Source organism: Mobula birostris, chromosome 15 (assembly GCF_030028105.1).
Source record: "Mobula birostris isolate sMobBir1 chromosome 15, sMobBir1.hap1, whole genome shotgun sequence".
Lineage (NCBI taxonomy): Eukaryota > Metazoa > Chordata > Chondrichthyes > Myliobatiformes > Myliobatidae > Mobula > Mobula birostris.
In genome coordinates, this window is record NC_092384.1 from 322,879 (window position 1) to 386,447 (window position 63,569).

At 47.0% G+C, this 63,569-nt stretch overlaps 1 protein-coding gene across 1 annotated transcript; it reads right to left on the reverse strand.

Moving 5' to 3' along the window:
* Positions 1–18,856: 18,856 nt before the first annotated feature.
* Positions 18,857–60,240, reverse strand: LOC140210207 (uncharacterized). Its single transcript, XM_072279083.1, has 10 exons — positions 60,199–60,240; positions 49,648–49,873; positions 45,920–46,101; positions 39,362–39,530; positions 36,830–37,003; positions 30,143–30,619; positions 25,765–26,194; positions 21,539–21,722; positions 20,284–20,371; positions 18,857–18,991 (listed from the first exon to the last, which is right to left on the reverse strand). The coding sequence occupies exons 1-9, from the start codon at positions 60,237–60,239 to the stop codon at positions 20,332–20,334; spliced, it is 1,923 nt and encodes a 640-aa protein (XP_072135184.1). The 5' UTR covers position 60,240; the 3' UTR covers positions 18,857–18,991; positions 20,284–20,331.
* Between the last annotated feature and the right edge of the window lie 3,329 nt (positions 60,241–63,569).

Sequence of the window (63,569 nt, forward strand, 5' to 3'; positions counted from 1 at the left end):
TGAGGGGGGGGGGGGCGGTTTCCTTTCATGGTCCCGATCGTTAATTCCCTATTTTCACCTAATTTCCTTTGATTCTGCCGTAGTTCCGACCGTTAATTTCCCATTTGCTCCTAATTCTCTTTGATGACGGCACACCCGGTTGCCATCAGGACCTGCAGCATAAGAACCCCGGCATTACAACCACTAGTTGCCAGATCGTTGGTTTTGCCTGTGTGGTAATTAACGTTTCCCAGCCGCTTACTGTGGGCTCTCCGCGTGTTCTAAGTTTTGCTCCAGTTCCGAGGTTTACCTGTGAAACTCCGTCTCTCCGTGTCAAGATCCCTCCTGTTTGCTGTTCAACGCTCACGCCCGCGTCAGCATCCTGACTCAATCTCCGTGCCTGTGTCCTGCGTTTGGGTTCGCCTCATTCATTGCATCACGGGGTTATCGTCGGTGGGGATACAATCAGTGATACAGGGCGATGGGGGAGAGGGGTCTCTCAGAGACCGTGTGAGGGAGATGGGTTATTGTCAGTGACACAGGGCGCTGGGGGAGAAGGGTCACAGAGGGACGGTGTGAGGGAGCTAGGTTATCGTCAGTGGGGATACAGTCAGTGACACAGGGCGCTGGGGGAGAGGGGTCACTGAGGGACAGTGAGGGGTACAGGGTTAAGGTCAATGGGGATACGGTCTGTGACAGGCCACTAGGGGAGATTGGAGTCTCTGAGGGACGGTGAGAGGGAATGGGGTTAATGTCAGTGGGGAAACTGCTGTGACAGGGCTGGAGGAAGGGGATTGCTGAGATCAGTTCATTAAGCAATATAACAGATAAAGGCCCTTCAGCCCAGCAATTCCATGCTGACCCAGATCGTCCCAATTTCAGCCCGTATCCTCAAAGCCCTGCCCTCTACGAAACTGTCCAAGTGCTGTTTAGTTATATCTTTGTACCTGCCTCAACCACTTCTGGTAGACTGATCACCCTCTGCTTGTCCAAGTTCCATCGGGTCCTTTTTAAAACATTCCCCTGTCCATAAAGACCATAAGAATTATGCCATTTGATGCCCTGATCGTTCAGGAAACAGATCAACTTCCGCTTTAAATACACGCCTGGACTTGGCCTCCACCGCAGTCTGTGGCAGAGCATTCCACAGATTCGCTCCTCTCTGACTAAAAAAAGTGCCCCTTCCCTCTGTTCTGAAAGACAGACCCTCAATTTTGAGGCTGTTCCCTCTGGTTCTGGATAGCTCTACCATAGGAAACAGACTCTCCATATCCACCCTATCCAGTTCTTTCATTATCCGGTACGTGTCAATGATACCCTGCATTCTTCTAAACTCCAGTGAGTACGGGCCCAAAGCTGCCAAACGCGCCTCATATGTTAACCCCTTCATTCCCGGAATCATCCTCGCGCACCTCCTCTGGACTCTCTCCACCTAAGTCTCTGCCCGCTAGCTTTGGACTCCCTGCCTGTTACTGCCCACCTTACCCACGCCCCCTTAGAATTTTAAGCTTTTCGACAAGGTCGTCCCTCATTCTACGTTCCGAGGAATAACGACCGATCCGTCAGGCCCTCTCGTCCTGGCAACAGTCTCCTCAATGTTTTCTGTACTCTTTCTAGTTTAATCACATCTCTCCCAGACACGGTGACCAAAACTGTCCCAAATTCTCCAAGTGCAGCCTGACCAACAGCTACAACCGTCCCAACTCCTCTATTCAGTGCCCTGATTTTTAAATTTGTTTTTGTACTACTTATTTAATTTAACTATTTATTGCAATTCACCATCCTGTTTCTACTCTACCATTGTACCGCCGCTGCAAAGTTAACAGCTTTCACGACATGTGCCGGTGGTATTAAACCTGATTCCGATGAGGGCTGACCTGCTGAATGCCTTCACCACGCTGGTTACCTGTGACAAGTTCCAGTTTTTTTTGCCATTCAAACGTGGATATGTATACTGCCAAACGGAACGGTATTCCTCTGGGCCAAAGTGCACAATGCAGTGTATGTAACTCACACACAACACATAAAGTAACATTACCAGAAATGAATTAGCGAATAACAAGGTGCATTTACGACACAAGTAAAAAAGTCAACCGTATGACGCTACTGGGGCTGCGTATGTGATAGAGCTGGGTGGTGGCAGGGAGTTCAGTCAACCTGTGTAGCAGCTTTGAGTGTCCTATGGACTCGGACCCCAAGATCCCTCTGATCCTCCACACTGCCAAGAGGTCTTACCATTAATGCCATATTCTGCCATCATATTTGATCTACCAAAATGAACCACCTCACACTTATCTGGGTTGAATTCCATCTGCCACTTCTCAGCCCTGTTTTGCATCCTATCAACGTCCCGATGTAACCTCTGACAGCCCTCCACACCATCTACAACACCCCCAACTTTTGTGTCATCGGTAAATTTACTAACCCATCCCTCCACTTCCTCATCCAGGACATTTATAAAAATCACAAAGAGTAGGGGTCCCGGAACAGAATCCTGAGGCACACCACTGGTCACCAGCCTCCATGCAGAATATGACCCATCTACAACTACTCTTTGCTTCTGTGGGCAAGCCAGTTCTGGATCCACAAAGCAATGTCCCCTTGGATCCCATGCCTCCTTACTTTGCTGGTGACTCCTGGTGTTCTGCAGGTGTTGGTGTTGGGAGCACTTCTTTTTAGTTTTATGTCAATGATTTGGATGATGGAATTGATGGCTTTGTGGACAAGTTTGTGAATGATACAAAGATAGGTGGAGAAGCAGCTAGTGTTGAGGAAGCAGGGAGTCGACAGAAGAACTGAGACAGATTTGGAGTATGGGCAAAGAAGTGGCAGATGGAGTATCGTGTAGGGAAGTGTTTGGTCATTCACTTTTGTAGAAAGAACAAAAGCATAGACTATTTTCTAAAAGGACAGAAAGTTCAAAATTTCAGGTGCAAAGGCACTTGGCAGTCCTTAAGGTGGGGGGGGGGGGCGGTTATATGGGAGGCGGGGTTTGAGAGTCGGCACAACATTGTGGGCAGAAGGACCTATACTGTGCTGTACTATTCTATGTTCTAAAGGCACTTGCCAGTCCTTCTACAGGATTCTCTAAGGTTAACTTGCAGGTTGATTTGATTGGTGAGGAAGGGAACTGCAATCTTGTCATTCATTTCGACAGCACTAGAATGTAAAAACACGGATGTAATGTTAAGGCTTTATTAGGTGCTAGTGAGGTCTCACTTGGAGTATTGCGAACAGTTTTGGGTCCCTTATCTAAGAAAGGATGCGCTGATATTGGAGAGGGATTGGAAGAGGTTCACAAGAATGATTCCGGGAATGAAAGAGTTATTTTATGTGGTGGAAATGGTTAAAGCTGGTGTATGCTGGGATACTTGACCATTCTGGAGCAGCTGGACTTAAGGCTGTCGTTGCGAGTCGAGAACAACCTTGGATGGTTAGCAGAGCGCCAGGAATTAAAATCAACAGCATATTAAACCCCTGGAACCAGGAGGGAGGATGCGTCCGGAGGTAAATTATGAGTTCTGATGACAGGAAAACAGAGATTCGCTCTCAGAAGTAAATCATGAGCCTTGATAACAGGGAACAAAGAGGACTGTTAGACTCGTGCTGAGAGATAATTGACGTGTCTTTTAACGATTGATCATGTGCTGACTGTGGGACGCTTAACAAAGTTATGTGAAGTTTAAAACATAGAACATAGAAAATAGGTGCAGGAGTCGGTCATTCGGCCCTTCGAGCCTGCACCGCCATTTATTATGATCATGGCTGATCATCCAACTCAGAACCCTGCACCAGCCTTCCCTCCATACCCCCTGATCGCCGTAGCCACAAGGGCCATATCTAACTCCCTCTTAAATATAGCCAATGAAATGGCCTCAACTGTTTCTGTGACAGAGAATTCCACAGATTCACCACTCTCTGTGTGAAGAAGTTTTTCCTAATCTCAGTCCTAAAAGACTTCCCCCTTATCCTCAAACTATGACCCCTCCTTCTGGACTTCCCCAACATCGGAAACAATCTTCCTGCATCTAGCCTGTCCAATCCCTTTAGGATTTTATACGTTTCAATCAGATCCCCCCCTCAATCTTCTAAATTCCATCGAGTACAAGCCTAGTTCATCCAGTCTTTCTTCATATGAAATTCCTGCCATCCCAGGAATCAATCTGGTGAACCTTCTTTGTACTCCCTGTATGGCAAGGATGTCTTTCCTCAGATTAGGGGACCAAAACTGCACACAATACTCCAGGTGTGGTCTCACTAAGGCCTTGTACAAGTTGTTTGTCTTGCAGTATAAATATGATCTAAGTATAACCTAAAAATCAGAGTTCTGGCGGCGGTGGAGACGCTCCACGGTATCATGATCATAAACTCTTAAAACGAATGAAAATAAGGGACTGATTTAGCTGGAGGGGTGGGGTGGGGGAGTGGCGTCCGCATTAAAATAAGGGCCTGCCCGGGCTGAAGGGGGTGGGATTTCCAGGTTCGTAGATGGAGATTCAGTGAGCGCTCATTGTGTTCATAGTGCGTATAAAGAGACTTTGTGCTGTCTTAACTGAAATTAAAATCCTAAACAGGAAAAATGGGAACCGCCAGCAGTCGGTCACCCCCTAGCGCGGATCCTGCCAGTAAACCGAAGAGCTCCGGAGGTAAAACGAGGGCTTTCAATACTCAACTGCACGTAGGAAAAAAGACCGCTAAAACTACTAAACAGGTAAAACGGCACCGCCAGCAGTTCGGAGACCCCTTGGTTCCGCCTGGACCCCGGCCGATACGGTAATTAGAGAGACCGGGGATGATGGTTATGAGGTAACATTCAGTAGTGATTTGTATGAGCGGTCACATGGGGATCAGCCGTATGGGGGGAGTTTTCATTTGAGTCTAATCCAATACTGGGAGGACGCCACCCCAAATGGGGACGGCGACCCTAATTGCGATGTTGATTACATGTTAAAATGTTTTAAACGATGGAAGGAGGTGGTTAAAAGACGCCAAACTCCAAAGAAACAGGAGAGTAAGCAGCCTGAAACAGAGAAGGCTGGGGCTGAAACGAAAGCTGCCCCGGAACTTTATCCCCGACCCCCCGTACCGGCCAGTGCCCCATCGACACCCAATAGTGAAACAGACGACTTAATGATGACGGCCGCATTGGGACGACCGGCTCCCCCTCCATACAACTCCCCTATGCCAGAGGTTCAGGCACCGGCGCGAAGGATCTCCACCCAAGCCAGTCCACGGTCGATCGCCTGCTTTCGGGACCACGCAGACGTTGCTAAGTATACTTGGTGGTGTCGACCACTCGGGGTTGCTTAAGTTAGCCCTACCTATTAGTGGCCGTCGCCTCCGGGAGTCCTATTCGACCCAAAAGAAAGTATGGAGCCAGTCAGCTCGACCAGGGTCAGAGGCTGATCCAGACTCTCCCGCTTGCCGTCGTCTAAGACCTGCGTGATAGACGATTGGAGGTTGCAGGAAGCTGTGGCCTTTTCGTCGTACAAACCGGCATAGAAGGACGTGCAGATCCTCAATATGTCCGTCTGCGAGGACGCGACTGAGCCGTCCTCTTCCTTAAGGCTGTGGATCACAGAGCTCCCCCTGTGCACCTTCTGGAAGAAGAAGCGTCAGCACGTCTCGTCCTGCTCCACGGTTCGGACCCTTGATTGGAAGATGATCTTGGAGGATTCAGCGGCGAAGTATCGGGCTTATCGGCCCTTCACCTCTCGCAAATCTTCCCTGACATCCACCACACCCCCTTGGACTGCAGAAGGAGAAGTTGCTGCAACGGAGTTCCCTCTGCTCCTGCCTCGCTTTCTGGATACCCTGGCGAATGAAGAATCTCTTGATGTTCTCCTTGGTGGCTTCCCACCAGAGAACCGAGGAATCAAAGAAGGCTTTCAAGGTTCTCCTTGTCGAGTTCCCTAATATTCTCTCTGGTCAGCAGCTTAACGTTCAGCTTCCTGCCTTCCTAAGTGACAGGTGGCTCGCAGAAGACAGTGGTCAGAGAGGAACAGCGGCTTGACGTCGGTGGACCTGACCGTGAGGGACTCTGAGAGGAAGAGGAAGTCGATCCGGGAGTGGGCTGAGCCGTCCGATCGTGTCCAGGTGGCTTTGTGGCTGTGTTCCACCTGTGGGGGTGCCAAAGGCGTCTCGCAGCTGGGCTGTCTTCACCGTTCCCATCAGGAGTCTGGGGGTACCGTCCAGCCGCATCAATGGCGCAGTTGATGTCTCCGGCTGGGACGTCAGCAGCAGCGGGGCGAGTCGTGAGCCCGCCCCACAGTTGCAATTTCCGTTTCACCTTGGCAGTGCAGTCAGCTCCAGCCAGTTGTTCCCGCACGCCTCGGCCCCTCTGAACCAGATCCCCAACACCTTCAACCCCTCACGGTGACGGGGACAGTGGATCCGTCACCCCTCTTATGCCTTGATCAGAGCTCCCGATCACGGTCCCGCCACTGGCAGGTTTGATTTGTTTCTCGCCTGGCCTGGGTGTCCGTTCTGACACGCGATGGCCGGGCCGAAGAAGAGAACCCGAACAGTGATTACGAAGAACGGAGGGAGCCAAGCCTGAGGAAATGAAGCGGTAGGAGACAATGAATCACCATCTGCCGGCAGTCCACCAGCGGAGCGCCTGTCCGAAACGTGCGAGCGCTTCCGCTTCCATGGCGCTTTTTTCTCCAAAAATAAACATCAGAAATATTACAAAATAAAAGTTATTTACTTAAAAAACATTCGTTGACTCTGAGTCCTTATTCAATAAATAGTTATTTGCAATAAAATTATGCGTTGACTCTCAGTCCATATTCAAATGAAAGATGTTTACAATAAATTGTTCGTTTACTCTCAAACCTTAGTCAAGAATTATGAATATTTACAATAAAATTATTAACAATAAAAACAGGCGTTGGGTCTAGTTCCTTTTCCAAAGTTACAATTCCAGTCACTCCTGGGGCACCATGTTGATTCATCTATCCACACCGCTGATGAGGGGTATACTCCCCCCCCCACTCCCACTCCCGCGGGTGACGAACCTTAAACTGTGCTCCTTCCCCACCGGGCCTTCGCGGTGGCCGCACCAAGCTTGAGTGCGTCCCTCAGCACGTACTCCTGCAGGCCAGAACGAGCCAGTCGGCAGCATTCCGTCACCGACATCTCCATGTGCTGGTAGACCAGCAAGTTTCGGGCCGACCAAAGAGTGTCTTTCACCGAATTGATGACCTGCCAGCAGCACCGGATGTTTCTCTCCGTGTGTGTCCCCGGGAACAGCCCGTAGATGACGGTGTCCTCGGTAACGCAGCTGCTGGGCATGAATGTTAACACCGTCCGTCCCTTCCATTCTCCTGCACACCTTCTTCGCGAACCCACAAGGTGAGCCAGCGACGGCAGCCCATCACAGTTCTCCCGTGGGCAACGGGGTGTGGAGGCGCCGTTCCGGGCGTACAGGAGCGATCTGACTGGGAGGGTCCCTCTCACCGGCAGTCAGGTGAGGTCTTTGTGCCTGTTGGTGAGGTGTGGCGATGAGGCAATTTGCCAGATATACTGGACAGTCTGCTGAGGGAACCACCTGACTGTGTCCGTCACGTCCTTCTCCTGCAGTTCCTGCAGGACAGTACGTGCCGACCAGTGTCTAATTTTTTGCCTTGTGGACAAATGCGTTGGCCTTGAAGAACTTTTCTACGAAGGACAGGTATGGAGGTAACGAGCAGCTGACAGGAGTGCTGCGCGGGAGCGGGGCCGGACACATCCTTCGTAGCCAGGGCAACAGGTAGTGGTACTTAGTGCCCACGTATCTGGGATCCACGCACAGCCTGATGCAGCCACTCACGAAGCTGGCCATCAGGGTGAGGGCGACATTGAGGACGTTTCCCCCGCCCCCATTGTCTAGGGACTTGTGGATGACGGTCCGTCTAACCCGCTCCATCTTGGATCCCCGGACGAATCTGAAGACGGCTCGGGTGATTTCCGAGCTGTAGGAGCGGGGGACGGGCCCCACCTGCGACCAGTACAGCAGCCCTGATGACCAGGTTCTTGCCCGTTATCGACAGGGAGCGCCCTCCCCATAGTCCCATTTTCTGTTTCACCTTGGCAGTCCGCTCCTGCCAGTTCCTGTTGCACGCCTCGACCCCTCCGAGCCAGATCCCCAACACCCTCATGTGGTCAGACCAGATGGTGAAGGGGACACTGGATCGGTCGGGCCAGTTGCCGAAGAGCATGGCTTCGCTCTTCGTGCGGTTGACCCTGGCCCCTGACGCTTGCTCGAACTGTTCGCAGATGCCAATCAACCTGCGAACTGACCTCGGATCAGAGCAGAAGACGGTGTCGTCGTCCATGTACAGGGAATTTTTCACTTGGGTCCCTCCACTGCCTGGCAGCGTCACCCCTCTTATGCCCTCATCCCTCCTGATGGCTTCCGCAAAGGGTTCTATGCAGCAGACAAACAAGACAGGGGAGAGGGGACAGCCCTGATGGGGAAGCTGTCTGTTTCCCACCCGTTCACCTGGACTGCACTACGGACGTCTGTGTAGAGCATTCTGATCCACTTCTGGATTCCCTCCCCAAATCCCATTTTGGAGAGCACGTCCGCCATGTACGTGTGCGATATCCTGTCGAAGGTTTTCTCCTGGTCCAAGCTGAGCAGACTGGCGTTCACCCCCCTGTCCTGCACGTAGGCGATGGTGTCCCTCAGCAGCGCGAGGCTGTCCGAGATCTTCCTGCCCGGTACAGCACAGTGTGGAGGGAGTACCTACGCTCTGTCCGCCAGAGAAAGCAGTATCTCCCAGTGGCCACACATTTTAATTCCACATCCCATTCCCATTCTGATATGTCTATCCACGGCCTCTTCTACTGTAAAGATGAAGCGACACTCAGGTTGGAGGAACAACACCTGATATTCCGTCTGGGTAGCCTCCAACCTGATGGCATGAACATTGACTTCTCAAATTTCCGCTAATGCCCCACCTCCCCCTCGTACCCCATCCGTTATTTATTTATATAAACACATTCTTTCTTTCTGTCTCCTTTTTCTCCCTCTGTCTCTCTGACTATACTCCTTGCCCATCCTCTGGGTCCCCCCACCTTTCCTTCTCCCTGGGCCTCCTGTCCCATGATCCTCTCATATCCCTTTTGCCAATCAACTGTCCAGCTCTTGGCTTCATCCATCCCCCTCCTGTCTTCTCCTATCATTTTGGCTCTCCCCCTCCCCCTGTGAGGCAACTTTCAGGGATCTGTGGACATGTACCCCCAGATCCCTCTGCTCCCCCACACTACCAAGTATCCTGCCATTTACTTTGTACTCTGCCTTGGAGTTTGTCCTTCCAAAGTGTACCAACACACACTTCTCCGGGTTGAACTCCATTTGCCACTTCTCAGCCCACTTCTGCATCCCATCAATGTCTCTCTGCAATCTTCGATAATCCTCTACACTATCTACAACACCACCAACCTTTGTGTCATCTGCAAACTTGCCAAGCCACCCTTCTACCCCCACATCCAGGTCGTTAATAAAAATCACGAAAAGTAGAGGTCCCAGAACAGGTCCTTGTGGGACACCACTAGTCACAATCCTCCAATCTGAATGTACTATCTCCACCACGACCCTCTGCCTTCTGTAGGCAAGCCAATTCTGAATCCACCTGGCCAAATTTCCCTCGATCCCATGCCTTCTGACTTTCTGAATAAGCCTACCGTGTGGAACCTTGTCAAATGCCTTACTAAAAAATCCATATAGATCACATCCACTGCACAATCCTCATCTATATGCCTGGTCACCTCCTCAAAGAACTCTATCAGGCTTGTTAGACACGATCTGCCCTTCACAAAGCCATGCTGACTGCCCCCGATCAGACCATGATTCTCTAAATGCCCATAGATCCTATCTTTAAGAATCTTTTCCAACAGCTTTCCCACCACAAACGTAAGGCTCACTGGTCTATAATTACCCAGACTATCCCTACTACCTTTATTCAACAAGGGGACAACATTCGCCTCCCTCCAGTCCTCCGGTACCATTCCTGTGGACAACGAGGACATAAAGATCCTAGCCAGAGGCTCAGCAATCTCCTCCTTCGCCTCGTGGAGCAGCCTGGGGAATATTCCGTCCCCAGGGACTTATCCGTCCTAATGTATTTTAACAACTCCAACACCTCCTCTCCCTTAATATCAACATGCTCCAGAACATCAACCTCTCTCATATTGTCTTCACCATCATCAAGTTGCCTCTCATTGGTGAATACTGAAGAGAAGTATTCATTGAGGACCTCACTCGCTTCCACAGCCTGCAGGTACATCTTCCCACCTTTATCTCTAATCGGTCCTACCTTCACTCCTGTCACCCTTTTTTTCTTCACATAATTGAAGAATGCCTTGGGGGTTTCCTTTACCCTACTCACCAAGGCCTTCTCATGCCCCCTTCTTGCTCTTCTCAGACCCTTCTTAAGCTCCTTTCTTGCTTCCCTATATTCCTCAATAGACCCATCTGACCCTTGCTTCCTAAACCTCATGTATGCTGCCTTCTTCCACCTGACTAGATTTTCCACCTCACTTGTCACCCATGGTTCCTTCACCCTACCATTCTTTATCTTCCTCACCGGGACAAATTTATCCCTAACATCCTGCAAGAGATCTCTAAACGTCGACCACATGTCCATGGTACATTTCCCTGCAAAAACATCATCCCGATTCACACCTGCAAGTTCTAGTCTTATAGCCTCATAATTTGCCCTTCCCCAATTAAAAATGTTCCTGTCCTCTCTGATTCTATGCTTTTCCATGATAATGCTAAAGGCCAGGGAGTTACTTGAAGGTGTGCGAGTGATTGAAGGAGTAGCGAGAACGAGTATAAACCAAGAAAAGAAGCAATTCCCAAATCAAAATCCAGGGAGGTAGAGGAGCATACAGAGTAGGCTGAACCGAAGAGAGGGTGGCTTACAACAAATACTGAGAGCTCCACGGGGGGGAAGAATTGGTCCAACGAGAAACTGAATACATTGCCATTGTGTGGAGGCAGGAGATGTGTACTGTTCTAAGTCAGGGGCTCCCAACCTTTCTTATGCTATGGAGGCTTCCCATTGAGAGGTCCGTGGACCCCAGGTTGGGAACTGCTGTTCTAAGTGAAGACTTGACATCTACCTTTGCAGAAGTTAATGCCAATACCAACACCACCCTATCTCTATGTCCCACAGTTTTATATACTTTAGTCATCTTCCCTCTTAGGTCCTAAATCCCCCACCACCAGGTTCAAGAACAACTACTTTCCTTAAAATATTCAGTTATCGACCCAACTGGTTAAAACCCTAATCACTATGAGCACTTTGCTCTCAATCTAAGCTTTATTTTTTTCTAGTTGTGCTTCCTTGTAAAAAATTGTATGATTGATGTTTTTCTTGTGAATACAGCTCATCTGATGCCACGTGTCTGTTCTGCTACGGTGGAGTGCAGCCCTGTCCTCTCGTTCCAGGTGGAGAAAGTCCTGAGTAGGCTGAGAAGAGGAAGGTAATGTTCCAGCTGGGATGTAGCCTGAATGGTGGTGAAGCAGCTGATCTTTGTGCCTCTTCATCACTTTTACTCAAGAATTGATTTTTTTTTTATTGACTCTCATCTTATTTCTTCAGTAGTTAAATGTGAATATGACTCTATAACCATTTTGGACTATGCTCCACTTAAGCTTTCTATTAAATTATTGGCCAATGCTCATAACAATAGACAATGGCGTTTTAATTCGCTGTTGCTTCAGGACTTGGATTTTGTTAACTTCATGAATGAACAGATTGATCTTTTTTTCACAATTAACAGTACAGAGGATGAACACCATGAACACCCTTTGGGATTCCTTCAAAGCTTATATTCGTGGCCAGATTATTTCGTACGCTGCTGCTTTGAGGAAAAGGTTGAAGAAGGAAGAGCTTGCTCTTGTGGACAAGATTAAGGAAATAGATAACCAATATGCTACAGCTCCTTCTGAGAAGCTGTATAAACAATGAACTGAACTTCAAATGGAACACAGTTTATTACTTTCGTCCTCTATTGCAAACCAATTAATGAAGACAAGAAGTGAATTTTATATACATAGTGACAAAGTTGGTAAACTGTTGGCTAATCAGTTGAAGACTAACTCTATTAAACTTCAAATTAATCAGATTTATAATCAAAAAGATCAACTGACCTTTGATCAAGCTGAGATTAATCAATCCTTCTTTGATTTTTATTCCTCTTTATATCAATCAGAATCTCCACGAGATTCTAAACATATGTGTGACTTTTTAGATAACCTAGACTTCCCTAAGGTATCACACGATATATGTTCTATGTTAGAAACTTCCTTCACTACTCATGAGATTAAGAATGCTATTTTTTTCTATGAACTCGGGGATAGCTCCTGGCCCTGACGGTTTTACCGTAGAATGTTTTAACTCTTTTGCACCCTCATTAGTCCCCTGGTTATCCAGGGCTCTGGAGGCCTCATTAAAAGTAGGTAAACTACCAGAATCCTTTTATAGAGCATTGATCTCTTTAATATTAAAGAAGGATAAAGACCCCGCTCAATGCGCATCTTATAGACCAATATCCTTGTTAAATGTTGACTCCAAGACTTTTTCTAAATTATTAGCAAATAGACTAGAAAAAAACACTTCTTTATATTATTTCGGAAGATCAAACGGGTTTTATTAAGAATCGCTATTCTTTTTATAATATTCGTAGACTTCTAAATATTGTCTATACCCCGTCACAAACCGATCCTGAATGCATCATTTCCCTAGACGCTGAAAAAGCCTTTGACAGGGCTGAATGGCCCTACTTATTTAAGGTGCTTGAAATGTTTAACTTCAGCCCGAAATTTATAACCTGGATTAAATTGTTATACCATTCTCCATCTGCAGGCATTCTGACCTCTGCAAGGGATTGGCAGCTGTTGGTGGACCTCGAACGGCAGCTGAACTTCCCCAACCATATCGCAGCCACCACCCTGCGACCTGACATTGTCTTAGTGTCTGAGTCGACTAAGCAAGTGGTGCTGCTGGAGCTGACAGTCCCATGGGAAGATAGTTTGGAGGAGGCCTTTGAAAGGAAGCTCTCCAAGTACGCAGGACTGGTCAGCAACTGTCAGCAGGCTGGATAGAGAGCGAGGTGTCTCCCAGTGGAGGTTGGTTGTAGGGGATTCGTAGCCCGTTCTTTAGTTAGAGCCTTTAGCATTTTGGGCATCGAGGGAGAGAGGAAGAGGAGAGCCACCTGCAGTACCACGGATGCGGCAGAGAGGGCCTCAAGATGGTTGTGGCTCAAAAGAGGGGAGCCATGGAGTCATAAGTAGCTAGTCATCTGGACGCAAGCTGGGGTCTGATCAGCCCCGGCTGGGTCACCTGGAGGAGGTTGCATGATGTTGAAAGACCCGAAACACCCGATGATTCCAGGAACATCACTGAAGATGTGTCCAGAAGCATCAATAGATGTATGTACACAGCTATGGCGTCAGTTCGTACTAATACTGAAAACTCACCTTTTTTCCCTCTATTTCGAGGTACCAGACAAGGGTGTCCTCTGAGCCCTTTGTATCTGATATAGCATTAGAACCACTAGCAATTGCTATTCGAGAATCTCCTAACATTATTGATATAACTCGTGGGTTAAAGTCTCATAAAGTATCACTTTACGCTGATGATATATTTCCAATCCTCAAAAATCTATCCCAGCAGCTCTAGAATTATTAGCCCAATTTAGTCTTTTTTCAGGATACAAATTAAATCTTAATAAGTGAAATTTTCCCTATTAATAAGCAAGTTCCCTTATATCAGAACCTGCCGTTTAGATTGGTTGATAATCATTTTTCATATCTTGGGATTAAAACTACCTGTAAACATAAGGATTTATTTAAGGCTAATTATTTACCCTCAATTGACAATATCACACAACTTTCCTTTAAATGGTCTCCACTTTATTTAACTTTGACTGGTCGTATTAATGCTGTTAAGATGTTTATTCTGCCAAAATTTTTATATATATTTCAGGCATTACTAATTTTTGTTCCAAAATCCTTTTTTGATAAAGTAGACTCTAAAATCTCTTCATTTATTTGGCAAAATAAAAACCCGAGGTTGGGTAGAATACATCTACAGAAAGCTAAGAGAGATGGAGGCTTGGCATTACCTAACCTTAGATTTTATTACTGGGCAATTAATATTCGACACATGAAATTTTGGTTACTTGACCAAGATACATTATCCATTCCTAAATGGGTAGCATTGGAATTACATTCTGTTCAAGGCTATGCACTTGGCTCTATATTAGGATCTTCTCTTCCCTCCGATTTGAAACGGTATAAGCAGGTTTGCAACCCGATAGTTAAACATGCCTTACGTATCTGGCTTCAATTCCGAAAATTTTTTGATCTTAATCAATTTGTGCTAGCGATTCCTATTATTGGCAATATATTTTTCTCCCCTCCTCTACGGACCGTGCCTTTCAAATTTGGAAGACTAATGGTATATCACGGTTTTCTGACTTATTTTCAGATGGCTCCCTTATATCTTTTGAACAGTTATCTAGTAAATACAATTTACCAAGAACACATTTTTTTTAGATATTTGCAAGTTAGAAATTTCCTAAATACCATACTCTCTTCCTTTCCGGCCTTACCCCCACCCCCCCACAAATGTTTTAGACGCTATCAGAAAGGTGTAACGGCTACTATTTATAATACTATCATGAAATTTAGGAAAGCTCCATTCGACAAGATTAGGACTGACTGGGAAAGGGAATTGGGTCTTACTATCCCGGCTGAGGACTGGACCTATATTTTACAACTTGTTAATACTTCCTCTATCTGTTCCAAACACTCTTTATTTCAATTTAAAGTTGTCCATAGAGCACATATCTCTAAAGATAAATTAGCTCGTTATTACCCTCATATTAACCCTCTTTGCGATAGATGCCATGGGGAGATAGCCTCCTTGACCCACATGTTTTGGTCTTGTCCTACTTTGGAAACTTTTTGGAAAGACATTTTTAATATTATCTCAAAGGTTCTGAATAGTGATATTTCTCCCCATCCTATTACTGCTATCTTTGGATTGCCTAAAACTTCCAATAATTTACCTCCCTCAGTGCGTACAATGATTGCATTTCTTACTTTAATGGCAAAAAGATGTATTCTACAATATCGGAAGGAGATTAATGCCCCAACTACATTTTTTTGGTTCTCTCAAACGATATTGTGTCTAAATTTGGAAAAAATGAGAAGTAATCTTTATGATACTTCAGTTAAATTTGAACAGACCTAGAGATCATTTATTCAATATTTTCATTTAATGTAACTATTTTTTGCTCTCTGACCATGTATACATTCCCTTCGTGGATTTTATCTGTCGGGTTTGAGGACGCGATTGTTTAATTGTTTAAAGTCCAGTATATACCTAGTTAGCCCATTGCTTTGCTTTGTTACATTAGTTGCACGGTAGGTTTTCTTTCTGTTTTTTTTTGTTCTATTGGTATATATGAAAAATTAGTATGCAATTATATTACCTTGTTATTCTATAATTAACATACGTTGTTTGTATTGTTTTCTTTTGTATTAATATTACTTTTACATTTATATCCTAACAATGTATTGGTTGCTATATGTTTTACTCTTTGTGTACTAATTCAATAAAAAGATTTAAAAAGAAAGAAAGATCTTTGTGCCTCTTCCTCATCCCGGGCCTTTCCGATGTTATCATCTCTCCCGGCCACCTGTGCGTAGGAGCCCGCCCGTTTCGGTCAGGCCCTGTACAGGTGGTCCGCCTGCCCACAGGGGTGGCAGGACTTGGCCTCCGTGTCCCTCCACCTTGCAGTTTCTGCACACCACAGCCTTACACTGGGCTGCGATGTGCCCCGCCTTACCACAGTTCCGGCACACCTTGGGTTGCCCGGCAAAAATCAGGAAGCCCCGGTTCCCTCCTATTGCGAACACTGAGGATGGATGGATGACACAGCCGCTGGTGTCCACCCTCAGCTTCACCCTCACCTGCCTTTTACTTGTCCATACTCCCAGACTGTCGCTGGCGTTCTCACACTTGCCCACGCTCTCCACATATCGCGCTGGGAATGTGAGGATGCCAACGACCGGTACATAGGGGTTGAACATTTGTACCAGAACCGTTCTCTCTTGCTGCGTTACGTCGGCGTAGAGGGGCTGCGCTCTTAGTAGCGACAGCGGCGCCTCGCTCCCCTTCTCACTGAAGCAGTCACATAACTTCTGCCACCCTGGGGCATGCCCGAAGGTGACGTCGTAGTAACCGGCGAAATCCCGGACGCTGTAAAGACCGTCCACTTTGAAGCCACAGCAATCCGGTAGCACCTTGTGAATGAAGGTCTCCCTACTGAAACCGTTGCCTTCTTTCAAATCTCGAACGCTCAGTCTGACCGTCTTCTTCACCCCAGCCCCACGAATCGAAGAGCTGGTCTCTCCAGCCTTCCTCTTTGATGCGTTCGTCTCTCTAGCCATCCCTCGCTCCATCGCCGCTGCACAGGGGGAAAGGGCCAGATTTCCGAGCCAATGCCCTCCACACTCCACCCCGTGTCAGCCCGAGGCCGCTCCCCTGCCAACGCTCTCTGTGTGCTGAACTGACCACCGGCGATCAGAGCGTTCCGGTAAAGAACGCTTGATCTTAGCTCTTCATCACCGTCTCTCCCCTGCCAGGTTAGCTCCTGGAAGTTTTCCTCTCGGCGCCGGACATCACGTGTCAGAACGGATATCCAGAAAAAAACCACACAGAGCGATGTGACAGGGAACCAGTCTCCATCATCAGGGACAACACCCCCCTCCCTTAGATTACATCTGCACATGTTGGGAGACCGCCGGACGTGGAGCGAGAGTCCGAAGGGCAGCGACGATCGGCGGAAGTCGCAGTTGAACGATCGACTTGTCAGTGAGTTCCAACTTCGCGCAACAGACTGTTTAATAAGATTGGGCCCTTGTTTTTTTTTTCGTTTTTTTACTGACCATATAGTCTTGGCGGAAAAGGATCTTGACGATTGTAGGGATGACTTGTAGTGGACTGAATAGCTTGAGAACGTAGGTATTAAGAAAGAGGATGTGCTGAAGCTTTAGGAAAGCATCAAGTTGAATAAGTCACTGGGACCAGACGGGATGTACCCCAGGCTACTGTGGGAAGCAAGTGAGGAGATTGCTGAACCTCTGGCAATTATCTTTGCATCATCAATGAGGACAGGAGAGGCTCCGGAGGATTGCAGGGTTGCGGATGTTGTTCCTTCATTCAAGAAAGGGAGTAGAGATAGCCCTGGAAATTATAGACCAATGAGTCTTACTTCAGTGGTTGGTAAGTTGATGGAGAAGATCCTGAGAGGCAGGATTTGTGAACATTTGGAGAGGCATAATATGATTAGAAATAGTCAGCACGGCTTTGTCAAAGGCAGGTCGTGCCCTACATACTGACTGAATTTTTTGAGGATGTGACTAAGCACATTGAAGAAGGTAGAGCCATAGTTGTAGTGTACATGGATTTTAGCAAGCCATTTGATAAGATACCCCATGCAAGGCTTATTGAGAAAGTAAGGAGACATGGGATCCAAGGGGACGTTGCTTTGTGGATCTAGAACTGGCTTTCCCACAGAAGGCAAAGACTGGTTGTAGATGGGTCATATTCTGCATGAAGGCCGACCAGTGGTGTACCTCAGGGATCTGTTCTGGGACCCCTACTCTTTGTGATTTTTATAAATGACCTGGATGAGGAAGTGGAGGGGTGGGTTAGTAAATTTGCTGATGACTCAAAGGTTGGGTGTGTTGTGGACAGTGTGGATGGCTGTCAGAGGTTAAAGTGGGACATTGATAGGATGCAAAACTGGGCTGAGAAACGGCAGATGGCGTTCAACCCAGCTAAGTGTGAGGTAGTTCATTTTGGTAGGTCAAGTATGATGGCAGAATATAGTATTAATGAAGACTCTTGGCGGTGTGGAGGATCAGAGGGATCTTGGGGTCTGAGTCCATAGGACACTCAAAGCTGCTACGCAGGTTGACTCTATGGTTACGAAGGCATACAGTGCATTGGCCTTCATCAATCGTGGGATTGAGTTTAAGAGCCGAGAGGTAATGTTGCAGCTCCTTAGGACCCTGGTCAGACCCCACTTGGAGTACTGCGCTCAATTCTGGTCGCCTCACTATAGAAGGATGTGGAAACCATAGAAAGAGTGCAGAGGAGATTTACAAGGATGTTGCCTGGATTGGAGGGCATGCCTTGTGAGAATAGATTGAGTGAATTCAGCCCTTTCTCCTTGGAGCGACAGAGGGTGAGAGGTGGCTGATAGAGGTGTACAAGATAATGAGAAGCATTGATCGTGTGGATAGTCAGAGGCTTTTCCCCAGGGCTGAACTGGCTAGCATGAGAGGGCATAGTTTTTAGGTGCTCAGAAGTAGGTACAGAAGAGATGTCAGGGGTAAGTTTTTCTATGCAGAGAGTGGTGAGTGCATGGAATGGGCTGCCGGTGGTGGTGGTGGAGGCGGAACCAAAATGGTCTCTTAAGAGACTCCTGGATAGGAACATGGAGCCTAGAAAAATAGAGGACTATGGGTAACCCTAGGTAATTTCTAAGGTAGAGACATGTTCGGCACAGCTTTGTGGGCCAAAGGGCCTGTATTGTGCTGTAGATTTTCTTTGTTTCTATGTGCCAATGTTCCCACCGCTATCTCTCCCTCCCTCAACCATACAGGTAAAATATCATCAACACGTTATCCACTGGGGAGGCAAAAGAACTGATGCAACATTACAGTGGTTTGCAAACTTTAAATATATTTAATACGTTTTGGAAAGAGATACATTTACAAAAAGTAGGAAGTTAAGGACTAAAATTTCCACTCAGTAGATTAGTAAGTTATAAAATGATTTCTTCTCAAATTTAAGCGGCGTCGTATCATGTCCAAGACGTAAGAGGCTGGAGCGTAAGTGGACAGGGGCATCAGCGCACTGTAGAGGCGTTGAATCGCCGAGAAACGGCTGAAGCGTTTTTTCTGCAGGTCATTGCCAACGTGGACTGTTACCGCCTGCAAGATGAAAAGTGAAAGTTTACTTTGAACTTGGAACTTTGAAAAATTTTCTATCGAAGTATGTACAGTACTGTGCCAAATTCTTAGGGACAGACACACACACACAACCATATATAGAAATAGCGTGCCAAAGACTTTTGCACAGTGCTGTAGTGATTTTATGGATTACACTGTACTGCTGCAAAAAAAATACAAATTCCATTATGTATGTGAGGGATGATCAACCTGATTCTGATGTGGGTCTCTATTGTGGACTGGGAGAGGGGGGATCATGGTTGGGAATAGGGGAAGGGAGAGGCAGTGAGTGGGAAGCACCAGAGAGACATCTGTAATGATTAATAAACCAGTTGTTTGGAATCAAATGGCCTTGCCTGGTGTCTCAGGGCTGGGTGTGTCTGCAACCACGCTATCCAAGTGCATTGGCACTCCTCCTCTGCCACCTGTCCCACACCCCTCTCGCGGTGCTCCACCCTCGCCATTCCCAACATTCTTTGCTCCTGCCAGATTTACAAGCTCGCTCTCCGCTCCATGTTGACAAATACAGCGCTGTGTGCAAAAGCCTCAGGCACCCTAGCTAGATCGATATGTAACGCTCGGCTCGATCAACTCACGTCCGTCTAGGGGAACTGCCGTAGGCCCTACCAAACTGTGTACTCACGTTTGCGTAGACGCTACGTAATGCACCCCGATACAAGCCCACACTGTAAAATATCAGACAATACACAATGTACAGTTAAGTTACACTTTATAACTCTTTTTGGTGGTGTGGTAGTGGACACAAAAAAAAACAAAGGTGCCACTCAGTAAATTTGTCAGTTTTGTGCACCAAATTAAGTCGTTGGAGCTCACACCTCCCCGATCCGTCCACAAACGACCTCTGAACCTCCAACAACCTTCGAACCGTCAAATTCCGGTATCTGCCGTCCCGGAACCGCCGACTGCTCCCGCACTCGTCCGTCCTCTTCACTCGCCTTGAGCAGGTACACAAATTGGGTGTGACATATATATGTGAACAGGGCTTCTTATAATGTCAGGCACTGAACCAAGATGAAAGAAATACATGAATTCCCCAGCTCCACAGAAATATAGTGATAGTTACGACATGAACAAGACTATAGCCTATCACTACACTTCAGTGTATAACTGGTACAATAAAACATATCATACTTAATTTAATAATATGACAAAGTATTGCATGGTTGTACTCACTAATTATCATAAAATATAATTATCAAGCAAGTAACGTTGTTTGCTTAGAAGCCATAGGGTTGTTAGTGAGAAAAATTTACCTTTGTATTGACGAGCACCACAGATGTAGCCTGACTTCTACGGCTGAGTCAGAGCAGACAGCAGGGCCCGCAGTGCTGAGCAGTGTCCCTAAGCAGGTATCAAAATAACAGAAATAAAGCAAGTAAGTTTTTTACACTTTCAGCCACCTAAATTGGAACCAAGTAATCAAGTATGAAACAAGAACGTCTGATGAACAATTGGTTAAGCCACGAGTATTGGTGAATATTAGTATCAAAAGCGGTAGGTTGGCAACTCTGCCTCGTACCGTTTCTCTCGCAGAAATGGTTGGACAGGAAGTGTACCTGTGTGTGTGGATACCCACAATATCCTCACACATCGGGTATTACATGGTTAGACCAATACAAATCCTGTTTAGTCTTTAAGTATATAAAAAGTGAAAGAAGCTTGAATATTTACAGAAATTATAATTGTATCTGTATGAATAGAAAATATCGCATTTTGTAAGTGAGAAATGTTAACGGGGAGGACAGCAACCACTTGGGAGGTTTGGAAATCTATTTCGTCTCGTTCATTGCTCACTACTCTTTTTCCTATCAACACAAAGATAAAAAGAGCCTCTTTTCAATCAACTATAGCGGCCACTGTTAAATTCCCCGCTTGTATATTTTGACATTTTTTACAGAGGTGCCGGAGTGGCACTCTGGTGAGATCCAGCAGCAGTGCACCCCTGGCTGAGGGGTAATAACTGTTCCTGACCCTGGTGATGTGGGTCCTGAGGCTCCTGTACCTCCTTTCTGATGGTTGAGGGGTAATAACTGTTCCTGAACCCGGTGGTGTGGGTCTTGAGACTCATGTACCTCCTTCCTGATGGTTGTGGGGTAATAATTGTTCCTGACCCTGGTGGTGTGAGTCCTGAGGCTCCTGTACCTTCACCCTGATGGTTGAGTGGTAATAACTATTCCTGAACCTGGTGGCACTGAAGGCATTACGCTGACTGCGGTGCTTTACAGACACTTAGATAGGCTGACGGATGATGGAAAATGGCAGGCTGTGCGGGAGGGGAGGGTTAGGTTGATTGATTCATTGATTGAGAGACGGCACAGAATTGACCCTCCCGACCCTTTGAGCCTCACCGCCCAGCAATCTCCCGATTTAACCCCAGCCTAATCACGGGGCAATTTACAATGACCAATTAAACTACTGACCAGTATGTCTTTGGACGGTGGGAGGAAACCGGAGCACCCGGAGGAAACACCAGAGAAAATTTCTGGCGTTCACCTTTTTTTTTTTTACCTGCCATGACTGTTGAGGTCCCTTTGTCTAATCCTGGGTTTGCTCCTGTCCTCGGTCACCCTCTCGGGATAGGCAGACGCGTTGCGAAACCTCTCGGCAACTTGATTCTGCTGGTGCTCGGGCGGGTTCCTGCAGTCGCGTTCCACGGCACTGTCCCGTAACCAGCTCATGCAGCAGATCCTGTCTGGGGTATGAACTGAATACTTTAGCTATCGAAAAACATTCAAGATTGTTTACTGTCATTTTCAGTACCCAAGTGTCAAGGAGAATGAAATAATCGTAACTCTGGATGGGATGCAGGAGATAAATAAAACACACCAAGCTAAACACAAGAAAATCTGCAGATGCTGGAAATCCAAGGCAACACACACAAAGTGCCAGAAAAACTCAGCAGGTCAGGCAGCATTTACGGAAAAGTGTAAACAGTTGACGCATTAGGCTGAGACCCTTCATCAGGACTGGAAAGGAAGGGAGAAGGCATTGATGGTGGGGGAGGAGAGGGAAGAAGTACGAGGTGGTAGGTGATAGGTGAGACCGGAAGAAGGGGTGGGGTGAAGTAAAGAGCTGGGAAGTCGATTGGTGGAAGTGATGAAGGGCTGGGGAAGGGGGAATCTGATAGGAGAGGACAGAAGGCCATGGAAGAAGGGGACGACGGTGGAGCACCAGAGGGAGGTGATGGGCAGGTAAGGAGATAAGGTGAGAGAGAGAAATGAGAATGGGGAATGGTGAAGAAGAAAACTAGAAGTTCGAAAAATCGATGCTTAACTCATTACTAAGATAAGCTCCATAAGATAAAGAACACAATAATAATAATAATAAAAACACAAAAAATATAAATACATAAGATAGCTTATATACATGGATTGATTGTACGTGCATAAAGTGACACTAGGCACAGGAGTGTCTCAAAATCACAATCAGCTTTAATACTATCAGTATATCCCATGAAATTTGTCGTTGTGCAGCAGCAGTACCTTGCAATAGAAAATAAGAACTGTGAATTACAGTAAATATATAAAAAATTAAACAATTAAATAAGTCTTGCAAAAAGACAAAAAGAAAATAGTGAGTTAGTGTTCACAGGTTCAATGTCCATTCAGAAATCTGATGACGGGGGAGAGGCTGTTCCTGAATCACTGAGTGTCTGTACAGAAGGTGACTCCGACAGGAAATGATCAGGTAGTGGTGGTTGGGGGTGTGGGTTAGTCACTGTTTCTGAGTCCGCTGGTCCAGGCGTGGATGCTATGCAGCCTCCTCCCCGATGGGAGAAGGACAAACAGTCCGTGAGCAGGGTGGGTGGGATCCTCCCTGACGTTACTGGCCCTTTCCCGGCCTTGATGGTGGGTAAGCTCCTGGACCGGCTTAACTCACCCCCCAGTGGCTCGTGGGTGTGGACCCACTTCTGGGGATCCTGTGTTCTGATGTTTGATGTTCTGAGCGTTACTCGTTTGTTGTTTCTGTTGTTTGCGTGACTTTGCACGTCTAATGGTCTTGTTTCGTGGGTTGCTTTCTTTAAGTGGGTTCTCTGACATTTCTTTGTTTTGTGGCTGCCTGCAAGAAGATGAGCCTCGAGGCTGTGCGCCGTAAGCATACTTTGATAATTACTGTACTTTGAACTTGGAATACATCCTTGATGGCTGGTAGTCTGGTGCTGGTGATGCGTTGGGCACTTAATTGTTTCCTGAAACACTTAATTCAACAACTAATAATTCAGTTTTATTCTGCCCACAAGGCTGTAATAAAATCTAGCACACATTCAGAATTTTAAAAAAATGTTTCTACACAAGGTTTATTAGCCACTTTGTTCGGTACACCGCCTCGTAAATGCAAATATTGAACCAGCCAATCATGTGGCAGCAGCTCAGTGCATGAAAGCATGCAGACATGGTCAAGAGGTTCAGTTGTTGCTCAGTCCAAGCAACAGAATGGGGGAAGAAATGTGATCTAAGTGACTCTGACCGTGGAATGTTTGTTGGTGCCATACGGCGTGGTTTGAGTATTTCAGAAACTGCTGATCTCCTGGGGATTTTCAATCACAACAGTCTCTAGAGTTTATAGAGAATGGTGTGAAAAACTAAAAAAACATCCCGTGAGCAGCAGTTCTGTGGGTGAAAACACTTTGTTAATGAGGGAGGTCAGAGGAGAATGGCCAGACTCTTCGGCACCCTAGCTCGCGCTCTCTCTCTTTCTCTCTCTCTCTCTCGGTATATATATATAGACTTTTGCACTGTACTGCACACGTATAAATGAACTTGAATCTTGAACCTTGAGAACAGCTGACAATCTCTCTGGCTATCCATCCCATAGGATGATGACGGTTACTTTCAGTCAGTTAGTGGGGTTTGATATGTGCATCCTGGAGTGACTGTACAGGCCGATCCTTGACGGGCACTGCTTGCCACATACTTGGCAGGTGAGGCCTGGAGGGACAGCAGGGGCAGAAGCTCTGTTGTGGCGCTTCCTGTGCCTTTCCTCTGTTGCCTCGTTCAGCTTGTTCTCAGCAGCGTCCACACCTTTTCTGATGGCGTCCCTCCACTGTGAGCGATCTTGAGCCAGATCTTCCCATGTTGATGGGGCAATGTCAGGTTTCTTGAGGCTCCTGTGCAGAACTTCCCTGTACCGTAGTCGCTGGCCTCCTCATTTTTGGGTACTACTGGACAATTGGTCGTACAAGATGTCCTTGGGCAGTCTTCCGTCAGGCATTCTGACAACATGTCCTGCCCAGTGCAGTTGGGCTGACATCACCAAGGTTGAAACTGCTGGCATTCCAGCTCGAGAGAGGACCTCGGTATTGGAGACCTTGTCTCGCCAGGTGATCTTCATCAGAGAACGTAGGTGACACTGCTGCAGTTGGTCAAGCTGGCGTAAGTGTCTCTGACATGGGCACCATGTCTCACATCCGTTATAACAAGGTTGATATGGCAATGGCCCTGTGTACCTTGCACTTGGTGGCCAACCTGATGTTCTGTGACCAAACTCGATCTTTCAGCTGACCGAAGGCAAAGCAGGCTTTTCTGGTTCTTGACTCAGTCTCTACATCCAGAGAAGCTGAGGATGTGATTATGCTTCCCAGGTAGCAAAACTTGTTGAGAGCATTGAGACAAGTGTCATCAATGAGTTCAGTTGGTTCTTCGTAGCTTCAGCCAGGAGCTGGTTGGTACAAAACTTCCGTCTTTTTCAGGCTGATTGTCAGTCCGAAGCTTTTGGCTGCACTGGTGATCTCCCTTAAGTCTTCGAGAGCATGGGCAACCAGTGCACAGTCATTAGCAAACTGTAGCTCATGCGCCACAATGTCCCTGCCTTTTGATTTTGCTCTCAATCTTGCGAGGTTGAGGAGCCTGCCATCAGCCCTTGTTTGTAGGAAGACCCCTGACTTCAGGTCTGATGTGGCATCCTAAAGAACAGCAGCGAAGAATGGTCCAAACAGAGTAGGAGCCAGAACACAACCCTGTTTTACGCTGTTGCTGATGGATAATGGGTTTGACAACTCACCACACATATTGATGCGGCCTTCCATGCCTTTGGGGAACCGACGGATGATGTTGGTTAGGCATGGGGGTGGGGGGCAACCGAATTTTGGTAAGAGCTTCCACAGCTGACAATACTCTGAATGTGGTCTGAAGGTTATGTTTCCCTTACTTCGAGGTTCAAAGTTCAAAGTAAATCTATTTTTGAAGTACATATACGTCACCATATACTACCCTGAGATGAACTTTCTTGCGGGCATTCACAGTAGGAAGGGGAAGGGGAAAAATTGCAGTGTCCAGATGTGCAAAGCTGATGGAGACCTGTCCACACAGACTCAAGGCTATAATTGCTGCCAAAGGTGCATCTATTAAATAGTGACTTGAAGGGGAAAAATACTTAGGTAGTCAATTGTTTTGTGTTTAATAATTCTAATTAATTTAGAGCACTTTGTAGAGATCTGTTTTCACTTGGTCACAAAAGAGATCTTCTCTGTTGATCAGTGTCAAAGCAGCCAAATTAAATCCAATATGATTCAGTGTTGTAAAACAACAAAACATGAAAACCTCCAAAGGGGACGAATGCTATTTTAGAGGCACTGTACACACAATCGCTGACAAGCAACCAATGGGCAAGAGAAGACAAACTGTGCAAATACAAAGACTAAACAAGTAATACTGAGAACACAAAGTCTGGAGTCCCTGCAAGTGAGGAAACCCAGATTTCGAGTTTAGAAGGCTAAAAGGTTGTATTTCACTTACTGTAACCCCAGCAGTTGCAACAGGAATCACGCTGATCCCGAGGTGCATTTGAAATCTCCTCAGTGACATTAACGTGCCCTGCAGCATCAGTCTGTCCGGAACAATTCACATTGCTTGCCAGGCCCACTTGGCTGCGGTTGCGTTTCAGGACCTTAGACAACTTCTTGATGGCCTTCGAGGTGGCATGCGGGTTGCCCGTTGCGCTCAGCGTCTCTCTAGCGGCCTTTTGCCCCCCCTGGGGGAGCGCCTGGGCCCCGGGGCCACCTTGGCTCCTGGGCTGACTCTGGACCTCAGGGAGGAATTGCCTCGAGCTCCCATTCTGCTCTGTGCTTTCGGCCGGCAGCGTGCTGCACGCGTCTGCTGGTTCGGTTTCCTCCCCAACAACTGTGCTCTTCTGGTCAAGCTCCTCGAAGATCTCCGACTGGGTATTCTGAAGAAAACAGAAATATAGATGAAAGGTTTAGAACACAGAATGTTGCAGGCCATTCAGCCCACAATGTTGTGCTGACCTCATAACCTATTCGTAGATAGACTATAAATCTTAGCAACAGAATTAGGCCACTTGGCCCTCTGAGTCTGCTCCACCATTCCTTCATGGCTGATTTATTGTCCATCTCAACCCCAGCCCTCTGCCTTCTCCCCGTAACCTCTGACACACTTACTAATCAAGAGCCTCTTAACCTTCATTTTAAGTACACCCAACGACTTGGCCTCCACAGCCGTCTGTGGCGATGAATTCCACAGATTCACCACCCTCTGGCTAAAGAAATTCCTCCTCATCTCCGTTCTAAAGGGACGTCCTTCTATTCCATCATGGCTCATTTATAACCTCAACCACATTCTCCTGCCTTCTCGCCATAACCTTGGATGCCCTGACTAATCAAGAGCCTATCAAACTCTGGTTTTAAATATCCCCAATGACTTGGCCTCCACAGCCGCCTGTGGCGATGAATTCCAGATTCACCACCCTCTGGCTGAAGAAATTCTTCCCCATCTCTATTCTAAAGTGACGAACCTCATTTCTGAGGCTGCACTGTCTGGTTCTCCACTCTCCCACTTTCAAAAACATCCTCTCTACGTCCGCTCTGTATAGACATTTCAGTCTAACCTGACTGAGATATTTTAAAGAAAAGGCACAGTGTTGGATCAGTTTAATATTCTCGGGAAATAATTGCAAGGGACCCATTAGTATCTGTTCAAAACTCGGACAGTTTCTTTCAGGATGGGCAATGCAGTAACTGCATTTGCCACCTGGAAACATGAGGGAAAACTTTTTCACTCAGAGGGTGGGGAGAGTTTGGAACAAGCTGCCAGCATAAGTGGTGCGTGCGAGCTCGGTTTCCACATTTAACAGAAGTTTGGATAGGTACATGGATGGTAGGGGATATGGATGGCAATGGTCCCGGTGCAGGTCGATGGGAATAGACGGTTTAAAATGGTTGGACATGGACTAGATGGGCTGAAGGGCCTGCTTCTCTGCCGTATTTTTCTATGACTCTCTGACGCCGCAGGAATCTTCTACCTTGTGGGAATGGAGCTTTCCCAACTGCTTTCACTCCCACCAACTCCCCACCTGGGCATGGGGTTAAAAACCCAGAGCTGCAGAAACCCCAACAGAAGCTCCAACCCTGGAAGAGGAAGGATATGCCAAGAAGATGGGCCACACCTGGGAACAGGTTGAGAGACTCCCAGGATGGAGGACTCTGGTGAGCTGCTGTCAAAGGCCTGTGCCCCAGATGGCGTTAGTGGTTCTGTAACTTGGTGTTCGCTCCCCACACTGCATTCTCGATCCAGCCAAGCCACTACAATCAGGGGGCCGGTTCAGGCTGAGCAGTGATGGGACACTGAACAGACTCTCTATACACTGACTGGCCTGATCTCAAATAATAACAAGGCAGCCCAGACAGAAGTGGTCATCACCCTGACACAGTGGTGTCAAGAAAACAACCTCTCCCTCAATGTCGCAAAAACAAAGGAGCTGGTTGTGGACTACAGGAGGAATGGAGACATCAATTGACATCAATGGATCTGGGGTTGAGAGGGTGAACAGCTTCAAGTTCCTCAGTATACACGTCACCGAGGACCTCACGTGGTCTGTACATATCAGCTGTGTGGTGAAAAAAGCACAGCAGTGCCTCTTTCACCTCAGACAGTTGAAGAAATTCGGCATGAGTCCCCAGAAACTAAGAACTTTCTACAGGGGCACAACTGAGAGCATCCTGACTGGCTGCATCAGTGCCTGGTATGGGAACTGTACCTCCCTCAATCGCAAGACTCTGCAGAGAGTGGTGTGGACAGCCCAGCACATCTGTACTTGTGAACTTCCCATGATTCAGGACATTTACAAGGACAGGTATGTACAAAGGGCCTGCAGGATCATTGGGGACCCAAGTCACCCCAACCACAAACTGTTCCAGTTGCTACCATCCGGGAAATGGTACCGCAGCATTAAGGCCAGGACCAACAGGCTCCAGGACAGCTTCTTCCAGCAGGCCATCAGACTGATTAATTCACGCTGACACAACCGTATTTCTGAGCTATATTGACTGTACTGTTGTATAACTTACTGGACATACTATTTATTACAAATTACTACAATTTACACATTGCACATTCAGACGGAGATGTAACATAAAGATTTTTACTCCTCGTGTATGTGAAAGACGTAAGAAATAATATTCAATTCAATCAAATTCAATTCGGCCTCTTACTGGGTCAGTGAGACGGGCTGGCAGCTGCTCTTGCCACACCTGTTCGCTCCCCTGTCGTAGTTCTTCCCGTGACCCTGTCCCGTGCACTATTTCTGTTCATTTCCATCTTACAGACCGTTCTCAGGAACTGAACCCTGTCTACTCCTGAGAGAGCCTGTAAATGCATGGAATCCTATAAGGGTCATAGAATGCATCTAGTCATTGGGTGGTGAATCTGTGAAATTTGTTACCACAAGACGGCTGCGGAGGCCAGGTCATTGGGTATACTTAAACCGAAGGTTGGCAGGTTCTTGATTTGTCAGGGCGTCAAATGATATGGGGAGAAGGCAGGAGAACAGGGTTGAGAGAGGTAGTAAATCAGCCACGATGGAACGGCAGAGCAGACTCAATGGGCCAAATGGCCTAATTCTGCTCCTATGTCTTATGGTTTTACAGAGGCCAAAAAATGTATGAAGTCTGCTCCAGTTTCTAGTATTTTCTAAAATTTTGTCATTTTAAAATGAATTTTATAAGCTCAATGGTAGAGTATTTGAGTACAGATTAGCAGCCAAAGAGTCATTTAATTCATAAATAGGCCTTTCAGCACATCCAGGCCATGCCAGTTTATTAATCTGCCGAGTCCTGTCGTCCAGCACCTGGACTGTAGCCATCCCTACCCTCCCATCTATGGACCCATCCAAACTTCTCTTCAATATTGCAATCTAACCACAATTTACCACTTCTGCTGGCAGCTCATTCCACACTCTGAGTGAAGAAGATTCCCCTCAGGTTCCCCTTGAACACTCACCTTTCACCCTTAACCTATGACCTCCAGTTCAGTGCCACCCAACCTCAGTGGGAAAAGCCTGCCTGCCTTTACACTATGGATACTTCTCATCATTTTGTATACCTCAATCAAGTCTCCCCTCCACCTCCTACGCCCCGGGGAATGAAGTCCCAAACAATTCAGCCTTTTCCTATAACTCAGGTCCTCAAGTCCCTGTAATCGTGGTTGGCATTAGGGCAAAGGGACCGATAGCTCTGTGACTATGACTTGGGCTTCCTGTTGACACAGGCCTTGGTCAATTCAAATTCTCAACTTGCCTATGTGTGATTGAGAACATAGATCATCGAACACCACAGCACAGTGCAGTCCTTTCACCCACGATGTTGTACCAATTTTTAACCTACTTTAAGATCAATCTAACCCTTCTCTCCTACTTAACCCTCTATTTTTCCATCATCATGTGCCCATCTAAGCATTTCCTGAATGCCCCTAATGTATCTGCCTTTAGCACCACCCATGACAGGGTGTTCCATGCACCCACTACTTTCTGCCTCTATCATCCCCTCGATATTTCCCTCCTATCGCCTTGAAATTATGCTTCCTGGCATTTGCCATTTCTGCCTGGGAAGAAAACTCTGGCTGTCCAATTGATCTGTGCTTCTTATCGTCTTATACACTTCCATCAAGTCACCCCTCATCCTTCTTTGCTCCAAAGAGAAAAGCCTCAGCTGGCTAAACCTATCTTCACGAGACATGCCCTCCAGTTCAGGCAGCATCCTGGTAAATCTCCCCTGCACCTTACCTAAAGCTTCCACATCCTTCCTGTAATGAGGTGACTGGAACTGAACACAATACTCCCAAGCGTAGTCTAACTAGGGTTTTGTTAGAGTTGCAACATTACCAGTAGAGGTGGGTATGGTGACTCCAGCCCAGTTTCATCCCCTGCCTCCTGCTGCGCCAGGTCTTTGGCCTCTTTCAGCGCTTGGGGCTCCAGTGGCACCAGATCTTGAACCTGCTGCTGATCCCCGTCTTCGGCCTCTTGTTGGTCCAGGACTTGGGCCTGCTGTTGGAACTTTTGACCATTGGCCTCCGGTTGGTTCACTGCCTCACTCACAGCATTTCCCTCTTGTGCTTCAGCAGGGATCTCCGATGGAACCTCTGTCTGCTCCTGCTTCTGGCCTGGTTCTTTCTGCTCTGCTTGGGATTGGTTCTGGAGCAGCGAGCAGTGTTCTGTGCCATCGGCCTTCTGTTCAGAAACCAGCTCTGACTCAACATCTGCTCTGCCTGGAGACAATTCACAGCTGTGGCCCACGTTCTTCTCCTCCCAGCTGCCTGCTCGCTGGCTTGGGCTGGAGACAATTCCTAGCACTTGGCTGGTCTGAAGAATACAGAAGAAAAAAAACTTTGAAAACAGCTGGCATTTTAAAACACTCAATTATAAACAATCTTGCAGTCAGTGTCAGATGAACTTCCTGAACTTGTGACGCTCAGAATACCACTCAGTTTCGCCTCAGACTCAGAGAGGCATGCAGAAGAATCCTTGACAATGGCACCAGTGACAAGAACACGATGTAGTCAAAGAGTTATTTCCACGATATTATAGAATAACATGACACTAATAATAACATTCCTGATACCGGAACAGGTCAGTGAGCAGCTGGCCCAGGGAGAGGGGACCATTTAATGTGGTGAGATGTGAGAAGCCCCAGTGCTACTGCCCTTTGAGACAGGTGATAAAGGCAGATTTATTAGAGGCAATCAAATAATGGAGGGTGGGTCAAGAGAAACTGCTTTCAGTGGCAGGAGGGTCAATAACTGGAGGAAAGAGATTGAGGATAATTCTTAAGTTGCCATAAATCTCTTCACTTTGGCTACTGAGATTCCAGTTCCTGGATTTCCACTCAGGCCTCTTGTTCAGTCTGGAATTAGCCTGGGCCTGGGTCAGAGGGGCAATGAAGTAATTTCTTTTTAACGTAGACAGTTGAGATTTAGAATTCCCCGTAGCCTGGCCTACTGAGTTCCTCCAGCATTTTGTGTGAGCTATTTTAGATATTTCCCTGAAGGGTAAATGCCACAGGGGAGCTGGACTATAATGTGTGGTTAAAGGTGTAGCTGGGTGGTGGGGTGGAGATACATCTCTACCAAAGGAGGTGTAAGGTGATCCTTCCCTTCACTAGTCTGCAGGTCACCCTTGGGCAAGGAATAGCACCTGTTTAGCCCTCCCGATCAGGGTCACATGAAACCACGGAAGCAGGTGGTGGTTGGTTGTACGAACAGCCGGTGCATATCACAAGTCCTGGTTATACGACCACTGATGCCAGGCAGACAGTCTCTGAAGAGTATTGATAATGGCTAGGGTCACCCGTCTTGTAAAGACACTGGCCCAGAAGAGGTTTGCCATTGCCCACAGTGCCAAAGACCATGATTGCCCACATCATACGGCATGACACATAAAGATGATGGTGAAAGGAGTAAGAAAGTAAAATATCCTTTAAAGAGAGAGAGAGAGAGCGTGACATCACAGAATGCTACTGTACAGGGAGAGCTGGGGGGGGTCACAAAACGTTAGCTGTGAGTCATGCAGATAATGGCAAAGGCAAATGAAATTCTACACACAAAATACTGGAGGAACTCAGCAAGTCGGTCAGCATCTATAGAAATGAATAAACAGTTGACGTTTCTAGGCCAAGACCCTACATCAGGACTGGAAAGGGAAGGGGGAAGAAGCCAGAATAAAAAAGGTGGGGAGAAGGGAAGGAGGACAGGCTGGAAGATTATGTGTGCAGCTAGGTGGGTGGGGGAGCGGGATGAAGTAAGAAGCTGGAAGGTGATAGGTGGAAAAGGTAAAAGGGCTGGAGAAGGAGGAATCTGATAGGAGAGGACAGTGGACCACAGGAGAAAGGGAAGGAGGAGGGGTACCAGGGGAGGTGATAGGGAGATGTGGAAAAGAGGCCAGAATGGGGAATAGGAAGCAGGAAGGAAAAAATTACCGGTAGTTGGAAAAATAGAAGTTCATGCCATCAATGAAAAGCTCTACACAATCGAAGCTTGTTTCCCACAGCCAGATTTCTTTGTCCTCAAAGAATTATAATTTACAAGGTTTTGGGCAGATTTCACTACTACAGCAGACAGGTAAGAAAGGTCGCAGTGGTACAGGGGAGACAGTAGGCTTGGGACTCTTCAGTGTTATAGCCAGACACCAGGAAGCCAAGTTATCATGCCATCAGTACACCAGGTAATGATATCTCCAGCAAGAGGGCATCTAACTGCTTACCCCTGATATTCAATGACCCAACAGTTGTTTAAGACCCAACTATCAATGTCCTGGAGGGGCCAACATTGTCCAGAGTCTCAGCAGGACAGCCCACATAAATATGTGGTACCAGAGCAGATTGGATGTTGTGAACTCAATGAAGACCTTCCCATCTTCACCCTCTTCCCTTCCTAATTCCCCTTCTCCCATGGTCCACTCTCCTCTCCCATCAGATTCCTCCTCCTTCAGCCCTTTAACTCTTCCACCTCTACCAGGGGTTCCCAACCTTTTACTTGCCATGGACCAGTACAATTAAGCAAGGGGTCTCAGAGTGAATGTGGAGAGGATGTTTCTTATGGTAGGGAGTCTAAGACCAGAGGACAAACTCATAATAGCGAGGTGTCCTTTTAGAGATGAATAGGAAGATGAGAAGAAAGTTCTTTAGCCAAAGAGTGGTGAATCTGTGGCATTTATTGCCACAGTCAGCTGTGAAGGCCGAGTATTTTTGTATATTTAAGGCAGAGGTCGGTCAGGGCATGAAGGGATAAAGGGAGAAGGCAGGAGATTGGGGCTGAGAGGGAAAATGGATCAGCCATGATGAAATGCAGAGCAGACTAATGGCCTAATTCTGCTCCCTTATCTTGTGGTTTTATGATATTGGGAACCCCTGACCTAAACCCTTCCAGCTTCTAACTTTATCCATCTTCCCCCTTACCTGGTCTCACCTATCACCTGCCAATTTGTACTCCTTCCCTTCACGCTCCCACCACCTCCCAGTCTCATTCTGGCTTCTTCCCAGTTCCTTTCCAGTCCTGATGAGGGGGTCTCGGTTTGAAACATCGACTGTATTTCTCACCGGAGTTGCTGCCTGACCTGCTGAGTTCCTCCGGCACTTGGTGTGTGTGTCGTGGGTTGGAAGCAAAATATGCTTGATCCTGATGGACTGCCAAAGGCTGAGAGAGACACAATCTCCACCTACTGGCTGTTTATTAATACGTAAACCAGTACAGGAAAAAAAGAATTGTAGTCAGCATAGAGCAGACATGATCACATTGCACGGCAGGGCAGGTTTCTGACAACCAAGTCCAGCTCCTGGCCTTCACGTCTGGCTGAGCTACTAAGACTGGCGGAACCGTTTCTACTGACAGGAGAAGGCACCTAGGTGGGTTACTGACGCCTTAAAACCAGTCGCTTTGGGCTGATGCCAAACTGTCGATCTCTGCCATTCCTTTGCATTCATCAGCTGCATGGAGAGAGCTAGCCTGCTGTGTAGGCAACAACTTGCTCTCTGTGTTGTACTTCCCTAGCTTGCACATCATGTAGACAGCTAGGACACAACATCCATGGTCCATTCCGACCAATGCAGAACCTCCAGGTCTAGCTCATTAACAGACCCCTTCAGCGGACCGGAGGACAGTCTCCATATGAAAGACCGGAAGAACTTAAGACATTGGAGCAGAGTTAGGCCTTTCAGCCTATCGAGTCTGCTCCGCTGTTTCATCATGGCTGATCCATTTCCCTCTCAAACCCATTTTCCCTTTAACCTTTGACGCCCTATCTAATCATTTGGTGATGCGTTGCCTGAGCTGCCTATTCAAACATCCAATATCAGTCCATCCTTTCTGAGATAAGGGGCCCAAAAATGCACACAGGACTCCAGGTGAGGCCTCACTACTGCCTTATAAAGCCTCAGCATTACATCCTTACATGCAGAAAGACTGGAATCCTCTCTCTCTCTCTCGCTCATGCTGACACCAAGCTGTCTGGCCAGGGCAAACATCTGCCAACAGGTTTGGTTGCTATCTTGAAAGCCAGCTCCCATTCCCAACCTCCGAACCAAAGCCCCGCTTGGGCTGAAGGCTAAAGCAGTGAAAAGACCCACTGGCATGACCCTCAGACGTTCGTTCAAAGATATCCCTGCAGCTGAGGACAGGAGTCCTTTAATAGAACATACAACAGTATAGTACAGGAACAGGCCCTTCGGCCCTCAATGTTGTGCCAGACCAATTAAATTAGTAATCAAATAGCTAACTAAGCTCATCTCTCCTGTCTACACAATGTCCGTATCCTCCCATCTTTCTAACATTCATGTGCCTATCTAAACGTCTCTTAAAAATCTCTAATGTATCTATCTCAGCCACCACCGCAGGCACCCACCACTCTCTGTGTAAAAGGTCTGCTCTCACATCTCTGAAATTACCCTCAATTACCTCCTCCTCTACTTGGACTCCCCACTCTGGTTCTCTGCCTGCTCTGGATCTTCTCATCTCAAATTGCCGACGGGACATCGACTTCATCACTCCTTCACTCCTCCACTGAATGCACTGCCCTCTACTCTCCCCGCACCAATCCCGACCTGACCATCAAACTGCCTCCAAAGCTAGTATATCCTTCCTCAAGTATGGAGACCAGAACTGCATGTAGTACTCCAGGTGCAGCCTCACCAGGACCCTGTACAGTTGCAGCATAACCTTCCTGCTCTTCAATTCAGTCCCTCTAGTAATGAAGGCCAATACTGTATTCCACTTGCTTTCGTGATAGCCTGTTGCACCTGCAAACCAACCTTTTGTGATTCATGTACAAGTACTCCCAAGTCCCTCAGCACAGCAGTATGCTGGAAATTTTTACCATTTAAATAATATCTGCTCTTCCATTTTTCCTTCCAAAGTGGATGACCTCGCATTTACCAACATTGTACTCCATCTGCCAGACCCTTGCCCACTCACTTAACCTATCTATACATATCTCTCTGTATCTTCTGCACAATTTACTTTTCCACTCAATTTGGTATCATCAGCAAACTTAAGCGATACACTACACTCGGTTCCATCTTCGAGATCGTTAATATATATCGAGAACAGTTGCAGGCCCAGCACTGACCCATATGGCACCACTGCTCACCACTGATTGCCAGCCAGAGTAACACCCATGTATCCCAACTCTGCTTTCTTTCAGTTAACCAATCCTGTATCCATGCTAATACTTCACCCCAACTCTTTGCATCCTTATCTTATTGCTAAGTCTTTTATGCAGCACCTTATCAAACACCTTCCAGAAATCCAAGTAAATAACGTCCATCTGTTCCCCTCTATCCACTGCACTTGTTATATCCTGAAAGAACTTCAGTAAGTTTGTCAAACAGGATCTGCCTTTGCTGAATCCATGCTGCATCTGCCTGATGGATCCATTTCTTGCCAGATGTCTTGCTATCTCTTCTTTAATGATAGCTTCAAGCATTTTCCCAACTACAGATGTTAAACTAACTGACCTGTAGTTACCTGCTTTTGCCTACATCATTTTTTGAACAGTGGCATGACATTTGCCGTCTTCTAATCCACCAGAACCTGCCCACAATCCAGAGAATTTTAGTTTATTTTCTTTCCTTATTCCCTTTCTTTATTAGTTGCTTGATGGGTATTTGTTGCTTTTTGAAATTTTTCCAGTCTTCCAGCTTCCCACTACTCTTGGAGGCTTTCTATCCACATGCTTTTAGTTTGACACCTTCTTTAATTTCCTTAGTTATCCAAGACTGGCTCTCCCCACCCTTACTGTCCTTGCTTTTAACTGGAATATACTTTTGTTGAGCACCGTGACAAATCTCTTTGAAAGTCTTCCACTGCTCCTCAATAGTCCCACCATATAGCCTGTGTTCCCAGACTACTTTTGCACCCTCCATTTGTATGGGAAACTCAGTCATACTGTGATCACTCTTTCCAAGAGGATTCCTAACTACAAGATCACTAATTTTACCTTTCTCATTGCACAGGACCAGATCTAAGATAACACATTCTCTTGTAGGTTAAGTAACACGCTGTTCAAGGAAGCCATCATTTATGCGTTCTATGAAGTCCTCCACAAGACTGTCTCGACCAACTTGATTCACCCAATCTATGTGCAAGTTAGTCTCCCATGATAACTGCTGTTCCATTCTTACGTGTCTGAGATATTTCTGTTTATTGCCTGTGCCACTGTAATGTTAATATTTGGGGGCTGATCGACAACTCCCACCAGTGATTTTTTTTCCCCTTACTGTTCTTAATCTCTACCTAGATGGACTCAACATTCTGCCCCTTAGATCTTATATCGTCTCTCACTGTCGCACTGATCTCAGCCTTAGAGCGCTACCCCACTTCCCTTGCCTTCCTGCCTATCAAACCGTATAACCTGGTATCCTTGGATATTTAATTCCCAATCTTGATAGCTGAGAGGTTGTTTTGAGCTGAGCTGTAAATCATCTACAAGATGTCAGCTCAGTTGAAATCATCTACATCTCGGAGATTAAATCATTAGTCCCACCTAAGGCGACTTAGCACGTCAACCAAGAGAAACTCTTACAGGAGTGGAGGATGATGACGTCTGCAGTCCTTCTGGTGACTTTGGCTTCACCAAGATCAACAGGGTCGGATTCTTCTGCAACTGGGACTCTTCTTGCAGGTTCTCTTCAGGGAACCCCAGTTCTTTGAGGAGCATTTCCTTCTGCTCCTGCCTCTGCTGAATTTCCCTGCGTATCTGCCTGGAGAGAGAACCTGATTTTCAATAACAAGCCATTGTACTAATATTAACAATGCCCTCTCCCACCCCTTCAATGTTCCAACCGTCTGCCCAGTAGGGACAGCATGCTCAGCTGTTCCAGAGGGAGCAGTACCGGGGGCAAGAATCGCCCGTCAGTCTAACATTGAGGGGGGTGGGGTGCTCTTTGACATAGGAATGGGAAGTGTACCTGACCTTGTACTCAACGTCAGTAAGACCAAAGAACTGATTGCAGACCTCAAAGGGTAAGACAAGGGAACACACATCAGTCCTCACAGAGGGATCAGAAGTGGAGAGAGTGAGCAATTTCATGTTCCTGGGTGTCAACATCTCTGAGGATATCGATGCAGTTACAAAGAAGGCACAACATCGGCTATATATCATGACGAGGCTGAGGTAATTTAGTAGGTCTGCAAAGACACTTGCAAATCTCTACAGATGTACCATGGAGAGCATTCTAATCAGCTGCATCACCATCTGGTATGGTGGGGGAGTGGGCACTGCACAGGACCGAAAGGAGCTACAGAAAGTTGTGAACTCAGTCAGCTCCATCATGAGCACTAACCTCCCCAGCATCCAGGGCATCTTCAAGGAGCGATGCCTCAAAAAGACGGCCTCCACCATCAAGGACCCCCATCGCCCAGGGCAAGCCCTCTTTTCACTGCAACCATCAGGGGGGAGGTACAGGAGCCTGAAGGCACAAACTCAACAATTCAGAAACAGCTCCTTCCCCTCAGCCATCCGGTTTCTGAATGGACACGAGCTCACTACTTTGCTCCCCCTCTTTTTGCACTACTTAATTAATTTAACTGTTATATATATACAGTAATTCACAGCTTTGATTATTATGTATTACATTGTACTGCTACCACGTAACAACAAGTTTCACCACGTACCCCAGTGATAAGAACCAAATTCTGATTCTGTTCCATATCACCAGTGATGAAACACCACACTTGATCAGAATCAGGTTTCACATCATTGACATATACTGGGAAAGTTGTTGTGAAACTTGCGACATAAAAACACTGTAAGTTGCAATAGGAAACATACTAAAAATTAAACTGAATGAGTAGTGCAAAAAGACTGCAAGAAACAGTGAGGTGGTGTTCCTGGGCTCAATGTCCATTCTGAAATCCGATGGCACAGGGGAAGAAGCTGTTCCTGAATCGTTGACTGTGGGTCTTCAGGCTCCTGTACCTCCTCCCTGATGGTAGCAATGAGAAGAGGGCATGTCCTGGGTGGTGGGGGTCCTTAATGATGGTAAGAATATATAGCTGTGGAGGGAGAGAACATAGAACCTGACAGCACAGTACAGGCCCTTCACCCCACGATGTGGTGCTAATCTTTAACCTACTTTAAGGTCAATTTAACCTTGCCCTTCCACAGAGCCCTCCATTCTTCTATCATCCATGTGCCTATCTAACAGTCTCTTTAATGTCCCTAATGTATCTGCCTCTACCACCACCCCTGGCAGGGTGTTCCATGCACACACTACTCTCTGTGTGAAGAATTTACCGCTGACATCCCCCCTATACTTTCCTCCAATTACCTTAAAATGATGCCCCCCTTCCCCATTAGCCACTTCCAACCTGGGAAAAAGTCTCTGACTGCCCATTTGATCTATGCCTTTTTCATCTCCTTCGTCAAGTCACCTCTCACCCTCCTTCGCTCCAAAAAGAAAAGCCCTAACTCGTTCACCCATTCCCATAAAGACATGCTCTCTGATCTGGGCAGCATCCTGGGAAACCTCCTCTGCACCTTTCCAATCATGAGGCAACCAGAATGCGAACAATTGTGTTGTGGGTAGTGGGGAAGTGGTGTGGGATTAGAAAGAGGGTGAAAGGATTGGGGAGGGATTATAGAGAGGTAGTAGAGAATGTGGTTAAGACCATATGATGCAGATCAGAATTAGGCCATTTGGCCCATCAAGTCTGCTCTGCCATTTCAACATGGCTGATCCATTTTCTCTCTCAGCCACAATCTCCTACCTTCTCCCCTTATCGCTTCATGCCCTGACCAATCAAGAATCTATCAGCATCTGCTTTAAATATACCCAATGACTTGGCCTCCACAGCCACCTGTGGAGCAAATTCCACGGATTCACCACTCTCTGGCTAAAGAAATTCCTCCTCTCCTCCTTTCTAAGAGGACACTCCTCCGCCTCTGTTCTGAGGCTGTGTTCCCTGGTCCAAGACTCTCCCTCCATAGGAAGCATCTCCCACATCCACTCTTTCGAGGCCTTTCACCGTTTGACAGGTGATGGGACACTGGGTGGCTGTGGGACACTGGAGTGGGAGGGAGGGAGGGGGCAGGACTGGGAGGGGCAGTGTAAACCTGCCTGACATATTCTTCCCGAGCCTTGGAGTCAACCGTTTCCAAGAACTTCTTGTATTTCTCTGAAGTGGAGCTCGGGTAGATCCTTCTGAAGTTCCCCATGTTTTCGTCTTCATACTTTTCCACCTGTTCCACCCAGGTAGCCTGGTTGTTTCGTGTCTCGTCAGCTCTAATAGGAAAGCAAAGAGGAGGTGTCAGTTATTCCTTTGAAAATCGATCTCTTGCCATAAGACCAGAAAACACAGGAGCAAAATGAGGCCATTCAGCCCATCCAGCCTGCTCCAGAATTCCATCACGGCTGAGATATTTTCCTTCTCCAGCCTTCTCTCCATAACCTTTGACTCCCCCCTTACTAAACAAGAACCTATCAATCTCCTCTTACCCAATGACTTGGCCTCCACAGCCATATTCTGCAATTATTTCCACAGATTCACCACCCCCGGCTGTAGAAATCCCTCCTTGTCTCTGTTCGAAAAGAACATTCTTGTATTCTCAGGCTGTGTCTTCTGGTTTTAGATTCCCGTACAGAAAGAAACGGCCTTTCTACATCCACCCTGCCTAGGCCTTTCAATATTTGATAGATTTCAATGTGATCCTCCCACATTTTTCTAAACTCCAGCAAGTACAGGCCCAGGGCCATCAAACGCTCCTCAAAACTTAACCCTTTCATTCCCAGGATCATTCTTTTGAACCTCCTCTGGACTTTCTCCAATGCCAGCCCATCTTTTTTTGATGTTAAAGGGCTGAAATGGTTAGCATGAGAGGGTACAGTTTTAAGGTGCTTGGAAGCAGATACAGAGGAGATGTCGGGGTAAGTTTTTTTCACACAGAGAGTGGTGAGTGCGTGGAATGGACTGCCGGCAATGGTGGTGGAGGCGGATATGATAGGGTCTTTTTAAAGATTCCTGGATAGGTACAAGGAGCTTAGAAAAATGGAGGGCTATGGGTAACCCGAGGTAATGTTTAAAGTAAGGACATGTTCGGCACAGCTCTGTGAGCCAAAGGGCCTGTATTGAGCTGTACGTTTCTATGTTTCTATCATCATGTGCTGGGTCATATGACATCGTCATTATGTGCCGTGTTGTATGACATGGGCGATCTTGGTCCCACGGCCATGATTCGGCCATGGCCCCATGGGAAGCAGGGATTTAGATTCTTAGACCACTGGGATCTGTTTTGAGGCAAGGATGAATGTACAAAAGGGACGGGTTGCACCTTAATAGGCGGGGGACCAGCATTCTGGCAGGCAGGTTTGCCACTGCTACACTGGTGTGTTTAAACTAAATAGTTGGGGGGAGGAGGGGAAATATAAGGATGGAGTTAAAGGGAAAGAGAGAATAAGGAAAGTTAAGAAAGACAACAGAATTAACGGGGCAGAAAACTCAGGAAGGGATCGGAGAGTATGGCCAAGTGCAATCGGAATCGATGTGAAAGGTGAGGGGAGTACTGTAATGGATTAAAAGTATTATATATCACTGCACGAAGTACAAGAAATAAAGTGGATGAGCTTGAGGCTCAGTTGGAAATTGGCAAGTATGATGTTGCAGGAATAACAGAGACATGGCTGCAAAAGGACCAGGGCTGGGAAATAAATATTCAAGGGTATACGTCCTATCAAAAGAACAGACAGGTGGGCAGAGGAGGTGGGGTGGCTCTGTTGGTGAGGAATGAAATTCAGTCCCTTGCAAGGGGCGACACAGAATCAGGAGATGTAGAGTCAGTATGGATAGAACTGAGAAATTGTAAGGGCAAAAAGAACTTAATGGGAGTTATCTACAGGGCCCCAAACAGTAGCCTGGATATAGGGTGCAAGTCGAATCAAGAGTTAAAATTGGCATGTCGCAAAGGTAATGCTACAGTTGTTATGGGGGATTTCAACATGCAGGTAGACTGGGAAAATCAGGTTGGTCCAGACCTCAAGAAAGGGAGTTTGTGGAGTGCCTCTGAGATGGATTCTGAGAGTAGCTTGTACTGGAACCTACCAGGGAGAAGGCAATTCTGGATTTAGTGTTGTGTAATGAACCGGATTTGATAAGGGAACTCGAGGTAAAGAAGCCATCAGGAGGTAGTGACCATAGTATGATAAGTTTTCAAATACAATTTGAGAGGGAGAAGGGAAAATCGGAAGTGTCAGTATTGCAGTTGAACAAAGGGGACTATGGAGCCATGAGGGAGGAGCTGGCCAAAGTTGATTGGAAAAATACCCTAGCAGGGATGACAGTGGAACAACAATGGCAGGTACTTCTGGGAAGGTGCAGGATCAGTTCATTCCAAAGAGGAAGAAAGATTCTAAGGGGAGTAAGGGACGACCATGGATGACAAGGGAAGTCAAGCACAGTATAAAAATAAAAGAGAAGTAGTATAACATAGCAAAGATGAGCGGGAAGCCAGAGGATTGGGAGACTTTTAAAGAGCAACAGAGGATAACTTAAAAGGCAATATGGGGAAAAAAGATGAGATACGAAGGCAAGCTAGCCAAGAATAGAAAGGAAGATAATAAAAGTTTCTTTAGGTATGTGAAGAGGAAAAAATTAGTTAAGACCAAAGTTGGGCCCTTGAAGACAGAAATGGGTGAATTTATTATGGGGAACAAGGAAATGGCAGACGATTTGAACAGGTACTTTGGATCTGTCTTCACTGGGGAAGACACAAACAATCTCCCAGATGTAATAGTGGCTGGAGGACCTAGGGTAACGGAGGAACTGAAGGAGATTCACATTAGGCAGAAAATGGTATTGGATAGACTGATGGGACTGAAGGATGGTAAATCCCCAGGACCTGAAGGTCTGTACCCCAGGGTACTTGAGGTGACTCTAGAAATCTTGGATGCATTGGTAATTATTTTCCAATGTTCTATAGATTCAGGATCAGTTCCTGAGGACTGGAGGGTAGCTAATGTTATTCCACTCTTTAAGAAAGGAGGGAGAGAGAAAATAGGGAATTATAGACCAGTTAGCCTGACATCAGTGGTGGGGAAGATGCTGGCGTTAATTATAAAGGATGAAGTAGCGGCACATCTGGATAGCAGTAACAGGGTCGGTCCAAGTCAGCATGGATTTACGAAGGGGAAATCATGCTTGACTAATCTTCTGGAATTTTTTGAGGATGCAACTATGAAAATGGACAAGGGACAGCCAGTGTACCTGGACTTTCAGAAAGCCTTTGATAAGGTCCCACATAGGAGATTAGCGGGCAAAATTAGAGCACATGGTATTGGGGGTAGGGTACTGACAGGGATAGAAAATTGGTTGGCAGACAGGAAACAAAGAGTAGGGATTAATGGGTCCCTTTCAGAATGGCAGGCGGTGACTAGTGGGATACCGCAAGGCTCGGTGCTGGGACCGCAGCTATTTACAATATACATTAATGATTTAGATGAAGGGAGTAAAAGTAACATTAGCAAATTTGCAGATGACACAAAGCTGGGTGGCAGTGTGAAATGTGCGGAGGATGTTGAGATGATGCAGGATGACTTGGACAGGTTGGGTGTGTGGGCAGATGCAGTTTAATGTGGATAAATGTGAGGTTATCCACTTTGGTGGCAAGAACAGGAAGGCAGATTACTATTTGAATGGTGTCAAGTTAGGAAAGGGGAAGTACAACAAGATCTTGGTGTCCTTGTTCATCAGTCACTGAAAGTAAGCATGCAGGTACAGCAGGCAGTGAAGAAAGCTAATGGCGTAACAAGGGGAGTTGAGTTGAGTATAGGAGCAAAGAGGTCCTTCTGTAGTTGTACAGGGCCCTGGTGAGACCACAACTGAAGTATTGTGTACAGTTTTGGTCTCCAAATTTGAGGAAGGACATTCTTGCTATTGAGGGAGTGCAGTCAAGGTTCACGCGGTTAATTCCCAGGATGGCGGGACTGTCATATGGTGAAAGGTTGGAGTGACTGGGCTTGTATACACTGAAATTTAGAAGGATGAGAGGGGATCTGATTGAAACATACAAGATTATTAAGAGATTGGACACGCTAGAGGCAGGAAACATGTTCCCGATGTTGGGGGAGTCCAGAACCAGAGGCCACAATTTGACAATAATGGGTAGGCCACGTAGAATGGAGTTGAGGACAAACTTTTTCACCCAGAGAGTTGTGGATCTGTGGAATGCTCTGCCTGGATGCTTTCAAGAAAGAGCTAGATAGAGCTCTTAATGGTAGCGGAGTCAAGGGATATGGGGAGAAGGCAGGAACAGGGTACTGATTGTGAATGATCAGCCATGATCACAGTGAATGGCGGTGCTGGCTCGAAGGGCTGAATGGCCTACTCCTGCACCTATTGTCTATTGTCTATTGATTGCTCTTGGCAAAGTTGTCTACAGAAGTGGTCTGCCATTGCCTTCTTCTGGGCCAGTGTCTTTAAAAGACGGGTGACCCCAGTCATTATCAATACTCTTCAGAGATTGTCTGCCTGGCGTCAGTGCTCACATACCCAGGACTTGCGATCTGCACCGGCTGCTCATACGACTATCCACCACCTACTCCCTGATCAGGGGGCTAACCAGCTGCTACATCTTGTCCAAGGGTGACCTGCAGGCTAGAGGGGGGAAGGGGAACCTTGCACCTCCTTTGGTAGAAACATATCTCCGCCCCGCCACCCAGAACTGCTCACAATACTCCAAGTGCGGTCTGACCGGTGCCTTATAAAGCCTCAGCATTACTTCCTTGGTGATATGTTCTAGTCCTCTCGAGCGCAGTCTAGCCCACAGTCCTCACTCCACCGCTCCCTGCCTGCTGAATCCACCTCCTTTCCCCTTTGTTGCAGCTCTAAGCAGCAGCAGGAACTTGACACAAGAAAGTCTGTAGTTGCTGGAAATCCAAAATGCTGGAGGAACTCAGCAGGTCAGGCAGCATCTGTGGAAGGAAATAGACAGTCGACATTTCGGGCTGAGACCATTCATCGGGACTGGAAAGGAAGGGGAAGATGCCTGAATAAGAAGGTGAGGGGAGGAGAAGGAGAATAGCTGGGAGGTGATAGGTGAGTGGGAAAGGTCAAGGGCAGGAGAGGAAAGAATCTGATAGGAGAGCAGAGTGGACAACAGGAAAAAGGGAAGGAGCAAGGGACACAGAAGGATGTAATAGGCACGTGAGAAGAAAAGAATGGAGGAAGGAATAGTGAAGAATGGGGGGGGGGGGGGGGTTGAAATTTGTTTTCCAGAAGGAGAAATCGATATTCATACTGTCACGTTGGAGGCTACCCAGACACAATATAAGGTGTTACTCCTCCACCCTGAGGGTGGACTCACCTTGGCACGAGGAGGCCGTGGACCGACACATGGGAATGGGAATCAGAATTAAAATCTTTGGCCACCAGAATGTCACGCTGGTGGCGGATGGCACAGAGGCGCTCGGCGGCTATGCCTGAGCAGTGGGGAAAATGTGAAACTTTAAAATGTGCAGGGAATAGCAGCGATACTTTGGAGGGGAAGCTTTTATAAAAGGATAGGAGAGGCCAACATTAAGATCGAGGATCAACTTTATGCACCAGATAAGTTTGCACGTATTTGGAATTCACTGCGTGGTGTTGGTCAGGGCATGACAGGCGACAAAATCCAACAATGTACAACAATTATACAGAATAAAGAAAAGAGATTCCGCAGGTGCTGGAAATCCAAAGTAACAGACACAAAATGCTGGAAGAACTCAGCAGGTCAGGCCGTATCTACGGAAAGGAATAAACAGTCAATGTTTCTGGCCAAGACCCTCCATTAAAGAATAAGGAAGTAGACAAAGGTAAGCCAGAGGTTAAAGTTTGGATATGGAATATAATGTGCATAAATATAAAAATACCAGTATGGATTTACAAGGTAGACAGCGTATCAAAATGTGGTTTATAGTGTTTATAGTTCAGTGCAGTGACAGGGTAATAGTTAGAGGGGGTTGGAGGTCGGGTGGGGGGGGGAAGTAACTAGGATGGTTGATCAGATGAACTGCCTAAGGGGAAAAAATCTTTTGAGATGGCATGAGGTCTCTTGTTTGCACTCCTCCTCCTTCCCTTTCTCCCACGGTCCACTCTCCTCTCCTATCAGATTCCTTCCTCTCCAACCCTTCACCTTTCCCACCCACCTGGCTTTACCTATCACCTTCCAGCTATCCTCCTTCCCCTCCCTCCCCTCCCTCCCCACACCTTTTTATTCTTTCCAGTCCTGTAGAAGGGTCTCGGCCCAAAGTAGCGACTGTTTGTTCATTTCCGTAAGAGGAGCAGAATTAGGCCATTTGGCCCATCGGAGCTGCTTTGCCATTTGATCACGACTGATCCCTTCCCATCTCAGCCTCAATCTCCTGCCTTCTCCCCATAACCCCTCATGCCCTGACTAATCAAGGATCTATCAATCTCTGCCTTAAATATACCCGATGACTTGGCCTCCACTCCCATCTGTGGCGATGAATTCCACAGATTCACCACCCTCTAGCAAAAGAAACTTCTCGTCATCTCCGTTCTAAATGGGTGCTGCCTGGCCTGCTGAGTTCCTCCAGCACTTTGTGTGTGCAGCTGAATTTGAGAGCAGGAATATTCATTAATTATCGTTGCCCAACGTGGCATTCTTCAGTCTTTCAGTCACCTGTACTCCCGCGACCACCAGATCTTAGGCAGCTGTTCCTTCTTTCGTGGCCTCTCTTCTGCCATGTCTTTCTGCCGGCCACAAGCTGCAAGGTTAATCATGCAGAGTGTATCATAAAGAAGATCCTCCTTCACCTCTTGATCAAGCTTGGAGTCGGTCACAGAGCTCAGGGAATGCTTAACCTGCAACGTTAATAATTAAAAATTAATAGTGTTGGCCAAAAAGAACAACAGTCTACAAATCAGTGAATTCAAATGAATCAAGGGCAGTGGAAGTAGGCAAACAAACTGTCTTTGTTCTTGCCACATGCTGAAAGGAGGTGGAGGTGGCCATTTTGTGAGACTGTCCTTACACACCCTCCATTTTGTGAACTCTTCAATCCTTGCTCTGGGATTATCTAATCAGAGCAATTGAATGTGGACGCAAGGAGTTTCAGCTAACGACCAGCTAACCCGGGACCACTCTCAGACAAGCAGCTATTTATAATGTAAAGTGGCAGACTTGGAGAAGAAATCTACAACCTCATTAGGCTCAGTGCCTGGGTCAGCTACCTTAACTGGTTTGAACCAGGCCGAGTTGAAAAAAACAAAGACACGGGTCTGGGGGCAAAGACCATTGAACAATGCTGGCTGGAGCCCTGGACCAGAGCCATTAAGAAGGTGACCCAGGTAGGGTGCCACTTCTCAGCCCAGTTTTGCATCCTATCAATGTCCCACTGTAACCTCTGACAGCCCTCCACACTATCCAACCTTTGTGTCATCAGCAGATTTACTAACCCATCCCTCCACTTCCTCATCCAGGTCAATTGGTGGCCACCGGGAGGTCCTGTTTTTCTCTGGTGGATGGACTGTAGGTGCTCGTTGAAGCAGTCTCCCAAACTGGGCCGGGTCTCTCCGATATACAGGAAGCCACACTAGGAGCACCGGATACAACAGATGATCCCAACAGACTCACAGGTGAAATGTCGCCTCACCTGGAAGGACCGTTTGGGCCCCGAATGGTAGTGAGGGAGGAGATCCAAGTGCAGGTGTGGCACTTCTCCTGGTGGCCACCAATTTTAATTCTATTTCCTATTCCCATTCCAACATGTCAGTCCATGGCCACCTATACTGCCGCGATGAGGCCACACTCAGGTTGGAGGAACAACTCCTTATTCCGTCTGGGTAGCCTCCAACCCGATGACACAATTTCTCCTGCTTCCGGTAATGACCCCCCCCCCCACCCCCCACTTCACCATTCCCCATTCCCATTTTGCTCCCTCACCTTATCTCCTTACCTGCCCATCACCTCCCTCTGGTGCTCTTCCCCCTTCCCTTTCTTCCATGGCCTTCTGTCCTCTCCTATCAGATTCCCCCTTCCCCAGCCCTTTATCTCTTTCACCAATTTCTCAGATCTTTACCTCCCCACTCCCCATCTCCTGGTTTCACCTATCACCAACAACCTTGTATGTCTTTGTGTGTGTGTGTGTGTGTGTGTGTGTGTGTGTGTGTGTCTGTGTGTCTGTGTGTGTGTCTGTGTATTGCTTTGGATTGCCAGCCTCTGGTGTCTTCCTCTCTGGAAACATTTTAATGTGGATTTAACTATGGACAAATGCCAGGTCTTTGTCTATGGGAACTATCATAAACGACCATGGTCCTCCACCCATCTACAGATGCACATCTTCCATTGTGTCATAACCTTAGAGCACTAAAAGACAGAAGTAGGCCATTTGGCCCATCTAGTCCATGCCAAAATATTATTTTGCCAATTCCTATGAATCTGCACCTGTACCATAGACCTCAATACCCCTCCCATCCACATACTTATCTAAATTTTTCTTAAATGTCGCATCCGCCACTTCCGCTGGCACACTCTCACCACTCTCTGAGTGAAGAAGATCCCTTTCATGTTCCCCTTAAACATTTCACCTTTCTCAATTAACCCATGACCTCTAGTTCTAGTCTCACCCATCCTCAGCGGCAAAAGCATGCTTCCATTTACTCTATGCTCCTCATGGTTTCGTACACCTTTATCAAATCTTCCTTGATTCCCCTGTGCTCTAGAGAATAACTTTCCCTCCAGACCCAGCAACATCTTTGTGAATATTCTCTGCTATCTTTCAAATCATTGATATCTTTCCTATAGTTAGGTGACCAGAATACTCCAAAGTAGGCCTCACCAATATCTTCAAGAGCTTCAATCTAACAACTCAGCTTCTGTACTCAACAATTTGATTAATGAAGACCAAAGTGCCAAAATCTCTCTTTATGAACCCATCTATCTGTTTCCACAGGGAGCAGATTTTGGGATAACGGTCAGAAAGTTGGTTTAACTTTTTTTTTACCTTAAGTCTGTCATTGTCAAACTGCTTCTGCACTGTGTTCTGCTCTTCTACTCAAAGTCAAGTTCAAAGTAAATTTATTATCAAAGTACATATGACCATAGGCATATGTTGATTCACTGAGATTCACTTACTTGAGGACCTTCACAGTATTTAAAAGGAATCAAACAAAACATCCAGAATAAATAAATAAACAAACAATAAATATCAAGAATATGAGATGAAGAGTCCTTCAAAGTGAGTCCATAGGCTGTGGGAGCAGTTCAATGCTGAGGTGAGTGAAGTTAAGTGAAGATATCCCCTTTGGTTGAAGACCCTGTACCTTCTTCCTGATGGCTGAGTGGGGTAATAACTGTTCCTGAACAGTTCCATTGAACTGCTGCTGCTAAGTTAACAAATTTCATGACACATACCGGTGATAATAAACCTGATTCTAATTCTGATCATATATGCCAATCTGCAACTGTGCCACAAGTTCATCGACCTTATTCTGTACACTGCACACATCCAAATATAACACCTTTTCGATAACAATAATAATGGAAAAGTGGAAAAAAACACAATAATAATGGGAAAAAACACAGTAAATATAAATACATTAGATAGCTTATATGCATAGATTGATTGTATGTCCATAAAGTGACGCTGGGCACAGGAGTTTCTGTACATAAGGTGACTCTGACAGGAAATGATAAAGTAGTGGTGGTTGCGGGTGTGTGGAGGGGTGGGTTAGCAGGTGGGGGTGTTGATCAGCCTCAGTACTTGGGGACTTACTGACTGCCCATTACAGCGCTGGTGTTTAGGACAACAGTGAAGGTCCTCATCTCTGGTGGTGTTCAGAGATTCCTTGATCATGCCCGTAGCTTCCTCTGGGTTTTCACTACTGTCGGACATGTAAGTCCCAGGTGGAGACTCAGGAACACCGCCACACTCAGATGTAGGAGGATTCTTCATTGCTGTTTGCGTAACAGTTTTGTTTTGGTGGTCAGTGCTGTTAGTGCTGAGTTGAGCCCTCGAACCTGGAGGACTTGTATACCGCTCTCAGTCTGGCCTCTACCCTTTGACCTGTTTGTCATGGGTGACCCTACCAAGAGCCAAAGCCTAAAGCCCCAGCTCCAGCGTGCAGCCCTCTCCGGGTCATTGAGGCACGCAAGCCTCCAAACCCTACAACACGGTCGTGGTCCTCTTGGAGAACTGTTTGGGGAAAGTAACAGTTTTTGAGTCTGGTGGTCCTGGTGTGAATGCTACAGAGCCTCCTCCCCGATGGGAGTGGGGACAAACAGTGAGCAGGGTTGGTGGGATCCTTCACCATATTACTGGCCATCCCATCATGATGTTACATTTGCATGTTTTATGCAGTCACCTGAATTATCTGCTTAATCTTTATGTACCCCAGAGGCGCGCGTACCTTCATCAGCCAGGGTTTCAAGGTGTGGTCCAGCAGGATGTCAAAGCCGAGGAGCTGAAAGCAAGCACTCCCAGACACGTGATTTCGGAAGCAGGTGAAGTAGGTGTTCCTCAGGGCCGGATACACAGACAGAATGGTTTTGATGATCACGTCTTCAATACTGCTCCACAGCACCTCCAGGTCATAGTCATTGCCCTCCATGTACTGGTTAAAGAAAGACAGCTTTCTGCAAGAAACAACATTTTACAGAGCCATCAGTTCTAATCTATCGCAGGCCACCGTTCATCCATCGGATGGCATTGCCGAGTGACTTCGCTGATCAAGTACCCTGCCCCACCATTTGTGTTATTGTGTGAGAGGTCAATAGCACTGCAAGCCACAAGATAGACTGCGTATCCATTGAAGGAAATATCAGCTCTCTTGATTCATTTCCCCCCTTTTTGACAGGATTTATTGGAAGTGATTTCTTGCTGATTCATAGTTGCCTTTGAAAAGGTTGACTGCACCCTGAACCCACAATATTCCATCTTGTGAAGTTGCCTGGTGGTTTACATTCACAGTCAGAAAGCACTACAGTAAACAAACAGGCCCTTTGGCCCATCTAGTCCATGCTGAATCATTAATCTGTCTGGTCCCAGTCTGTAGCCCTACCATCCATGTACAAATTTATCTTAAATGTTGAAATCGCACTTCCATCTATCTCTTCTGCTGGCAGCTTGCTCCATACTCTCACTACCCTCCGAGTGAAGAAGTTTCCCTTCATGTTCCCCTTAAACTTCTCACCTTTCACCCTTAACCCACGAGCTCTAGTTCTAGTCTCACCCTCCCAAGCTCCGTGTAACAAAGCCTGACGTAACGAATCAGTGTTTCTAGAGTCATTGTCATAGAAAAGTACAGCACAGGAACAGGCCTCTTGGCCCATCTAGTCCATGCCAAAACCTGCTAAACTGCCGACACCCACTGACCTGCACCAGGATCATAGTCCTCCATCCTATCCAAACTTCGCTGAAACGTTGAAACCGAGAACGCATGCAGCACTTGTGTTGGCAGCTCATTCCACACTGCTCACCATCATCTGAGTGAAGACATTTCTCCTCATCTTTCATCTTTCACCCTAACCCATGATCCCTGGTTGTGGTCACACTGAACCTCAGTGGAAAAAGCCTGCTTGCATTTACCCTATCTATACCCCTCATAATCTTGAATATTTCTGTCAAATCTCCTCTCAACCTTCTACATTCTAAGGAAGAAAGTCGTAACCCATTCAATCTTTCCCTATAACTCAGGTCCTCCAGACCAGCTACATTTTTGTAAATTTTTCCTCTACTCGTTCAACCTTATTTACTATACATCTTTCCTGTAGATAAGTGACCAAAACTGCATACGATACTCCAAATTAGGCCTCACCAATTTCTTATACAACTTCAACATAACATCCCATCTCTTGTACTCAATACATTGATTTATGAAAGCCGATGTGACAACAGCTTTCTTTCTACCTGTGACACTACTTTCAATGAATTTTGGACCTCTATTCCCAGATCCCTTTGTTCTACCGCACTCCTCAGTGCCCTACCATTCACTGTGTAAGACCTTCCCCGGCTGGTCCTACCTAAATGTAACACCTCGCACTTGTCTGCATTGACTTCCAGCTGCCATTTTTCAACCCATTTTTCCAGCTGATCCAGATCCCTCTGCAAGCCATGACCGCCTTCCTCACTGTCCACTATATCCTCAAACATGGTGTCATCTGCAAATTTACTGATCCAGTTAACTACATTATCATCCAGAACACTGATAGAGATGACAAACAACAATGGGCCCAGCACTGGTCCCTGCAGCACACCACTGGTCACAGGCAGAAGCTCCTAGTCAGAGAGGCAAACCTCTACTACCACTCTCTGGCTTCTCCCACAAAGCCAATGTCTAATCCAATTTACAACCTATGCTGAATGCCGAGCGACTGAACCCCCTTGACCAACCTCACATACGGAACCTTGTCAAATGCCTTGCTAAAGTCCACGGAGACAACATCCACTGCTTTGCCTTCATCCGCTTTCCTGGTAACTCGCTCAAAAAACTCTCCAGGATTGGTCAGACATGACTTACCATGCACAAAGCCATGCTGACTATCCTGAATCAGTCCTACGTCTATCCAAATACTCATATATCCAGTCTCTTAGAATACTTTCCAATAACTATCCCACTACTGATGTCAGACTGAGCAGTCTGTAATTTCCTGGTTTATGTTTAGAACCTTTCTTGTCACTAAGAATTATTTAAATATCTCTGCTAGGGCCCCTGCAGTTTCTGCACTAGCCTCCCCCAGGGTCTGAGGGAACACCTTGTCAGGCCCTGGAGATTTACCCACCCTGATTTTCCTCAGGACAGCAAGCACCTCCTTCTCTGTAATCTGCATAGGGTCCATGAACTTACGGCCCATTGCAAGCAATGGTAAGGCCACAGCAGTGTTGTAGGCCTCAAATATGAAGAGGAAATGGGAGATTTCCCTCACTAAGGAGCTTTTTAACAACAGCTCAATAGTTGCCCATGTCTTACAGACCTTTATTCCAGATTTATCCGATCACTTATGTAAATTTGTCTGCCTTCATGGGATTTAGCTCACATTTCTTTGTTCTAGATCCATGGTTCTTGCTGGTGTTACGTACCCCGTAACTGGGTTGCCAAACCAGCAGAAATGGATCACTCAGTTGGAGTCTGGGTTACTAGAACTAAGAAAGTTTTATTAAAGAAACAAGCAACACAGTAATCGAAAGGATAATAAATGCAACAGTTCAGCAATGATAAACACACATGTGCACAGAATTAAGATAACAGGATCAATCAAGCTCTATCGTTGTCTAGGGGTAAATGACCAATTTCAAAGTGACGCAAAGTTCAGTCCAATTTAGTTCAGTTCGCAGTAATCGTTGCCGTGGCGATGGACAATGTGGGGGGAAGGAGAGAGAGAACAAGAACGAGTGATCATTCAAAACGGCTTCCAGTCACAGACCTGCGATATTGCTCACAAGCAGCTTTCCGGCGAGTCCTTTGTGATGTCACCTGAGGTCACCGACTGTGACCCCTCCTCCAGATGCAGTCGATCCTCTGCAGTGAACCTGGCACCCAAGCAAGGGCGGACACACACCGGGTTCCCGCTGATCGTACCTTTCCACCCTGTGCGTCTAAGGCTGATTCCGCGATCAGCCGTCCAAGAACTTCCCACCGACTTGTGAGAGGCGCACCGCTTCCAGGGTCGCGTTACCTCAGGGTGTCGTGCATGTCTTGCCTTAGCGAACCTGTCCCTTTTTATCCCCCTGCTGGGGTATCGCCTGTCCATCACTTCAGACAGTTCAGGGTTCAAAGGGGGAGCCGCTCTAGACAGCTCTCTCTCCCGTCCCTTCATTATACATCTCCAAATCGCCTGTCCATCACTTCAAACAGTTCAGGGTTCAAAGGGGAGCCGATCTTGACAATACCCAGACTGATGGCTCCTTCATTAACATCTCCAAATGCTGCTTCATTGTGTTCCTTATCTCTCCCTCCCCTGAGGACAGGTGGCAGACCAACTGCTGATGCCACTGGTGCTAGCCCAGGCCAGCAAACATCTTAATTTATGTGTATTCTCGTCACACTTCCCCCCTTTAAGGATTTTTACCGGGGTAAAAATTACAAACATGAGTACATTATTTGATACACACAAATATACATCTTTATCAGCTATTTGGCTAATACAGAGAATTTGAAGTTGTCAGCACCTTGACAGGCAGTCAGCCATCACATTTTCCTGTTCCTTTTATATGTGTTATTAATAATCCCTTAGACCAGGCTCCAACTTAGCAAACTTCATAGTGGCCAAAAACACTGATGAATTGCGATCAATGTAACCTCTCATTTGGTTTTGTCCCGGACCACAATAACAAGGGTCGTCCCATTCCGACCTAGTTTTCTCTCGCAAGGGCTTAGTAGGAGGGGGAGGGGTAGTGACCGCAGAGTTATTGCAAAACTTCCTACAGTACCCCACCATCTCCAAGAGCCTTCTGAGGGCCCTCTTGTCTGTCGGGGTTGGGAGGTCAGCGATAGCCCGCACTTTAGCTTGCATTGCTGCCAGCTGCCCCTGTGTCACCACAATTCCCAGGTAAGTGACCTTCGTGTGGCCGAACTCATTTTTTTCAAGGTTCACTATCAAGCTGGCTTCAGACAGCCGTATTAAATTGCCAATACACACCTCTGTGTTCGTCAGCCCTTTAGTCACTGAATTACTCATTCTATATGGCTGTTATTTACTAGGCTGACCTATTGTAACAGACACCACCCAACATCCCAGTTCTTTGCATCGCCTTGGGACAATCAAACACACGGGTGCGAGTCGTTTAATTACTTCTCCTAAAGAGTCGCTTTGTTCGGGGATTAAGGGAGAGACCTTATCAGCAGACCTGGCCAAAACAATAGCCTTCTCCCATCTGATCGATACCATACTAATATTTTCAAAATGGTTTTTTTCTCTTATCAGGGGGCCCCTAGCTTCATTGATTTCCATGCTAACACCGACTAGGTTTGTTAGCATATCAAAAGCCTGTGACCGTCTCAGTTCGCGTCGGTCACAATCAATAACATCCTTCCCCCTGGGCAGCCGGTAAACCTCTTTCATGGTTCCACCAACTGTTCCCTCCAGTACCGCAAAATGTCCACCGGGGGGTACCTCGTGGGCCAGGTTAAAAACCTCATCCCCAAAACTCTTTTGCACCACCTCCAATTCCTCATCTGCGGGCACGGTACTGGATTTCCCTTGCTTCCTTAGCACTTCCTCCTCCACACAATAGCCTACTAGTTCCCTTGTCAAGTCTGTGTCAGAGAGAGCTGTCTCTGTCGAAACCATCAGCCCCTCGTCTCACTCCCGCGTCTGCACAAATTCTTTCCTGGCTACTGCTACTTCTGCCCCAGCTCCCTCACTACCTCTTGCCTCACTATACTCCTTCTTTTCACTTTCTACCCCCTTCCCGTACAAGGTTGGCAGAAACGTTTCAGCTAAATTTACCACCGCAGCCCCATGATGAACCTGTCGGTCCATGGGCGGGGCCTCAATGCTGGCAGCCTGACCTGTCAATCTCACGACTGGGAACACGATTCCCTCGGCGACGTCATTACCGAGCAAGACTTCCACGCCTTTCATCGGTAATTCGGACCTCACCCCAATCGTGACTAGTCCAGAGACCAGGTTGCTTTGTAAGTGTATCTGGTGCAAAGGGACTGATTCTGTCCCTTGCCCAACACCTTTGACCTTGACCTCCCCAGTCCGGATCTCTGAGCTAAACTCTAATACACTCTTCAGTATTAGTGACTGACACGCTCCCGTGTCTCCCCAGATCTGCACCGGAACTGGTTTTAACCCCTCCTTCACTGACACCAATCCGGCCGAGATAAACCTCTCGCGCCCTTCCTGAGCTTTGGCAGACCTGTCCTTCCCTAGCGGTTCGCTTAACAGCTCGATACAGCCGTCAAAATCGCTGTCTTCCCTTTTCCCGTCTCCTTCTTTGGGGCAAAGCACCTGGACGCAAAGTGTCCGACTTTCCCGCAATTATAACAGACGACCCCAGGAGACTTCCTGCCAGACTGCTCCCGGTCTACCTTATCCCTCTCACTAGTCCCCGGCTTACTTTCGGACTTTTCCGGCAGACTCTCCCCACCGTCCTGACTACCCTTCTGGTAGCCTTTACTCGGGGCAAACTTCATTTTATGCGTCAACGCATACTCATCCGCTAAATTAGCAGTTGCGGCTAACATGGCTGCCTCTTTCTCATCTAGGTAGGGTCTCATACCCTCAGGGACACAACCTTTAAACTGCTCAATCAGGATCAGCTGCAGCAGTCTGTCATAATCCCCCTCTACCCCCTTTGAGGCGCACCAACGCTCACAATATGTCTGCATCTCACAGGCAAACTCCAAATACGTGCGGTCCCACTGCTTCCTCGCATTCCGGAACCTCTGCTGGTATGCCTCCAGGACCAACTCATAAATCCTGAGGATGGCCTCTTTCACCACCTCATACCTCTGGGCATCTTCCGCGGACAAAGCTGAGTAAGCTCCTTGGGCTTTCCCTTTCAGTACACTCTGAAGCAAAACCACCCACTTATCCCTCGGCCAGTCCTTACTTATAGCCACCTTCTCGAAATGGAGAAAGCACCGATCCACGTTGGTATCGTCAAATGGGGGAACCAGCCTAACCTCCTGGGTCGCCCGGAACCCTCCACCTTGGTTCGGCACGAGCCCCTGCTTGGCCCTTATCTTTAACTTCTCCAGCTCAAATTCCCTTTTCCTCTGTTTCTCTCTCTCTTCTCGCTCCCATTGCCTCTCTTTCTCTTCTTTCTCCAACTGTCTCTCCCTCTCTTTCTCTTCTCGCTCCAACTACCGTACCCGGAACTCGTGCTCGAGTGTCAGTTTTTCGAGCTGCACCTGTACCGCATCTCCAGCAGGTTTTTCAATAGACACCACCCCCAGCTCGCCTTGGAGAAACACACCTTTAGATACATAGTGCTCTATGATAGCTCTGTGTATCTCCTCTCTCCTCATTGTCGACTTCCCCTTAGCAAGATTCAACAGTTTGGCCACAGCTACCAATTCCGATTTCCTGGCATCCTCTAATGCCTCCAAGGTCGCCGCCTTTATAAATTCCTCAATATCCATTTCTGCTGTTTGTCTTTTCTTTCTTTCGGGAATTTTAACCCAATCAATTTACTCCGTCCCAAATTTAGCGTTCAAAATCGCAGACGAGAACCTCACTTATGTTACGTACCCCGTAACTGGGTTGCCAAACCAGCAGAAATGGATCACTCAGTTGGAGTCTGGATTACTAGAACTAAGAAAGTTTTATTATAGAAACAAGCAACACAGTAATCAGAAGGATAATAAATGCAACAGTTCAGCAATGATAAACACACATGTGCACAGAATTAAGATAACAGGATCAATCAAGCTCTATCGTTGTCTGGGGTAAATGACCAATTTCAAAGTGACTCAAAGTTCAGTCCAATTTAGTTCAGTTTGCAGTAATCGTTGCCGTGGCGATGGACAATGTGGGGGGAAGGAGAGAGAGAACAAGAACGAGTGATCATTTAAAACGGCTTCCACACACAGACCTGCGATATTGCTCACAAGCAGCTTTCGGGCGAGTCCTTTGTGATGTCACCTGAGGTCACCGACTGTATCCCCTCCTCCAGATGCGGTCGATCCTCTGCAGTGAACCTGGCACCCAAGCGAGGGCGGACACACACCGGGTTCCCGCTGATCGTACCTTTCCACCTTGTGCGTCTAAGGCTGATTCCGCGATCAGCCGTCCAAGAGCTTCCCACCGACTTGTGAGAGGCGCACCGCTTCCAGGGTCTCGTTACCTCGGGGTGTCGTGTGTGTCTTGCCTTAGCGAACCTGTCCCTTTTTATCCCCCTGCTGGAGTATCGCCTGTCCATCACTTCAGACAGTTCAGGGTTCAAAGGGGGAGCTGCTCTAGACAGCTCTCTCTCCCGTCCCTTCATTACACATCTCCAAATCGCCTGTCTATCACTTTAAACAGTTCAGGGTTCAAAGGGGGAGCCGATCTTGACAATAACCAGACTGATGGCTCCTTCGTTAACATCTCCAAATGCTGCTTCATTGTGTTCCTTATTTCTCCCTCCCCTGAGGACAGGTGGCAGACCAACTGCTGATGCCACTGGTGCTAGCCCAGGCCAGCAAACATCTTAATTTATGTGTATTCTCGTCACACTGGACACGAAAGACCAGATTGGGACGATCCCAACCAGCGGGACATCCTGAGAGATAATCCAGTCCAGGTACATTCCCTGTGGCAAGGGACGTATAATTGACTCCTGCTCATTATTGTCATTATTTACTGATCATTAATAATGACTCCTGTCTGCAGATTAGAATGAGAGAGTGTTTAGCATTGTCCTTCCACTCACTTTTATCTGTTATTTCAGTCACGGTCCAGTCAGTTGATTCCTCATTTCTGTTCATTTCCTTTTCCCCGTGTTTTACCTGGCTCCTTGACTAAGGCATCTGATTCTCATCCGAACTGGAAACATAATAACTCCGGCTTACATCTACTTGGGACTGGACCGTCACCTCAGCCAGCGCGGCAAAGCACGTTCCGGGCCGCTGAGAATAGTGGACTCTAAGTTGCTTCGGTGCCTGGGGTTGCTTTGGGAATTCTGTCATCTCGTGTCCAGCTGAGTATTGCTGGCCGTTTACCGCTATTTCGAGTCAAGATACCAACAGACTGTCATTGTTTGGTTTTGTAGTTTCGTGTCCTGCTGAGTATTGCTGGCCGTTTGCTGCTACTCCGAATCAAGATACAACTTGTCTGTCGTTGTTTGGTTTTGTTGTTCTGTGTCCAAGTCCAGGCTCTGTGTCCAAGTCCGGGCGCCGTGTCCCAGTCCGAGTCCGAGTCCGGGCTCCGTGTCCGAGTCCAAGTCCAAGTCCGGGCTCCGTGTCCGAGTCCAGGCTCCGTGTCCAAGCTCCATAACCAAGCTCTGGGTATGGGCTACTCCGGTTTGTTGGCCATGTAAGCATCTAATCCTCACTCTCCGGCCTTCCTCGCAACTATTAATAAACACACTTCTGTTAATGCTACCTCCGTGTCAGTGTTCTGCACTTGGGTCCGCTTCCAGTCGTCCATTGCAACAATTTCAGCTTCACTCCGTTCCTTAAGGTTGTTATAGCCATGGGGTGGTAACGGGGACGAGCTCCCACTACCTATTAAATGCTCCCAATGGCGTGTGTCTCAATATTGCCTCTGACAACCAAGTCACAGCTCCTGGCCTTCATGGTGGCTTAGCTACTAAGCCCGGATATGGAGAGCAAGCTGTTGCCCATGTAGCAAGCTCCCCATCTCCACGTAGTTGATGAACCCAAAGGAACGGCAGAGAGCAATACAGCCTGGCACCAGCAGCATCGCAGGAGTTGCCAGTCAGTGTTGAACTCAACGTGGGACTGCCGCAGATGTTTTCCCTCAGGGTTTACTCCTGAAGCCTTCCCTATGAGTGGGTGTAGTCGCAGGGCAATGGGAGGTTTGAGATCAGAGTTTTCCTTCTCCTAGATGAGGGACCAGCCATGGTTGATGAGTCCCATCTGCCTGAAGCGACTGGATTTAAGATGCCATTAACCCACCTTTGCCCCTTCTCCTGTCAGTAGAAATGATTCCGCCCAGCTTAGTGGCTAAGCCACATGTAAAGGCCAGGAGCTAGACTTGGTTGTCAGAAGTTATTGGAGGGCATGGTACAGGATTCTAGGACAAGAGGGCATGACTTCAGGATTGAAGGACGTCCATTTAGAACTGAGATGCGGAGAAATTACTTTAGTCAGAGGGTGGTAAATCTGTGGAATTTGTTGCCATGAGCGGCTGTGGGGGCCAAGTCATTGAGTTCATTTAAGGCAGAGATAGATAGGTTCTTGATTAGCCAGAGTATGGGGTGAAAGCAGGGGAGTGGGGATGACTTAAAGAATTGGATCAGCCCATGATTAAATGGCAGAGCAGACTCAATGGGCCAAATGGCCCACTTCTGCCCCTATATCTGATGGTCTTATAGCATGCCATTGGGAGCATTCCGCCAGTTATGACAACCTGAAGTAGTGGCAACAGAGTTAAGGGCTTCACTAAGCTGCTGCTGTGTGCTCCTCTTCCTTCTACAATGTGCCTGCTCGCTAAGGTTGTTGCGTGAATGAAGCCAGCGGAGAAAATTACTGGTAGATACAAAGCAGCTTCTTTATTCGACAAAGCAAGTTCAGAGAAGGCATTTTATGGAGACACTTCTGGTCGAAAGGTCTGGCCGGCCTGACGTGGGGCTCGATATTTTATGTGCCAAACGGCAAAGGGCAACTCCATACTTACAATGCATGGACAATGCTTTCTTTGAAACTACATTCGACCTTCACGCCTCCTGCTTCACAGCCACACCACACACATCCAAATGAATTTTAATCACCATTGTCAGCTGGGATTCATGGCTTTTAGGAATCCATTGTTCAGAGCTGGCCACATGTTCAGACTTGGTCACATGTTGGCATGTGGCCAAGTGGTTAAAGCGTCCCTCTAGTGATCTGAAGGTCGCTAGTTCGAGCCTTGGCCGAGGCAGCGTGTTGTGTCCTTGAGCAAGGTACTTAATCACACATTGCTCTGCATTAACACCAGTGCCAAGCTGTATGGGTCCTAATGCCCTTCCCTCGGACAACATCGGTAGCGTGGAGAGGGGAGACATGCAGCATGGGCAACTGCTGGTCTTCCATACAACCTTGCCCAGGCCTGCGCCCTGGAAAGCTTCCAAGGTGTAAACTTCCAAGGGGAACCTTCCATGGTCTCACAAGACTAACGGATGCCTACATATAAAGTTCAGATCTGCACTCCAAATAAAATCCACAACACATATTCAGATATGAAGACTGGTAGCCAAATTCGATTGCTAAATGCCTATGTCCTAACCCCAAAAATCACTCCAACACTGACCTTCTATAATGTGCCTGCTCGTGGTGAAGGGTGCACCCTGCTGCATATGGTCTCACCTTTTACTGCCTTTCTTTTCATCCGGGACAACGTTCATCATACGCTTGTTGATGGCGTAATTGGTGAGGTGCATGCAGACGTCATCCTGTGAGAAGCAGAAGATAAAGATGTTGGTTTCTCAGTCAGGGACATTGCCCTCAGTTATCGCGTCACACTAACGCCATCCCAGCCAGAAGCTGCTCAAATGCTATTTTCCTCATTCCTCTCGGCTTCACTTTTCCCGTGGTGATGAAGAGCAGTCGGCAGGTGGCAAGAAGGTGAAACTGAAGGAAGCCTTGCATCTTAAAGCAGTTTTTGCAGCCCCAAAACATCGCCAAGTCAAAGGATTGCTCATCTGAAGCGCTGTGCATAAGGATGGGTGCTGTCAGTCAGAGCAAGGATGCGAGGCTGAGGCTTTATAACTCAGGCTGAACTTTGGAGTATTGTGAGCAGTTCTGAGCCCCTTATCTAAGAATTGGTGAGCTGGCATTGGAGAGGGTCTGGGGGAGGTTCACGAGAATGAAAGGGTTGTCATTTGAGGAGCATTGCTCCCTCTGGGCTTGTACTCGCTGAAGTTTAAAAGGATGATGGGGGATCTCAATGAAAACCATCAAATATTGAAAATCAACTTGGAGAGGATGTTTCCTGTAGTGGGAGGGGGGACGGCTGTCTCTAAGAGCAGATTAGAAGAACTTAGGGCAGAGGTGAGGAATTTCTTTAGCCAGAGGGTGGTGAATCTGTGGAATTTGTTGCCACGGACCGCTGTGGAGGACAAGTCATTGAGTGTATTTAAAGCAGAGGTTGATAGGTTCTTGTTTAGTCAGGGCATCAAAGGTTAACAGGAGAAGGCAGGAGTAAACAGTCGAGAGGGATAATAAATCAGCCATCCTGAGCACAATCCTCCCCACTTTCGAGACGTCTTCAAAAGGCAACATCCATCTTGAGGGACCCTTGCCACCCAGGTAAAGCCTCTTTTCATTTCTACCATCAGGGAGGAGGTATAGGAGCCTGAGACACACACTCAACAATTCAGGAACAGATTGCTCCCCTCTGCCATTAGATTTCAGAATGAACAATGAACCCATGTACAGTACCGCAATAACATTTGCCTCTTGGTCTTGATTTGCACAACTTATTTAATTTTTAAAATATATTTCTTTTTATAATTTATAACTTTCATTACTACGTACTGCAATGTACTGCTGCCGCATAACCTCAAATTTCATGGCAAATGACAATGACAGTAAACTTGATTCTGATTCCAATTCTGGTTACGAAATATGGGCTGAGTTTCTCTTTTCGGAGTAGTCCACGCCATAAGATTGTAAGTTGTAGGGGCAGGATTGGGCCATTTGACCCATCGAGTCTTGTCTGACATTTCATCATGGCTGATCTATTTTCCTCTCAGCCCCAATCTCCGTATCCATTTATGCCCTGACTAATCAAGAACCTAACAAGCTCTGCCTTAAGTATACCCGACGACTTGGCCTTCATAGCATGTAGTAACGAATTCTACAAATTAAAGAAATTCCTCCTCATCTCTGTTCTAAATCGATGTCCCTCTACTTTGAGGCTGTGTCCTCCGGTCTTGGTCTCCCCCACTATAGGAAACATCCCCTCCACATCCACTCTGTCAATGCTTTTCAACATTCGATAGGTTTTGATGAGATTTCACCTCATTCTTTAAATTCCAGTCAGTTAAGGCCCAGAGCCATCAAATGCTCCTCATATAATAAGCCTTTCAATCCCAGAATCATTTTTGTCAACCTCCTTTCAACCCTCTCCAGTGTCACCATATCCTTTCTGGGGCCCGGAACAGCTCACAATACCCCAAGGGAGGGAGGCCTCGCCAATGCCTTCTAAAGCCTCAAGGAGGAGAAACCCTGCAGATGCTGGAAATCTGAGCAACACACACAAAATACTGGAGGAATTCAGCAGGCCAGGCAGCATCTATGGGAAAGAGCAAAAGGTTGATGTTTCAGACCAAGACCCTTCATCAGGACAGATGAGAAGTTAGAGCAAGAAGGTGGGGGGAGGGGAGGAAGGAGTACAAGGTGATGGGTGAAACTGGGAGGGGGGAGAGGGGAAGTAAAGAACTGGGAAGTCAATTGGTGAAAGAGATAAAGGGCTGGATAAGGGGGAATCTGATAGGAGAGGACAGAAGACTTTGGAGGAAAGGGAAGGGGAGGGAGCACCAGTAGGAGGTGATTGGCAGGTAAGGAGATGAGGTGACAGAGGGAAACGGGAATGGGAATGGTAAAGTTGGGGGCAATTACCAGAGGTTAGAGAAATCGACATTCATGCCATCAGGTTGGAGGCTACCCAGACGGAATACAAGATGCTGCTCCTCCAACCTGAGTGTGGCCTCATCGTGGCAGTCGAGGACTAACATGTCAGAATGGGAATGGGGAGTAGACTTGAAATGGGTTTTTCCGGCAGGCAGAGTGTAGGTGCTCTGCAAGGCGGTCCCCCAATCTGCGTCGGGTCTCACTGACATACAGGAGGTCACACCAAGAGCATCAGATACAGTAGATGAACCCCAACAGACTCACAGGTGAAGTGTTGCCTCCTGAATGGCAGTGAGGGATGAGGTGTAGTGTCAGGTGCAATGCTTGTTCCACCCGCTTGCCCTACACCTCCTCTCTCACTTCCATTCAGGGCCCCAAATTCTCCAGAGATGCTCCTGGGCCTGCTGAGTTCTTCCAGCATTCTGTGAGTGTTCCATATAAAATATTATATCCTTGTTTTTATGTTCTATTCCTCTCAAAATGAATGCTAACACCTTCCTTATCACTGACTTAACCAACAAATTAACCGTTATGGAATCCTGCTTGAAGACTCCCAAGTCCCTTTGCACCTCCGATTTTTGAGTTTTCTCTCCAGTCATACAATTGCCTATGCTTTTAAGTTTTCTACCGAAGTGCATGACCATACACTTCCCAACACTGTTTTCCGTCTGCCACCTCTTTGCATATTCTCCTACTCTGTCTAAATCCTTCTGCACCTCTCTGCTTCCTCAATACTACCTGCCCCCCCCACCCCCACCGATCTTCCGATCGTTCGTTAACTTAGCCTCGAAGCCATCAACTCCATCATCGAAATCCTTGATATATATTGTAAAAAGAAGTGGTTCCAACATAACATCCCAACTTCTGTACTCAATACCTTGACTTATGAAAGCCAGTGTGCCAAAAGCTCTCTCTACGACCCTACCTACTTGTGAGTTCTTTTTCAAGAAGTTACGGATCCCTCTGTTTGAACGCATTTCTCAGTCCTAATGTTCACGGCGTTAAATTCTCTGTACTACCATAAAACCATAAGTCACAGGAGCCACTTGGCTCATCGTCAGCTCCGCCATTCAATCATGGCTGATCCTTTTCCTCCCCTCCTC

Coding starts and splice junctions, on each gene's coding strand:
- LOC140210207 (XM_072279083.1), bottom strand. CDS start 60,239: ATGATGAACGTTGTCCCGGATGAAAAGAAAGGCAGTAAAAG. Junction 46,102..49,647: donor TGAAACCCTGGCTGATGAAG/GTACGCGCGCCT, acceptor TTAACGTTGCAG/GTTAAGCATTCCCTGAGCTC. Junction 21,723..25,764: donor TTGCAACTGCTGGGGTTACA/GTAAGTGAAATA, acceptor TTCATACCCCAG/ACAGGATCTGCTGCATGAGC.